The 60,948-nt window shown below is 48.2% G+C and overlaps 1 protein-coding gene across 1 annotated transcript; it reads left to right on the top strand.

Annotated features, from left to right (window-relative positions):
• The first annotated feature begins 17,385 nt into the window (after nt 1-17,385).
• On the top strand, nt 17,386-20,726 carry C9H11orf96 (chromosome 9 C11orf96 homolog). The gene has a single exon (XM_063670971.1). It carries the CDS (start codon nt 18,607-18,609, stop codon nt 20,116-20,118), a length of 1,512 nt encoding a protein of 503 aa, XP_063527041.1. The 5' UTR covers nt 17,386-18,606; the 3' UTR covers nt 20,119-20,726.
• The last annotated feature ends 40,222 nt before the right edge of the window (nt 20,727-60,948 follow it).

Here is a 60,948-nt window from a genome sequence, read left to right as displayed (position 1 = left end):
GCTCTCCTCAGAGGGACCTGGTCTACAACTGCCCTCTTTCCCAACCCCATTTTCTGTTTGGAAGGAACACACATGTGAGACCCTTGTCAGATTGGTGCTGCTGGAATCCATTCTTAGATGTGATTCCTGCGTCTGGGTGTCAATAGGGAAATGACTTCAGTGTTTATTTACTAGAGTGACTAATGGTGCCTTTTCCAGCTGGTCTAAAGCTGATGGGCCTCCATTTATAAAAGCCTTCCCCAGCCTGTGAATAGAGCCCCATGTTGGGCTGAGCTGTCTGTTAGTGTTTAAGCTGGAGGGGGAAGAGGAGGCAGTGTCAGAGCACAGTGGAGGAAAACAGGATAAATTAGGCTGTAGCTTCATAGCCAGCACTACCAAGAAGGCTGTTTTCTCAAATGAGCCTGCTTGGAGCTGGCAGAGGCCTGTGTGTACGACGCTGTTAGGATGATTTCTGTGCCATCACTCCCCCTCATAGGAGCAGTGATGTCACGTTCTCTCAGCACAGGGACAGTCCCTATTCTCATGTGGCCTCCAGGAATGTGGACACGCCTTCACTGCTCTCACTGCTCTAGCTGAGCCCACTGACTTTTAGCTTTGGATGCAAATTCTGGTATCTGAAAGGGAAGGAAAGGGGAAAGTGGGGAGGGAGCTTACAGAGTAACTACTCCCTTGGGACCACAACATCCATAATCTGATTTATTCCCAGAAGAAATCCTATGGCTGTTTTTGTTTTTTCTGAACACCTGAGGAAACTGAACTACCCAGAGGATTTGTCAGATCTGGGATCCGGTGTCCCCGATGGTCTGGGAGAGACAGCCCTGGGGGGCTAGCCCAGCCATGCCTGCTGCTGTGGCCTGTGGGACCTCCTGTCCCCCCAGCCCTGGCCCTGGGGCCGGCAGCCTGGGTGGTAGGAGTGCTGCAGCCAGAGCCTCCTGCGTGTTTTTCTGGCAGCCCCAGCAGGAGCTCGCCACTGGCCAGGTAGCGGGAGGAGGTCGTGGGTCGCACGGGCGCCTGAGGCCTTGTGACCGTGTTGTGAGGGGCTGCTCCCTGCAGGAAGGACAGGGGCAGGCGAGCTGGGACAAGGACCTGGAGGCCGGAGGCTGGGAACCCAGCGCTAGCCCTGCAGCCTCCAGGCTATGTGTGGCCAAATCCGTTCCCGCGGCACGAGTGGTGGAGCCAGAAGGGCCACCTCGCAGGAAGGCGTCCAGGCCCCTCGCACCCTGGGAGGCCAGCTGGGTCATCGCTGCCTGAGTCTGAGCCGCCTGCCTGGGGGCTCGGTCAGGACACCAGCCTCGCCACCAGTCCGCACTTGGAGGATGGCCACGGGGCTCCCTAGGGGTGAACTCACCAAAGGCGGATTCTGTAATGAGGGCTCCTGCAGGCCTGGAGAATGTGGGATAGCTGGAGGAAGGATGCCATGGGGCCGTTCAAATGGGCAGAACTTAGGAAAGTCAGAGAGAGGAGGGGAGCCCCACAAAAGTGTCTCCTTCAGGTTGTTTCCTGGAATGTTTCCCCTGAAAACATGTCAAGGGACTAGCCACCAGTTTCTTCCCAGCTTTCTCTCTCTTTCTCTCAGACTTTCAGCCTCCATTCACCTGGAGTGAGAGGGAAAGGAGGACAGCTGGCCTGGAGGTAAACATCAAGAGGGGAGGCGTGAATGTGTGACTTCTCACTCCCCTAGCCTGCCCAGCCATGCCCTCCTCCAGGCTCCTCTGCCGGGAGGAGGGGTGCAGAGAGGAGAGCTGGTGAACTCCCATGCACATACTGCCCTTTGACTCCCCAAACCCCTGTGGGGTGTCGGTAGGGGACTACTCTCAAGTAGTCCCTATCAAATGCTTAGGTCAGTGTTCTTTCTGCCACTCTGAGAGGCCTGGTGACAAGAGGGAACACGGGGAACAAGCAGCCCCAGAAGGTCACGGTGCCTATTGGGACAGCCCTCCAAGGAGTGGTATTGATCGTCTCCGTGCTGCACCAGCCAGGTGGCTGGATATGTGGCAAGGATCCCTGCTGCAGCTTGAGGTAGCGTCGTCCTCCTGAATCTAGTGCCAGCTGAGCTCTGCACCAACCGACAAGGGGAATTAGCTGGACAATTTCAGACAAGACTGGCCCCGTTCACCTTTGCAAGGGGGTACATGCCTCCTCTTACAGTCACAGTACTGCCTTCAAGGCTAGAATTGGGGAGCAGCTCTGCACCCCACCCCTACCCTAGCCTCCACATCTGTCAGAATGACTGTCCGAGCCCTGTGGGGAGAGGTGGAAGGAGCCTAGGCTTCAGTCAGGTGGACCCAGGGTTGAATCCCAGCTCTGCCCTTTCTAGCTGAGTCACCTCAGACCAGTCAGCCTCCAAGCCTCAGTTTCCTCCGCCGTGAAATGGACTCAGAAGCAGCCCCCTCTTGGGAGTCCTGTGAGGCTTGAGACCATGCATATAGTGCCTGACAGTAACCCACTTAGTAATATGATTTTTTAAGTGCACCGTTTCACATGCCCTGCTAACCCCAACCTTAACCCTTATGCTGGGTGGGCGGTCCTTCTGTGGCTGACAGATGGCCTTGTGACCCTGCCTTTCCCCTTGGCAGGCTCCCCTGGTGCCCTCGTGTCTGTTGCAGTCAGCAAAGGTGCAGGGGTGGGGTTGGGCAGAGGCTTTCTGGAGAATGGCCAAAATGAAAATTGTGTGCGAGTGGAGCTGATCATATTAAGATCCAGCTGCACTTAAGCCCCCCTATGGAAGTTCTTTAGGCCAAACTGAAGAGAGCTCCCAGATGCCAAAGTGGCCTCACATTGATGCTCTTCTCACTCTCAGCTGCCCCACCACATGCTCCCCAGGTAATTGGTTTCCTAATGCACTATCCTTGGACAGATTCCAGGATTCCAGCGCCTTGTCCCCTTGGGGTCAGTTCTTGACGTTTCCTAGCCTGGCAAGGGTCACCGACCAGGCTCAGACGCACCCCCTCAAGGACTGTATTGTTTTCTCATTCTTGCAGGCCACTTCCAAACTCTGTACAGAACGCCTTGGCCTGCAAGAGTAAACAAGATTACCAGGCAGGAATTCTGTTCAAGACCAGGGCTTTTATATCCATAGATTGTGGGTCAGATGCGGTGAGGGGTACATGAAAGGAAGACACAGTGCCTTCCATTACAGATAGGAGTAAACCCACGTGGCTTCTATTTTCCTTGGCAAAATTAGTTTTTTCTCCTTACTACAAAAGAGGTTTGTGTTCTTTGCAAGAAATTAAAAAGGAAGATAAAAAGAGAAAGCGTTTGTAACTTCACAAGCTAGACATGGCAACTCTTTACATTGGGGTGTGTGTGTGTGTGTGTGCATGTTTGTGTAAGACAGGGTCTCACTCTTTTGCCCAGGTTGGAGGGCAGTGGTGCAGTCACGGCTCACTGCAGCCTTGACCTCCCCAGGCTCAGGTGATCCTCCAACCTCAGCCTCCTGAGTAGCTGGGACTACAGGTGCACCCCACCACACCTGGCTAATTTCAGAATTTGTTGTAGACGGTCTTACCATGTGGCTCAGGCGATCCGCCCCCCATCGGCCTCCCAAAGTGCTGGGATTGCAGGCGTGAGCCACTGAGCCCAGCCAACTTTTCACAATTTGCAGTATATATTTTTTTTCTACACATTTATGTGCTTTTTAAAAGAAAAAAGTACCATCTTACTGAACTAATAGTTTTGGGGCCTTTTTCTACTTAGGTACATTGGTGCCTGCCATTAATTCTTGTTCTATGACATCATCTTGAGTGGCTGCATAGTGTTATATACAGTTGTATTGTTATTTAACTAGTTCCTTTGTGTTGGATTTAGACGGTGGTTGGTGTTGATGTTGTTTTTGATATTAGTAACCCTTTTGTTGGTTTTGGAAATCATGAGAGTGGAAGGAGGGAGGTAGGGAGCCCATTCAGGCTTTGACCTCATTCAGACTTCAATTCAAATAATAAAAAGAGCAGGTAACACTTTTGAAGAGCTGCAATATGTACTAGGCACTGCATTCAGTGCTCTACATATATGGGTGCCTGATTTATGAATCCTCACAGCAGCCCATAGACTAGGCACTATTTTTATCTCCATTTTACAGTTAAACGGAGGCACAGCTCTTCCACTGGTGTGGCTGGGTGCAGTCCTGTAGCTAAACCTTTGAGTACATCTCTGATTGTTTCTTAGAATAAATTCCTAAAAGTGGGGTCGCTGGCCCAGATCCAGAAGGCTATGCATATTTTAAGGCTTTCCAGAAAGAGTACGCCAATTTATCCACCTGCCAGTGGTGTTTGAGCAGATCTGAGAAACTCCTGCCCTGCTTGAGCACTGACTGTGTGCTGGGCCCTATGCTTAGTCTTTTATACCATTTCCCTCCTCAGAGAAGAAGCTGTCCTGTGCCTGGCACAGAGTAAGCAAGAACTCAGGACATCTCAGCCAGTATGGGTGGTGGTGTTATACTGTGTGTAATTTGTTGAGAAAACAAGACACACACTTGGAAAACATCAATAATAAGGTGAAAGTGGAACGAGGGGTCCTGATGATGCGTCTTAGAGCTGGCAGAATATGAGGTGGTGGCCAGGGAAGTCTGCCTGTTGGAGGAGGCACTTGGAGAATGGGCAGGAGCACCCTGTTAAGTGACAGCTGAAGGGCTGATGAGCAGGGAGGGACCCCTTGGTAGCTTGTGTTGAGCTGGAGGGGAGACGGTGGGCAAGGAAGATGGGCCCACATTAGGCATAGGAGCTGGCTTGGGCAGAGGTCAGAAGACCTGGGAGAGAAACTGCAGAAGTCCAAGTTCGAGGCTGCACATGTGGCCTGGGGGGCACCTCTAGGAATGGTGAAAAGAAGTCGGATTTTCTAGTGCTGGTAACACCCCTTCTTCCCATGAGTGCCGAAACAACAGAAAAACAGACACAGGACTCAGCTACGAGGTCAGCAGATCATGGTTATTACTGATAAGGCTGGGAGACCTTGGCTTACCTCCATGACCACAGTCAGACTTCTTGATATGCCCTCACCCTATCAAGGCCTCGGGGCACCCCGTCCAAGGAAACAGTCTGTGCTGCAGGCCCAGTCTCTGCCAGCCGCCAGGAGGATTGCTGCCTCCCTCAGTGAGCCTGCGAGTGGGGAGCGGAGGAGGTGGGCCTCCAGGTGTGCTTCTCAAAGGTGGATGCTGGCCCTTCCCAGGCATCCCTTCCCCATGGAGGATGCAGAAGCTGGGCAGCGGGCACTCTCTGTAGGCAAGCAGCTCAGCGTGGGCAGGAAAGGGCCAGATTCCCTATGCCCCCAGCTCAGCTCCTTCTCTCAAGCTGCTTATAAGTCATTCCTCCGCTCTCGGGAAAGAGAATTAGGGAGGCTGGGAAAAGGGTGGAAGCTGCGTTTCCGATATTCTTCCCTCTTGGGAGTGGAGCGTTCCTCTCCTCATTGCAACACAAGGTAGGAGAGGCAGCCCCTGCCCCCATGCTGGCTGTTGCTCTTCCCAGCCCAATCCAAGATGCTTCAGAGGAAAGACTGCCAGCAACCAGCCAGGCAGGGTGGTGCTGTGGTGGCAATTTTGGTCCAGTAGACCTGGTTCTAGTTCCACCTCCTCCACTGACTGCTACATGGCCTTTGGCAAATTCTTAGCCTGAGTTTCCCCATCTTCTGTAAAACAGAGTTGTTAAATTGAGAGAGACAAAATGTATCTGTCTCAGTACCGGCAGCTATTCTTATGGAAATAGTGTGTGGATGCGAAGGAAAGAGCTTGTGTGGCCTTGATTTTTGTTGTTGTTTTTGCTTTTGTTTTGAGACAGGGTCTTCCTTTGTTACCCAGGCTGGAGTCATTGGCACAGTCGTGGCTCACTGCAGCCTTAACCTCCTAAGCTCAAATGATCCTCCTACCTCAGCCTCCTAAGTAGCTGGGACTATATAGGCACATGCCATCATGCTCAGCTAATTTTTTAAATTAATTAATTAATTAATTAATTTATTTATTTATTTATTTATTTATTTATTTATTTTACTTTATTTTGAGATGGAGTTTCACTCTTTCGCCCAGACTGGAGTAAAGTGGCATGATCTTGGCTCACTGTAACCTCTGTCCCTGGGTTCAAGCAATTCTCCTGCCTCAGCCTCCCGAGTAGCTGGGATTACAGGCACCTGCCACCACGCCCGGCTAATTTTTGTATTTTTAGTAGAGATGGGGTTTCGCCATGTTGGCCAGGCTGGTCTGGAACTCCTGACCTCAGGTGATCCACCCACCTTGGCCTCCCAAAGTGCTAGGATTACAGGCATGAGCCACCATGCCCGACTGCTAATTTTTAAATTTTTTGTAGAGATGAGGTCTTGCTACATGGCTCAGGCTGGTTTCGAACTCCTGGCCTCAAGTGATCCTCCCTCCTCAGGCCTCCCAGAGTGCTGGGATTACAGGCGTGAACCACCGTACCTGGCCTCTTGTGTGGGCTTTGGGCAGGTCTTACAGCCATGGAGCAACGTCTGTGTAGACGTGTTGAGAGCAAGGACTTGGGGAAAGGGAGGACCCAGCCTGACCAAGAGAGACTGAGGAGGAGGGTGGAAGGGAGGGCAGAGAGGGACCTCAATCTGAGCCATTCTGACTGTTGGTGGGAAGAGGAAACGCAGAGAAAGCAACAGAGAAGGAGCAGTCCTGAGAGGAAGGCACTCCCGAGAGTGTCTATCTCAGCAGCCAGAGGCAGGGCCGGATTCCCACCTGGCCCCCAGCCCCTGTGAAGCCCTGGATTCTTCCCCTCTAGCCTGGGGTAAGGCCTGGCAAGGTGGTCAGTGTCCAGAAAGACATTAAGAAACCAGGCCTGTGTCCTGGCATAGAACACTCTGGATCTTTGTCCTGCCTCTGGCTCCTGGGAAAAGCCTCTTCCTGCCCTTGGTCTCAGTTTCCCCATCTGTAAAGTGTAGGGGTTGAGCCATGATATGCTTTGAATATTTGTCCTCTCCAGATCTCATGTTGAAATGTGACTCCCAGTGTTGGACTGGGCCTGGTGGGAGGTGTTTGGATCATGGGGGTGGATCCCTTGTGAATGGCTTGGTGCCCTCCCCATGGTAATGAGTGAGTTCTTGCTCTGTTATTTCACGCTAGAACTGGTTAATTAAAACAGCCAGGTATCGCTCTTGCTCCCTCTCTCACTGTGTGATACATGCCTGATCCCGCTTCACTTTCTACCACGAGGAAAAGCTTCCTGAGGCTTCACCAGAGCCAAGCAGATGCTAGTGCTGTGCTTGTACAGCCTGCGGAATTGTATACAGAACCTCTTTTCTGTATACATTACTCAGTCTCAGATAGTCCTTTATAGCAATGCAAAATGGACTAATACAAACCAACTTAAAAACTGTTTTTAGCTCCTTTGACCACAACCCATGGTAAAAAAGAAAAAAAGTTTTCTCTCTCTCTCTCACACACACACACACACACACACACACACAAACTAAAGCTTCATGAAACAATACTGTATGGCATATGTTTACTCTGATGTTTTGTGTTCCATTGTATATCATTTAAAAATGCTGACCATGGCCCCCAAAATGATTGTACAGCCCGTTGATGAGCCACACTCCGTGGTCTGAAAACACTGACCCAGCTCATCTAGAAGGTTCCTTCCTGCTCTGGCAGGCTGTAGTTCTGTTCCATTTCCTGTGGCCTCACGACCCCATCAGCCAAGTCTTTGTGGTTTTCTTCTTTGTACTCTTCTAACAGTGGTTTCCAATCTCAGACTCTGCACTGAAGGCATGGTCACGAGCCCAGCTGCTGGAGGTGCACCCCCCACGCCCCTCTCTGAGCAGCGTGAGGCCTTCAAAGCCGCCTGCTGGGGCATCATGAGTGGGGAGGGGCCTTCATGCCTTCTGCCATCATCACAGAGTAGATTTGGGTGTCATCCACACTCCCCTCCATGCCCCACCGCAAGACTCTACTGCATCAGTCTATTCCCTGGAAAAATGGTTGGGATTTAGAGTCCGGCTGCCAGTTAGAATTCTAGACCCTTCCCAGGCCCAGCTAGCTCCCTCTTCACCCTCTCCTTCTGCCCACCGAACCCCTCCCTGGGCAGGTCCAGGAGTCACCACTGTGGGAGGTGCTGATGTGGGAGGTGAAAAGAGCTTTGGCAGCAGATTGAGCTGGGTTTGCATCCCAGCTCCACTTCTGCCTGGCTGTGTGGCCTTGGGAAAGTTCCCTGACATCTCTGAGCCTCTTTCCTTGAAAAAAGCTTGGAGATAGTCATACTGCTCTGGGAAGATACATTTAAGGGTGAGATGATAGGCACAAAGTGCTTTTTGTTGGTGCCTGGCAAGAGTCAGGTGCTCAGGAAAAATTCATGCCTTTAAATCTCATCCCCTGCGCGTCCCTTTAAGGGAATGGCTGGAGAAATGGCAGCTGTTGCCATCTTGAATAAAGAAGGGGAAGGTGCCTTCCAAAGGGGGGCAACATCAGGAAGAGGCTGTCTCAAACGGGGTGCACCGGGAGTAATCCCACCCAGCCCCAAACTTGTCCTAAAAGTGCAGAGTCAGGTGCAGCAGCACTCTGGTGTTCACAGGGCAGCCTGAGGCTGTGTCTGAGGAGGAGCACAGGCAGGGCTTAGGGAGAACGGGCTCTGGGACCCCAAAAGTGGGCCCATACAGGATGGTGTGTCCTCTCCTGGGGCCAGGCTTAGAACCTTAAATGACAAGGCATCATTGCAACCCTAATTCTTGGAATCCATTAAAAAATTCACCCTCCTGTGTGGCCTCGTTTTATCTCAGTATGTTTTCAAAAATGTCTGGTGAGATCCTCATGACTGCCACCCAGGGAGAAGGATGGGGCACAAATGAGACTTCCACAATCCCAGGGTCATGAGAAGACCATTTTTTTTTTTTTTTTTTTTTTGAGACAGGGTCTCATTCTGTTACCCAGGCTGGAGTGCAGTGGCACAGTCTCAGCTCACTGCAACCTCCGCCTCCCGGATTCAAGCGATCCTCCTACCCTAGCCCCCCGAGCAGCTGGGACCACAGATGCGCACCAACATGCCGGGCTAATTTTTTGTATTTTTAGTAGAGACAGCGTTTTGCCATGTTGCCCAGGCAGGTCTTGAACTCCTGATCTCAAGCAATCTGCCTGCCTTGGCCTTTCAAAGTGCTGGGATTACAGGTGTGAGTCACGGCGCCCAGCTGAGAAGAACTTTCTAGCAAACACCAGAACCAAAGTATTGGAGCAGGCAGTCCTGAGATGCTGTTTGCGTGCCCTCATGCTGTTCCCCCTTACCAAGGCTTCGTGAAAGTCATCTTTGCAGGTGTCCTCAGCGCCCACAGCACTTTTTTTTTGGTGCCCACCCACAGTGGTAAATTGTTGAAAGGTGGATTTGAACCAAGCTGGAGACAGACAAGGGATGTAAGCACCTCCATCACCAGGCCATGCCAGGGAAGCTGCTTCCCAGAACTCGGAAGTGGTTCCTTCCAGGGCTCCTGACTCAATAGCCACCCCCTTTGTCACCTCAGCTCCTGATAGACACAGAGCCTGGGGCTCTGAGAGCCAAAGTGACTTGCCCTGGGCCACACAGCTCTAATAGCAGAGGCTGGAGGCGCTTTGGAGGGCTGCGCTGTGTAGCTGGGACTTGGTACTACCTGGGAAAACCTCTGACCCTCTTGCCTCTGCGTTTCTGGCTCCAGCTGGCCTCTTCTCTGTTTTTCCAGTAGCCAGAAGACTCTGCTTCTTCTGGCTTATAAAGGAGAGACTTATACTTTAACCTTGGAGCATAAGGTAAGTCCCTCAGGCTTGTTTTATAGAATTGTGGTACTGGCTCATGGTTCGGTAGGAGCAGCAAAACTTCTCAGAATGCGAGGCTACAAGCCCAGTCTCTATGCTTACTAGCTGGCAGATGTCCCTGGACCTCAGTGTCCCTGTCCACATATGAGGGAGTAATGCCAGATGGACCTAGTCCAGAGAACCTACCCTCCCAGGAGGCAGCCAGGCTCAAGGTAAAGTCCAGGACGGGGTCCCATCCTGACTCCGCCCTGCCTTGCTGCTGGCTGTGTGACCTTGGTCTTGTTCCCTCCCCTCTCTGGTCTTCTCTGTCTTCATCTCAAAAGACAGCAAAGATATTCCTGTTTTGCTGAAGTCACAGGGGTGAAACTACTTTGCAAAGCTTAAGGGCCAAAGATTGTGAGGGATTTTATTCTCAGCCGTGTCAAGATTCTCAGACCGGTGGTCCCAGAAGAGGAACACTCAGGCCTGCAAGAAAGCATGTGGGAAGGGCTGAGCCACAGACCCTGGGTGGGTGAAGCTGTGCTGGAAAGCAGAACCTTGGCAGGGAAATGAGCTCTCGTTACTCACATCAGCACCCCAGGTCCACAGGCTGGGCTTGATTCTTGGGAGGTCTTCTTGGGAGGTCTCCCTGGGCTCTGGCTTCCTCAGAGTCCCCAAGAATCTCCCTGCCCCTGACTCCAGCCTGGTGTTCCCTGGGACTCATCCTGGGAGTCAGGGGTGCCAGGGTGCCTCCTCCGGTGGGACCAGCCCTGCCATGGCAGCCGCTGCAGCTGGTATCCCATTGCAGTGTTACAGTGAGGCTCAGATTACACAGTGAGCTCATCCCAGCATGAATGGGGCCACCGGGGCGGGGCACTGGAAACTGATGGACCGATGGGAGGGCTGTCACTGGGGGTCTCCCTGGACCCTCTCCCTCCCTCCCTCCCTCCCTCTCTCCCTCTCTATGTGTCTTGGACTCTCTTCTTCCCTGTCTCTCTCTCTCCCTCTCCTCTCTCTCCCTCTCGTGCACACTGACACCCCTTCTTGGAGCTTGCCTGGGATTGTCATGGCAACCCTCCAGCAAAATTATCAAAACACTTTTATGCTCCCAATCGTACCAGACGAAGTGCTAATTCTGAGTAAGGCTGAAGCAGTTGGTTAAATGCTGAAGTCACAGGCTTTGTGTGGAGGCCCCCCTGGGGGTGGAGTGGGCACCAGTGGGAGGTGAGGGCCGGGACAGGGGGCAGGACCACCCAGAAAAGACTCAGTCTCTCGCCTGCTAGAGATGTTGTTATGTGTTGCTTTCCTGTCCCCACCCCTTATGCCACATTCACATTTGCAGTCCACACACACACATGCACACACACACATGCACACACACATGCACACACACATGTACAAGCGGTGGCTGGGCCAAAAACACCCAAAGTGTAGATGGACCCAAAGAGTACCATCTGGAATAATCATCACCTCATTCAGTGCTTGGAACTCTGAGACCCACTCTAGGGAGAGTTCTGGGTGAGGCGGGGGATGGCCAGTTGCCCAGTGCATCTAGCGGGCACTGGGTCTGAGCCAGGGCAACAGAGCAGCCCTGGGAAGGGGCCTGACCTTCCTGCCTACCCCCCAGGGAAAAGCAGAGGAGGACCTGTGAACAGAACTGCCCCAGCCTGGTTCTTCCCACCTTGATGTGCATCCCAGGACACACTGCATCCCTGCTCCCCTGTGACTCAGGCCCAGGTTACCATAGGCTCCCTTGGAAACAAAGCCCTGCTAATGGCTGAAGAACTGGTGGTTGCTTTTTTAAAATCCCAGCTCTGCCCAAAAGCCAAAATGTGGGTAGGGACGATGGGGGAGGTGGTGCACAAGCCCCTCCCCTCTCAGCTTCCATCTCCCCACCCCATCTGCTTCCCCAGGACACCCCTCCATGGAAGCCAGCCTTCCCCTGCAGCCTCGGCACAGGCTGCTCTGGCTGAAGGGGAGGCATCTACTCTTGTGAATGGGTCCCCTCATCCTCCAGAGGATTCTAGGATGTTAGAGCAAGAGGGAACCCCAGCGAATCGGAGTCTGGTCTCCTCGCTTCCCAGATGGGGGAACTGTGGCTCAGAGATCGGAAGCAATGGTTCAAGGCCACAGAGTGTGTACACGCACACACACGCACACACTCACGTACAAGCGGTGGCTGGGCCAAACACACCCAAAGTGTAGATCGACCCAAACAACCAACCTGCAACCAGGCTTCTGGATTCCAGGCCAGTGCTGTTCTCATTGCACCAGAGACCACAGGATGGGGTGGTGCAAGCAGTGAGCACCAATTTCAGAGTCAGGCAGGCCTGGCCTTGAATGCTGGCTTCAGTGCTCAGCACTTAGTGTAGCCCTGATCAGCCCCCCAGCCCCCTGAGTCCTCAGCTGTAAAATGGGGTGATGCCAGGGTCCCTCTGGAAGGACACAGTGAGGATGACTTCAATGAGGTGATATGTGCACGTGCAAAGCATAGTTGGCACAAGGCCAGACACAGAGTGAGTGTTCAACAGATGACTTTTATTTTTATTTTTTATTTTTTTTAGAGATGTGGTCTCACCGTGTTACTATGTTGCTCAGGCTGGCCGGAAACTCCTGGGCTCAAGTGATCCTCTAGCCTCAGACTCCTGAGTAGCTGGGACTACAGACGTGCACCACCATGCCCAGCAACAAATGACATTTCTGCAACCTTCCTCTGTAGCCCCAGAGCTACTGACCTGCTGAGAAGAGGGACTGTGGTACATCCCTTTTAAGGGCCGACCCCTGTCCGGGGTGGCTGGGTGAGGCCATGTAGCCTGTCCTGGAAAAGCCCACACTGACCCCTCCCACAGCTCTGAGCTCCTGCAAACCCAGCAAGTCCCAGGAAGGCCCAGAGGCCCAGCTACTGTAGTCCCAGCTACTCAGGAGTCTGAGGCTAGAGGATCACTTGAGCCCAGGAGTTTCCGGCCAGCCTGAGCAACATAGTAACATAGTGAGACCACATCTCTAAAAAAAATAAAAAATAAAAATAAAAGTCATCTGTTGAACACTCACTCTGTGTCTGGCCTTGTGCCAACTATGCTTTGCACGTGCACATACCACCTCATTGAAGTCATCCTCACTGTGTCCTTCCAGAGGGACCCTGGCATCACCCCATTTTACAGCTGAGGACTCAGGGGGCTGGGGGGCTGATCAGGGCTACACTAAGTGCTGAGCACTGAAGCCAGCATTCAAGCCTGCCCAGAGGAAGCAGGAACCCCCCACCCCATGCTAGGCGTGTCCCCAGTACCTAATCCCCCCAGGCCTGCCCACCCTTTGCATCGTGGCTGTCAGGCCTTTGGAGGAAAGAAAAATGTTGAAAGAGGTGTTGATATCCGCCAAGGCCCCCGAGGGCCACCTTTGGGCATCAGCAGTAACAACACCCCAACCTGGTTCACTTCTGCTGTGTGGAACTCCACCCTTGGAGATATGATTAGAGCGCAGTGTTGCTCGGGCTGGCTTCCTCTTTTAAATTGTGAGTCAGCCAGGAAGGTATAAGCCATCAAAACCCCCAAATGCCCTCTGAAGCCGGAATTTCTTGGAACCTTTCCCTGATATCTTCTCAACCAAGCTGGGGGCTGGGTAGGTTTGAGGATGAGATCATAAAAGCAAAAGGAACTTTTATTTTATGCTTACAACATGCTGGGTACTGTGCTAGGCGCTTTCCTACACACCGGCACCCAGGGGCATTGCTTCTGCTTTCCAGGTGCAGAAGACCCACCAAGGTCACCGAATGAGTCCATGACGGCGCTTAGGTTAGAATCTAGGTCTGTGTTCTCCTTACCTGACGGTGGTCTTTGGCTGGCTCCTTGGGCAGGGAAGGGCAGAGAAGGCATAAAAAGGCAACGGTGGGGAGGGGTGGTCCTGGCCCTAGGGACATCCTGAGGTGGGGGAGTCATGGCTGGGGAGGGTGGGTGGTAGGCCCCGGGGATCTAGGCAGTATGGGAGCTCGGTTCTCCATGGGAGGTTCAATTTCCCCACCCTCCCCTCCTGCCCTCTTCTAAGAGGCCCCCAGTGAGCAGGGCCCAAGACCCAGGAGGGGATGATCTTATTGCTAATTTGGGACCTCTGCTATGAAGCACGCATCCTCTTTCTTATTTTCACTGTCCTGGGCCAGGATGGGGAACCTCCCATCCAGGGGAGTGGAGGGAGTTGACTTAGGGTACCCTAGTCCCCGGCCTCAGAATTTGGGGTCCAGAGGAGCTGTGTGTGTTGGAGACAGTGTAGCACCTTGGCTGGCCTGTCAGGAGCCGTGGGAGCAGGGCACATGTGGTAGCAGTCCATGCCACAGGGACCTCTGCGTGCTAGCTCTGTGCTGGGTGCTGGAAAGGCAGTGGCCAACACGGACCACCTAGTGGGGAAGGCGGACAGTACAGTGTCAACAGACAAGTAAGAAGACCCTTTAGATAATGACAAACATGCCATGAAAGAAAGGGGGACAGAGAGACTGAGGGGCAGCCGTCAGTAGGGTGGCTAGGCGAGGCTTCTTCAAGGAGGTAACATCTGAGCTGAGAACTCTGCAGGGCAGACAGTCAAGTGGCTTGTCCAAGCTCACACAGTAAGTTCTGGGGAAGCCAGACTAGCATAAGTCTCTAGACTCCCTTCGAGTGGTCTCCCTGCTCCTAGAAACATCCTTCTCTTGGATTCTGACATGTCTTCCTGTTTTCCTCCTACTCTGTTGAACACTGCTTCTCTGAGTCCTTGGCTGACTCATCCTCTTTCCAGTGCTGGACTGTTCCAGCCCTCCTCTGGAATGTGGGCCTCCACCCAGGCCCCTCCAAAACTGCCACCTCCACCCCTCACCTCTCCCCTAGCTTCAGTGGCCTGCTTGACATCTCCACCTGGACGTCGAAGGGCCTCTTAGAACAATGCTAAGTCCATATAATAGAGACCCCAAGTTAGAGGAGTTTAAAAAGATTCAGTTGATTGTTCACTCCTGTAATCGTTACAGGGGAAGTGCTTCAGGTTGGCGGATAGCTCAGCTCCACGTGGTCATTTAGGGACTCGGACTAATGATGGTGCTGCTATCTTTAACGTGACAGTTGGAGAATCTCTCTGGTTACTGCTCTTCCAGCCAGTGTGAGGGGAAAAACACAGAAGTCTAGGGCAGGAATTTCTTCTTAATTGAGTGAGGCAGAAGTTGAGCATACTTCTCACATTCCACAGATGAGAGTTTAGACACATGGCCTCCCAGCTGCAAGGAGAGTTGGGTCGTGCCCCAGCTGGGTGGATAGCTAGCCATCTCTGTCACAATCTGTCCTCGAGAACAGCGAGGACTTGCCTGCCCTGGCAGCAGAGGAGTTTCTCTGGGGGTGACCCCTTATTCTGTGTCTCCCTGACCTTGGCTTTGCCCTTCAACATTGCTTGCCTGTCATTCTCCACAACCACCGACAGGGTGTTGAGAGTCTACCCTCCCTGGATGCTGACTCGGGCTTGAGCAATCATGGGCTTTTGCAGTCCAGCCTTGCAATTTTGTTGGTGATAACAATTCCTTCAAAAACTTAATAGGCTTCATCTTTAGTCAGTTCCTTGAGCCGTGACCACATCCAAAGTTCCTTTCTCTTGACAGAGTTATGAAATCTATCTTCCATACCCTTGTTTCCCATTCATTTAAAATGAAAGTGGCTGGGTGCAGCATCTCATGCCTGTAATCCCAGCACTTTGGGAGGCTGAGGCAGGTGGATCACCTGAGGCCAGGAGTTTGAGACCAGCTTGGCCAACAGAGTGAAACCCTGTCTCTACAAAAATACAAAAATTAGCAGGGTGTGGTGATGCACGCCTGTAATCCCAACTACTCGGGAGGCTGAGGCGGAAGAATTGCTTAAACCCGGGAGGCAGAGGTTGCAGTGAACTGAGATTGCACCACTACACACCAGCCTGGAAAACAGAGCAAGACTCCGTCTCAAAATAAATAAATAAATAATAAATAAAATGAAGGTTATCCTAAGGACATCCCAAATAACAGACTTAGATGTAATACCCTTAATATAATACTTTGCCACAGGGGCGATTTCTTTGTTTGGTTTAAAGTTTGGCCTAAGAGACAGGCTTTGAGAGAGGCTCTAAGCCACAATAGTCTGACTTCCTGCTCTTTGGACAAAACCGGTTGGCTTTTTCAACCCTGAGGACACCAGTTTTCTGAATTCTCTGTATTTCTGTCTATCTCGTCTTGCAAACTGGCCAATCTCTTTCTTGTAATATTTTGCTAAAAGCAACATCAAGCAGCCAACACATGCAAATGGCTTTGGCTCTTTCCAACCATTTTTCTAGAATTATAGGCTCAATAGGCATGTGGGCTGTCTTCCAAATGATCACAGGTGACATTTGCAATAAATGTTTTGTCCCAGCATAACAAGGTTCACCAGCTTCTCATCCTCTAATATCTGTTTCCATCTTGCTCACCACCTATTGGCTAAGCCAATGCCACATATTTGAGGGGTTTATACATGGCAGTTTCCCACCCCTGGTATAAATTTCTATAAGGAGCTACAAAGTACAGTGGTTTTAAGGTTATAGAAATTGCTTTTTCTCTCACATAATACAGTTCTGATGTGAGCATTTCAGGCCTCATTCAGGTGGATGGTGGGTTTTAATAAGCAGCCAGCAGACTCCACAATGGCCCCCCCTCCCCACCCTTCTCTTCTCCAACACATTTGCCTGTGTGTCAATGGCACCACCATCACACACTTGCTCAAGCAAATACACAGAAGTCAACTTATTTTTTATTTTTTGAGACAGGGTTTCACTCTGTCACCCAGGCTGGAAGGCAGTGTCGAAATCTTGGTTCACTGCAACCTCTGCCTCCCAGGTTCAAGCAATTCTCATGTTTCAGCCTGGGTAGCTGGGATTACAGGCACCTGCCACCACACCTGGCTAATTTTTTGTATTTTTAGCAGAGACTGGGTTTCACCATGTTGCCCAGGCTAGTCCTGAACTCCTGACCTCAAGTGATCCGTCCACCTTGGCCTCCCAAAGTGCTGGGATTACAGGCATGAGCCACCGTGCCCGGACAGAGTCAACCTTGATCCCTCCCCAACCCGAAGCTCCCATCTAATCTATCAGCAAGTTATCTCAATCCTGTCTTCAGGGAAATCCCAAATGTGACCATTTCCTACACCTCTGTTGCCTCTACCCTAATCCAGGCCTTCAGTATTGTGGGGTCACATAATATTCTTCCAAGCGAGCTTCCTGCTTCTTTCCCGGCTCCTCTCCACACAACAGCCAGAATGAGTATTATTATTATTGTTATTATTATTATTATTATTATTGTATAGAGACTGGGTCTCACTATGTTACCCAGGCTGGTCTCCAACTCCTGAGCTTAAGTGATCCTCTCACCTTGGCTTCCCAAAGTGTTGGGATTATGGGTGTGAGCCACCATGCCTGGCCTCCAGAATGAGTTTTGAAAAACATAAATTGGAGCATGCATTAAGATGCCTTACTGTTGCCCTTAGAATGAAATTCTATCTTTTTTTTTTGAGACGGAGTCTTGCTCCATTGCCCAGGCTGGTGTGCAGTGGCGCGATCTCGGCTCACTGCAAACTCCGCCTCCCGGGTTCGCGCCATTCTCCTGCCTCAGCCTCCAGAGTAGCTGGGACTACAGGCACCCGCCACCACGTCCGGCTAATTTTTTTTTTTTAATTTTTAGTAGAGACGGGGTTTCACCGTGTTAGCCAGGATGGTCTCGATCTCCTGACCTTGTGATCTGTCCGCCTAAGCCTTCCAAAGTGCTGGGATTACAGGCGTGAGCCACCGCACCCGGCTGATATTCTATCTTTGTAACCTGCCACTAAGGCCTCAAGTGACTGTCCCCCTTCCCATCCCCCTCTCTCACTCTGCTTTAGCCAACAAGCCTCCTTGCTGTTTGTTCCTCGAATACACCAAGTGTATTCTTGCCTTAGAGTCTTTCCACTAAGACTCCCTCTGCCCAGACACTCTCTTCCCACCTCGTCACATGGCTGGTTCCATCTTTGTCCATCACAGGGCAAACTGCTGCAGTGTAGTGGGTAAGAGTGAGGGCTCAGGAGCCACGCTGCTGGGGTTTGAATCTCAGCTCTTGCTACTTCCTGCTGTGGGACCTTGGGGCAAGTTTTCTTAGCTTCTCTGTGCCTTGATTTTTCTACCTGTAAACGGCGATAAGAAATGTATGGTATTTGTTACCCAGGGTGGTTGGGAGGATTAAATAAAATAGTGAACACATTGAGTTCATGCATAAAAAGTACCCAGAGCATGGCCATACTAAGCACTTAGCATGTTATTATTGCCCTTCTGGTGGCAGCTTAAATATCCAGGCTCTGAGCAGCCTTTCCTGGTCCCGTGCTCTAAGCATCTCACCATCTGCATCCCTAGCTCATCGCCCTACTTTATTTCACCACAAAACATGTTCTTGTTCGTGTGTGTATCATCTATCTCTCCCCACAACACCCCACTCCCATTAGAATGTAACTTTCATGAGGGCCAGAACAGTACCTTTCTTGTTGGCTTCCATGCCTTTCCTGAGCAGGAAAGTAACTTCTCAGTAAATCTGTGTTGAGTGGATACGGAAAGGACAGAGGCCAAATCCCACTGACCCCCTCCTTTTTGGGTGGCCCTGTGAGCCCTGCTGGGTGCCTGTCAGTGCCCCACATCTCAAGCCCACTTGGCCATGGCCAGGCTCACAGTTTCCTCTTGGGAGTCCCAGGACATAGGGCAGGGACTGCCCTGTGGACCTGCTCTTAGAGACCCTGGGAACACTGGTGAGATTTAGCTCAGGGTACTCACCCTCAGCAGGGGGCTGTCAGAGCATGGACTCTGGAGTCAGCCCATCTGTTTCCATCAGATACTAGTGGACCAGTTACTTATCCCCTCTGTGCCTGGTTTTCCCATATGTAAAAATGAGAGAATACCAATTACCTCATAGGGCTGCTGCTGTGAAGATTAAACAGGATAATATATGTAAAACAGAGTTGGCTTGGAGTAAAGCTCTCCAGATGGTAGCTATTATTGTTGTTGTTGTTGTTGTTAGTGCCATATCCAAGTGTCACTCTTCAGAGCATGAATGGGGGTGCCCGAGGGACTTGGGTGGGGGGAGTGAGGAGACAAACATAAAGAAGACATCTAGGGAAGGGAAGAACCGGAATGGAATAATCGAGATGTGTTTGCATTCGTGTGTGCGTGTGTGTGTGCGCGCGTGTGTGTGTGTGTGTGCACGCGCGCGCGCCTGCGGAGTGGGGTGGCAAGGATCCAGAGGGGGAGCCCGCCCCTTCTTCCGAGCTCAGCTCTGGGGAGCCGGGCGCTCAGGCTCGCCAGGCTGCAAAGAGAGCTGGGAGCTGCCTCGCGCCCCGCGCAGAACCGGCGGTGGAATAACCAGCGCCTCGAGTGTATGCATCTGGGACAAGGGGGCGGGGGAGGGGGACCTGCGCCCCCGCGGCCAACCCGGTTGGTGCAGACTTGGGGATCCCAGAAGGGACAGTGCCCGCCCAGTCGCGGCGATTGAGGGTCCCTGCCCGGGCGCAACTCGGGCCAGCCGCTTGCTCCGGGGCCGCAGCTTCTCCCGGAACCCCCGCGGGCGGGGCCTGCCTTCCGGAGCCGGTTGGCTGGGGGCGGGCGGCGCCGGGGAAGGGGCCGTTACTTTCCCAGAGTGGCGGGGCGACGTCAGGCGGAAGGGCGCGGGGCGCGCACGCTTTAAATGGCATTCGCTGTCATCCGAGCTCAGAGCCGTGTGGGCAGCCGCGGGCTATATAAGCCGCGAGCCGGGCCGCCGCGGGGCAGACGGCGACAGCAGCGGCGGCGAGCGCCTCGGAGCGCGGCGGAACAGCGCCCCCGGAGCCCCGCGCCCCCCGACGGGTCCTCCCGCCCGCCCGCCCTCCCGAGGAGCGCCGGCCCGGGCCCGCGAGGGCCGCCGCCACCCCACAGCAGATTTGGATCCCCCGCCCGGCGAGCCCCCGGCTGCTGCCTCCCGGGGGGCCCCGGCGCAGCGGCCGCCCCCGGAGAGCCCCGGCGCCCCGCCGCCCGGCCCCGCAGACGCCGGAGGCGCCATGGCCGCCAAGCCCAGCGAGCTGATGGGCATCTGCTCCAGTTACCAGGCGGTGATGCCGCACTTCGTGTGCCTGGCCGACGAGTTCCCGCAGCCCGTGCGGCCCGCCAAGCTGTCCAAGGGCCGGGGCCGGCTGCGGCGGCCGCGCCAGTCTCGCTTCAAGACGCAGCCGGTGACCTTCGACGAGATCCAGGAGGTGGAGGAGGAGGGGGTGTCCCCCATGGAGGAGGAGAAGGCCAAGAAGTCGTTCCTGCAGAGCCTGGAGTGCCTGCGCCGCAGCACGCAGAGCCTGTCGCTGCAGCGGGAGCAGCTCAGCAGCTGCAAACTGAGAAACAGCCTGGACTCCAGCGACTCCGACTCGGCCCTGTAAGGGGCGCCGCCCGCGGGGGGGACGCGCGCGTCCGCGGTCCGCGCGGGGACCGGCGTGTGAACCCCGAGAGTGCCCGCGCCCTGCTCCCGGGGGACCCGCAGGGACCCGGGACCGCCGCTCCTCGCGCGCTCGGACTCCCGCCCCGCTGCGAACCGGTCGGTGCGCCCCTCGCCGCGCTCGCCCTGGCCCGGGGGCGCCGGGAGCGGGGCCGCTTTCCTCGTCCTTGTAAATGTTTATTTTTTAACTCTTCCCAGTGCGAACTCTGCTGTGAGTGTGTGCCGGGAGGCGCGCCCGCGCTGAGTCGGCGGCGTGTCGCCACTCCATGCCCTTGTCCGATGGTTTGCAACTCCGATTTTGCACACCGCTCCACCGTGCCCCCCAGCGCACACCCGTTCACACTCACGCCGACACTCTCGCTGAACACTTTTATAATTGTTAGGCGTGGCCGTTGGGGCTTGGGGCGCAGCGCAGCTGCTGCTGCGTCTGGAGGATTGATATTTATTTTTGCATTGCCATGGCTGAAGGCGTTTATTTAACGATCTTTTTACCTGGATATGTCTGTGAGGCTCCTGAAAGGAGACAAATAAAGTCAATATATTTGCACAGTGCATTTTTCCAGGCTCTTGACTTTTTGCACCTTCGGAGTCCAGGCTCCCAAGACTCGGGGAGGTGGGGGAGGAGGCGGCAGGGGGATGCCGGACCAGGGAGCCGGGAGTGGAGCTACTTCCACAAGCTTCGGTCACCGGAACGAGGTTGCGCCACCGGTGCGCGGGTCGGTGGCCTGCTTCCCCAAGTGGATCCACCCCCGGTCCAGTGTGCTCCTGTGTCCCTGGTCTATTCCCCATCGCCGGCATCCGGGCTGAAGTGAAGCCGCAGGCGGGGCGCAGGCGGAGCTGAGGATGGAGAGCTGTCTCCTCCGTGCAGTTGACTTCCCCGAGCTGGGGTCAGGGTCCTCGCCCCGCACCCGCCACAGAAGACGCATCTCCCTCTGCGCTGATTCCTGGCGATGGGTGGGGAGATGCCGGAGCCAGCAATGCGAGATGTTTGGGCGTTGGGACCCGAGAGTGGGCTGGGGGCCAGCCTGGGTTGGTCGAGAGTGTGGGTGCGCGCTCGCTGTCGCGGGCAGGTGACTCCCTGACCGCAGTTGACTCAGCGCAGTGCCCGGCGCTCCTGCGCTGCGGGGGAAACCGCGGCCGCTATGTCTCCAGCCGTTCTCTGCGCCCCGCAGGGTTCCTCCAGGAGGGTGGGGCATGTCTTTGGTTAGAGCCTGAAGGGCACCTGGGTACCATCGAGTCCTTCCCTTCTCCCCGCCCCTGCCTTTGTTTACATATGAGAAAACAAGCCTAGGGTCACAGGGAGAGGAGCGCCCCCAGTTCTCCGGACTCCTGGTCCAGGACTCCTTGCACCGCAGGAGTTTGTCTTTCCAGTGCTCTTCAGCCACTTCCCGAATCCCTGTCTACTTCCTAAATCCTCTGGTTTAGCAGTGTGGCAGGGCCACCTGGCTGCAGATGGCCACCAAGGTAACAAACTACATTTGGTTGAGCCGGGCAGGTCCCCACACTGGGACCCCCTCCCGGACCCTCCCTCCAGGATTACTCCAGGGCTGACCCACCCTGACAGGTTTAGGGCTCCCGCTCCGGTTGCGGCGTCTCTGTGCTCGGGCGCCCTCTGGTGGTGGGGCTGGTGCGTAGGGGTCAGGAATCTCTAGGAGATACCCATTCTCTCAGCCGCGGCGCTGGGCTCTGGAGAAGACAGCAGAGCAAATGAAACAAAGAAACAAAAATGGAACCACAGGGCCCGAGAGGGTGTTCTTCCCTCGGCTCAGAGAGAGCACAGGCCATGGCCTTGCTGGCTGTGGTATTTGGCCCGTGTCCCAGCCCCTGAGAACACACTGGCCCAACGACGGGTTCCATTGTGGTGGGGTATCATGGCAGGAGACTCTTACCTGCAAAGGCCTCAGAGATGTGAGGCCACTGTGGGTCGATGCTTTATTCCAGCCAGGGCAGCTGCCACCACTGGACTAGTTTGAGCTCCATGGAGTGGGAGGAACTTCCTCTGAGCCCAGCCTCATTCTCTTCTCTCTCCAAAGAAACTCCCTGAGGGCAGAGGGGCGGACCCCACATCCTGCCCCTCTCTCGGTCTTACCTCTTCGGCAGCAGCCCCTCTTTCTACTCTTCGGGAGCTAGATGTCCCAAGTGTCTGGAAGACCTTCCAGTGGGCTTCTAGACCCTTCAGGCTGAGATCCTCCCCTCTGCGTAGCCTTCTCTCCCGGAAGAACCTCCTTCTCAGCCGGGCAGTGGTTCACGCCTGTAATCTCAGTACTTTGGGAGGCCTAGGTGGGCAGATCGCTTGAGCCCAGGAGTTCGAGACCAGCCTGGGCACATGGTGAAATCCTATCTCTACAAAAAAAAAAAAAAAAAAATTAGCCGGACGTGGTGGTGCACACCTGTATTCCCAGCTATTCAGGAGGCTGAGGGGAGAGGATCACCTGAGCCCAGGGACCTGGAGGCTGCAGTGAGCAGAAATTGTGGCACTGCACTCCAGTGTGGGCGACAGAGTAAGACCCCATCTCAAAAAACAGAAACAACAAACAAACAAAAAGAACCTCCTGCTGCCTTCAGCCCCTACCCGAAGGGTCTCCTTGGGTTACCCCAGCCAACAACAGAGGTTATTGCTGGGACCATATTCCCTGCTCACCTGTGGGCAGGCCCAGCACTGAGTAGGTGCTTCTGAAATGTTTGGGTTGAAATGAATAAAGAGGTGCTGAGGAAAATCCATTCCTATCTTGCCTACTTCTGTTTTGTTGTTGTTATTGTTGTTGTTGTTTGTTTGTTTGTTTTGAGATGGAGTCTTACTCTGTCACCCAGGCTGGAGTGCAGAGACACAATCTCAGCTCACTGCAACCTCCGCCTCCCAGGTTCAAGCGATTCTCCTGCCTCAGCCTCCCGAGTAGCTGAGATCACAGGCATGCCTGTGAGTAGCCACCACGCCCGGCTAACTTTTGAATTTTTTGTAGAGGCAGGTTTCACCATGTTGGCCAGGCTGATCTCGAACTCCTGACCTCAAGTGACCGGCCCTCCACGGCTTCCCAAAGTGCTGGGATTACAGGCGTGAGCCACCATGCCTGGCCCTGGTTTGTTTTTTAAGTTATTCTTGTAATTTTTTATTGCCCTAGAAATATTTGTTCATTATAATACAAAACAAGTCAGTCATACCCCCGCCACCCAGAGATAAATAAGTTAACATTATGGATGTGATGCCTACATATGCATGTTTATTTTCTTTTACCAAGTGAGTTTATATTCTACATGCTATTTTTCAACCTGCTTTTTAAATTAATTGGATTTGCATTTAGTATCAGTATGCATCGATCCACATCATAGCTTTTCATAAATTCTATTGAATAGATACTCCATATTTAATTAAGTGAATGCCTCAGTATTTAGTATAAAAGTGATGTCTTATTTGTCCCAGTTTCTTAGTCTTCCCAGAAACGGGTAGTTCTAAGGGTTGATGTGGAGAGAAGTCTGATAGAAGCCGTGTCCCAGAGAGGCAGAGGGAGGGAGTTTGGGATGCTGCAGTATTAGAGGGATCAGGCTGGTCCTGGAAAGCCATGGCCCGTGGGCTACGTGGGGGTTGCTCTCTGGTTCTGAACATCTCTGCCCTGCACAGAGGAAGGAGGGCAGACTGGAGGGTAGGGAGCTTGTGTTAGTCCGTTCTGTGTTGCTACAAGGGAATATCTGAGGCTAGGTAATTTGTAAAGGAAAGAGAATTATTTGGCTCACAGTTCTGCAGGCTGTACAAGCATGGCACCAGCATGTTCTTCTGGTGAGGCCTTGAGAAGCTTCCACTCATGGTGGAAGGTGGAGGGGGAGCAGGCATGTCACATGGCCAGAGAGGGAGCAAGAGGGAAGCCAGAGTCTTTTAAGCAAGCAGCTCTCCCATGAACCAACAGAGCGAGAACTCACACATCGCCGTGGGGAGGGCACTAGCCGTTCATGAGGGATCCACCCTTACAACCCAAACGCTTCTGACCAGGCCCTGCCTCCAACACTGGGGGTCACATTTCAACATGAGATTTGGAGGGGACAAACATCCAAATCATATCAGAACTCCTACCAGGCCCCTATGGAACCACGGGGGCTCAGCTCCTCCCTGTGCTCACAGGCATTCCAAGGTGGCACGCAGCTCCAAGGAGAGGCGGGCTGGGGCCAGCTGGGCTGGGCCAGCTATTACAAGAGGAGGGAAGAGTGGGCAAGACATACAATGAAGGAGCAAGAGAGAGCAAGAGTCAGAGAGGTGGAGAGGAAGGAGGTCCCTCAGGGAGACAGGAAAACTCAGTGACAGAGAGAAGGCAATGGAAAGAGAAAGAGATGCAGGGGAATAGGATCAGGAGCCAGAGGATGTTGGATGTTGAGAGACAGAAGGATAAAGGCCCCCCTGGGAGATGGAGAGACACTGAGACAGGGAAAGAGAGAGAGAGAGAGAGGGAGAGAGAGAGACCCGCCGGGGTAGGAAGGAGGGAAGGGGAATAGGAAGAAGTGTTCCTGGATAATGGGGCTCAGAGGAGAGAGAAGACAGGAGCCCGGGCGTCTGAAAGAGCTGTGGAGCAGGCATGAGCTGAGTGGGTGGATGACTGCCCAGCTGGCTGGATTTATAGGCCTGTCCAAGGAGTCGCCTGCATCCTTCCCCTCCCTGCCTGGGCTTCAGCCTGCAGTCCTAGCCTGGGTGATGAGTTTTCAAACAGGCTGGAGCCCAGACCAGGCAGAGGTAATAAGTAGCCATCCCAGCTCTGGCCGACAGCCCGCTAAACATTTCTCTCTGGCCCTGGGGGAGATGTTTAGCAGAGAGTTCCTTTTGCTGATTTAAAAGCCAGCTTGGCTTTTGCAGCCCACTGTGCGTCAGGGCTCGAGAGGGAAGGGCTGCCCATGATCCCAGGGAATTGAGGTCAGCTATGGAGTTCAGCTCTCTGTCCTGAAGCACATTTGGGGTAGGCCTTAGGCCCTTTGGCCTCTGGAAAAATAGCAGAAGGGATAAAGGCCACCATTCAGTGAGCACCTCCGATCGACGCTCTACTTTCATCCTGATAAAGTTTCTCAGGCATTTTACAGGTGAGAAAACTGAGGCTCGGAGGGGTTAATTTTCTTGACTAATGCTACACAGATAGTCAGGGGTGAGCTGGGTTGCAACCCTTTATTTATTTATTTATTTGAGACAGAATCTCCCTCTGTCACCCAGGCTGGAGCACAGTGGAACAGTCTTGGCTCACTGCAACCTCTGCTTCCCAGGCTCAAGTGATCCTCCCACCTCAGCCTCCTGAGTAGCCAGCACTAGAGGCATGCACCACCACATTTGACTATTTTTTAAGTTTTTTGTAGAGACAGGGTCTCCCTATATGGCGTAGGCTGGTCTTGAACTCCTGGGCTCAAGCAACCCTCCCACCTCAGCCTCCCAAAGTGATGAGATTACAGGTGTGAGTTACTTCTCACTGTAACCCTCTGTGGCACAGCCATGAGACTGGGCTTGGCAGCTCTCCTGCTACAGGGAGTGTAACTGACCAGCAAGTGCTCTGGATTTGAATCTATTGCCTTCTTTGACTGAGGCTGAACCCCACTAGGGGCTGCTCCCTACAAACATATGCATAGCTGGAATACTGAGGCAGAACTGTGCTTGGGAGATATGAGACTTCTTTGTTGTGGTCTTTGGTTCAGAGATTCCCTAATGGCTCTGCTGAAGCTGTTTGAGCCTGCAGCAGGGTTGATGGACAACCAGTCTCAGGGCCAGACTTGCATAGTGGCCTGCAGGCCCTCCCAGCCTTCGCAGCTCCTTCTGTTTGACTGCACACAGGCATGACTCCTTTTCAGATCCTCGCACATTTCATCACATTGTGGCGTCTGCTTCCTGGAGAACCCGAGCTGGCACCCCCCTCCAACTCCCAGCAGCTTCCTGGTGCTTCCGTGCCTCCTTGGCACAGGGCAGGGTGGTGGGCACCATTTTGGGAAGAACTGCAGGGAGATACCAAATTTTACCAAACAGATCTGTGTTATAACGGTCTGCTGGGCCTGTGTCTCTGCATGGGGAATAAGCACAGAGTGGCCTCTGTGTACCTATAGGGTGTGAAAGGAAAAGAAATCTTGGGACCCCAAAGTCACTAAGCCAAAGGGAAAGCCAAGCTGGGAACTATGTCAGGCAAACCTGCCTTCTATTTTATTTCTAAATCAGATAGCTACAAAGATTAAAAAGTTACTTACTGGCTGGGCCTGGTGGCTCACGCCTGTAATCCCAGCACTTTGGGAGGCTGAGGTGGGTGGATCACTTGAGGTGAGGAGTTCGAGACCAGCCTGGCCAACATGGTGAAACCCCTACTAATAATACAAAATTTATACTAATAATACAAAATACAAAAATTAGCTGGGCATGGTGGCACACGCCTGTAATCCCAGCTACGCGGGAGGCTGAGGCGGGATCGTCGCTTGAACCCGGAAGGCGGAGGTTGCAGTGAGCCAAGATCATGCCACTGCACTCCAGCCTGGGTGAAAAAGCAAGACTCCATCTCAAAAACAAACAAACAGCAACAACAAAAAACATACTTACCTCCCTCACAATTTGCCCTCAAGGAAGGGCCTCAAGATCTTTACCCTAAAACAATTCTGTTGAATTTCACCCTGGCAATGTGAGCTGATAGTTTACATTGAAAGTCATTCCTCTGCTCACCTGAGACAAACGCAGATCTGATTGTTTCCTCTGCCTTATTGTTTATGTAAAAATGCAGAGTCAGTGAGCCAGACTACATTGTGTATTCAGTGAAAGGCTGATCAAGGACTCAAAAGAATGCAACCTTTGTCTCTTATCTACCTATGACCCGGAAGCCCCCACCTTCAAGTTGTTCCGCCTTTCTGGATGGAACCAATGTACATCTTACACATATTGATTGATGTCTCATGTCTCCCTAAAATGTATAAAACCAACCTGTACCCTGACCACCTTGGCCACATGTTGTCAGAACCTCCTGAGGCTGTGTCACGGGCATGTCCTTAACCTTGGCAAAGGAAACTTTCTAAATTGATTGAGACTTGTCTCAGAGATATTTTGGGTTCACAAGGGCAAGTGGGTGAGGGACTCCCACGTAGACTCTCATCCTTTCAGTCTGTCTATGCCGAAGGCCATATTGACTCATAAAAGCCATCTGGCCATTCAGCTCCCAGCCCCATGGTAGAGTGCTAATTTTTCACCAACATTGATTTTTCCCTTCCTCCAGGGCATGCAGCCAGTGTATACATCCCAGATTCTCTCGTGTGGTCTTAAGATAGTGGGTGTACCAGTCCCTCCCCACCAGTATTCTCTTTCGCCTTCCCACAAGGGGGCACAGGGATGTGCCTACAATCCAGCGGGGTGATCAAGCCCACAAGCCCAATGGTCTAGGAGATGCCAGAGAAACAAGATGGAAGGATCCCAGATCCCTGAATGACCTTGTGGAGCCGAACAGCCTGTGAGTCGGGAGTGATCACCTTGGACTATCACAGCTGAGGGTGCACACTTCTTTATTCTTTGAGCCACTGAATCCTTGTTGGATGTCTTTAGCAGCCTTTCCCTACCACAAATAAGCAGAAATTAGTACAATCCTGGTAGTGTGGTGCTGTCTTGACAAAAATCCTAAAACATAAGGCATTGACTTAGTGATTTTCCTGCATGCAGGAAGGGTACACATATTGTATGTTGGAAAGTTGAAGACCCTTGTTATCCCTGGGAAAAGCATCTGGTAAAAACCATTTTTATGACATTGTGGAAAAGCAATCCTGAGTCAACCAAGCCCATAGCACTAAGAGAAGTGGTTGGAAAGAGCTAGAATATTAATATTCATTGGCTGCTCTTTGTGGCTTTTAGCAAATTATTCCAAGAAAGTCAGGAGAGATAGAAAGTCATAGAAAGAACCTAGAAACCTGGGGCCTTACCGAAGCAAAAGCCACCTGCCTTTATAATCCACAGAGTGGGAGTTCTGTTGTTGCTTAGCCTTTCTCCAAGGCCACCCAAGGAGCCCAGTGAAAGCTCCAGCCTTGGAGCCAGGCTAGATGAAGGGTGTTATCTTCCCACTCCAATCTATGGTTTTAGAATAGCCCCAAGGTAGCTGGGAATTAAAATGGGCCGGCTGGGCCAGAGCAGGAAACAAAGTAATAAAGCAGGCTCCAGACCTCTGGGGAGAAGACATCTTTGGATGTGGTTATTGGCACCTGGAACTGTCCGGAAGCACAAAGACCAGAAGCCTTTTAAGTATTTGAGGGAATTTTATTGCCAAGAAAACCAGGAATAGCAGTGGATGATTATGATTGTTTGACCCCCTAAAGCAACCCCCCAAAGAGGCCAGATCTTTTTTAAAACATGTGTAATATGTAGTATGTAATGTAGAAGCTGTAACAAGGGTTGCTATTAAATTACATTGCAGGGCTGGATGCAGTGGCTCCCACCTGTAATCCCACCCTGGGAGGCCGAATCAGGTGGATCCCTTGAGGTCAAGAGTTCGAGACCAGCCTGGCCAACATGGTGAAGTCCTGTCTCTACTAAAAATACAAAAATTAGCCAGGCATGTTGGCGCATGCCTGTAATCCCAGCTACTCGGGAGACTGAGGCAGGAGAATCACTTGAATCCTGGAGGTGGAGGTTATAGTGAGCTGAGATCATGCCACTGCACTCCAGCCTGGGCAACAGAGTAAGAGTCTGCTTCAAAAAAAAAAAAAAAGTACATTGTAGATTGTACATATTTATCTTATATAGGTATCTTTTTTTTTCTTTCCAACTTTTATATTAGGTTGGGAATATATGTGCAGGTTTCTCACATGGGTAAATTGCGTGTCTCAGGGGTTTGGTGTACAGATTATTTAGTCACTCAGATAATCAGCATAGTACTGATGGATAGTTTTTTTCATCCTTACTCTCCTCCCACCCTCCACCCTCAAGTAGGTTCCTGTGTCTGTCGTTCCTTTCTTTGTGTTCATGTGTACTCAATGTTTGGTTCTCGCTTATAAATGAGAATGTGCACTATTTGGTTTTCTGTTCTTGTGTCAGCTTAAGGGATGAGACCACCCCTCATATTGTTTTATTCCCAATTTCTGCCTCCAAAGAAAGAAGAAGTAAAAACTAAAAGGCAGAAGTGAAATCCACAGGCAGGCAGCCCGGTGCCGCGCCCTGGGTCTGGTTAAATATCGTCCCTTGACCTAACCAGTTATGCTATCTATAGATTCCAGACATTGTATGGAAAAGCACTGTGAAACTCCCTGTCCTGTTCTGTTCCATTCTGATTACTGGTGCATGCAGCCCCTAGTCACATACCCCCTGCTTGCTCAATTGATTATGACCCTCTCACGTGGACCCCCTTAGAGTTGTAAGCCCTTAAAAGGGACAGGAATTATTCACTCAGAGAGCTCGGTTTTTGGAGACGTGAGTCTTGCCGAAGCTCCCGGCCAAATAAAGCCCTTCCATCTTTAACTCGGTGTCTGAGGGGTTTTGTTTGAGGCCTGCCCTGCTACAAGCTCACTTAGGATAAGAGGCCAGAGCTTTTAATAGTCACTTTGCTGCAGATGTGGCCACACAGGATGATGGGAAAAGGAGGATCTCCCAGAACCGGGTTGGCCATATTTGCCAACTGAGGAACCTCCTCTGCCAGAGCGAGGTCCTCATCATTGCTGCCAGGAGGATCTGCCTGTTGCTATGGACAGTGACTGCTGAGTGTTTCCATTGTTTACTTTTCCAGATGGACATTTTTATTGTGGTTTTCCTATCCCTGTTTGTCAGAGTCATTTGAACCAGAGCAACTCCATCTTGAACAGAGGCTGGGTAAAATAAGGCTGAGACCTACTGGGCTGCATTCCCAGGAGATCAGGCATTCTTTGTTATAGGATGAGAGAGGAGGCTGGCACAAGTGCAGGTCACACAGACCTTGCTGATAAAAGGATGAGGTATGCCAGGTGTGGTGGCTCACACCTGTAATCCCAGCACTTTGGGATGCCAAGGTGGATGGATCATGAGGTTAGGAATTTGAGACCAGCCTGGCCAAAGAGACCAGCATGGTGCAACCCCATCTCTACTAAAAATACAAAAATTGGTGAGGAGTGGTGGTGGGTGCCTGTAATCCCAGCTACTTGGGAGGCTGAGGCAGGAGGATTGCTTGAACCCAGGAGGCAGAGGTTGCAGTGAGCCGAGATCACACCATTGCACTCCAGCCTGAGTGACAGAGCGAGACTCTGACTCAAAAAAAAAAAAAAGGATGAGGTAAAGAAGCCGGCCAAAACCTACCAAAACCAAGATGGTGATGAAAGTGACCTCTGGGTGTCCTCACTCTTCATTATATGCTAATTATAATGCATTAGCATGCTAAAAGTCACTCCCCTTAGTGCCATGACAGTTTACAAATGCCATGGCCACGTCAGGAAGTTCACGTATATGGTGTAAAAGGAGAGGAGCCCTGAACTCCGAGAATTGCCCACTCCTTTCCCAGAAAATTGATGACTAATTCAACCCTTGTTTAGCATACAATCGAAAAATAACCGTACAAACCACAGGTCGCTCTGCCTATGGTGTAGCCATTCCTTATTCCTTCACTTTCTTAATAAACTTGCTTTCACTTTACACTATGGACTCACCCCGAATTCTTTCTTGTGAGAGATCCAAGCACCCTCTCTTGGGGTCTGGATTGGGACCCCTTTCTGGTAACATGTCTGTGGCTGTATTGGGGTGTGCAAGGTGACTGGGGAAGGGGTGGTGGGAACAGGTGACTTGTCTTGCAGTTTCTATGTCACGGGACCATGAGGAGCCACATGTGGCTCTGGAGAGGACTTTCACTCTCTGATATCCTGTGCTTTGACCTGGAATTGTAACTAGATGGGATTGGCGGTTGACTTCCTTGGAGATGAGCAAAATGTGTTTTGTTATGGGATGAAGTATCACACCGAAGCAGCCTCATTGTATGGAGTGATACCTGAGGTTTGTTGTCTCATGCTGAGGAAATCAAGGACGCAGACACACAAGGAGTGAGGTTAAGAGCAGATGTTTAATAGGCAAAAGGAAGAGAAGAGCTTTCTCCTGCAGAGAGAGGGGTCCCAAGCGGGTTTTCTGGTCTGCAGCAAAGTGGGGGGGGGGCGGTTTATAGATGAGCTTGAGGCGGCAGTGTCTGATTTATATAAGGCACAAAAGATTGGTCAGACCAGGTGTGCCATTTGCATAGAGCAAGAAAATCTGGCCTCCCTTACCCTAATCTTTTATTACGCAGATGGGTTCTCTACCTGGCTGGTGCCATGTTGCCTGTTTCTTTTCTTTCTTTTCTTTTTTGAGATGGAATTTTGCTCTTGTTGCCCAGGCTGGAGTGCAATGGCGCTATCTCGACTCACTGCAACCTCTGCCTTTCAGGTTCAAGTGATTCTCCTGCCTCAGCCTCTTGAGTAGCTAGGATTACAGGCATGAGCCACCACACCTGGCTAATTTTGTATTTTTTAGTAGAGACAGGGTTTCTCCACGTTGGTCAGGCTAGTCTCGAACTCTCCATCTCAGGTGATCCACCTGCCTCAGCCTCCCAAAGTGCTGGAATTACAGGCATGAGCCACCGTGCCCAGCCCTGTATGTTTACTGTACCTGTGGTGACAAAGAAAAGGAAAGATGGAGCCTCCAGTTGCCAGCATTCACTTGTGCAAGCTTCCAGCTTGCTTATCTGCAGCTTGATTTTTCAGGCTGCTCTTTGTTAGGGAAGAAATGATTTTGGGGGCTGCTTTTGTTAAAAGGGAAATTCTGCTGAGGACTCTGTTGCTCTTACTATCTGCTTAAATGATTTCTTTCTATCTCCTGTATCAACATAAATAGCTGGTAGTGAGTCAGGTGACTGCAGTAAAGACTGCTAATGGTCCACAAAAGTCAATTTTCTGCACCTCCGTTGGCACAAAGCTAGACTAAACCTCTCAGCCTCCTTCCTTTGCAACGAGTGTGGTCATGGGCTGTCTTAGTCCATTTGTGCTCCTATAACTAAATACCCTAGACTGGTAATTTATAAAGAGCAGAAATTTATTTCTTACCATTCTGGAGTCTGGGAAGTCTAAAGTCAAAGTGGCTGCAGGATTGGTGTGACAACTGTTACCACCCATTGGGGTCCTCCTGCCCACGGCACAGATGAGACCAATTCAGAGATCACAGCCTGATCAAGAGTTTAATTGATATGAGGCTGGCCACACCATGTGGCAGATGGAGTTATTACTCAAACCAATCTCCCCGAAAATCTGGAAGCTAGGGTTTTCTAAGGATAGTTGGGTGAGCCACGGAGTCTACTTCTGGTTGGGGCCACAGGACTGGTGAGTGGCGTTCAGTGGGTCTGGGTGAAGGTGAGTCAGGTGGAGCTATTGGTCATCAAAAATGCAAACACTTGAAAAGACATCTGAAAAGGCCAATCTTAGGTTTTACAATAGTGATGTTATCTGCAGGAGTAATTGGGGGAGTTGCAAATCTTGTTACCTCTGGAATAATGGCTGACAATTTTTTATGTCTACACCTTAGCACAATTCAAGGTCCTCTTCCTCCTACCCTCGTGGGCTTTCATTAGCCTTAGTCATTCCTGAGCTGAGGCCAAGCTAACTTTGGGAGTTAGCTTGGCCTCAGCTCAGGAATGACTAAGGGCAGTCTGGAGGTTAAAGGTGTTAAAAGAAAAACTTCAGCTGAATTAAATTTAAAGGAGTTTAATTGAGCAATGAATGATTCATGAATTGATTGGGCAGCCTCCAGAATCACAGAAGATTCAGAGACTCCAGCGCAGCCACATGGTGAAAGAAGATTTATAGATGAAAAAAAAAAAGGAAATGAGGTATAGAAATCGGAAGTGAGGTACAGAAACAACTGGACTGTTTACAGCTCGGCGTTTGCCTTATTTGAACATAGTTCAAACAGTTGGCTACAAACAGTTGGCTACGTTTGGCTCAGTGATTTGCACAGGTGTGGGCTACGGTTGGTTTACACCTCCACTTGTTATAGTTCACAATGTACAGAAAAACCTTTAGGCTGAACTTAAATTTGTAAGGAGGCAGCTTTAGGCTAAACTTGATTAACAAAGGCAAGAGGGGGTTGATTAGATCAGATCTCTTTCTGTCATAATTTTCTGACTGCTACAATTTTTTTTTTTTTTTGAGATAGAGTCTCGCTCTGTCGCCCAGGCTAGGGTGCAATGGCGTGATCTCAGCTCACTGCAACCTCAGCCTCCTGGGTTCACGCAATTTTCCTGCTTCAGCCTCCCTAGTAGCTGGGACTATAGGCGCGTGCCACCACGCCTGGCTAATCTCTATTTTCAGTAGAGACAGAGCTTCACCATGTTAGCCAGGCTGGTCTCAATCTCCTGACCTCGTGATCTGCCCATCTGGGCCTCTCAAAGTGTTGGGATTACAGGCGTGAGCCACCACAACCAGTCTGCAATTTTTGTAAAGGTGGTTTCACAATCAAAATGAGTGACTGAGACACGTGTTTCAATCAATTGAGGTTTATTGAGCCAGCTTGAGGGCACGCCCGGGAAAAATGCGAGTCATAGATGCATCTGTGGCTGTTTTATTTTCCCAAAGAGGTTCCCAGGTGGTTTAGTATTTATAAATTTTTCTTAAAAGAGGGGTGGGGCGCAGCAGTGAGGTGAATGGTTTCCTACATGTGAGACTTGACTTAGTGCCCAGTGAATCTATATTTTACATAAGATAAGGTGAAGGTTTGAAGAAAAATGGGATAGAGGCAGCAGAACATCTCAGGGAGGGCAAAGGAACAATCCGTCTTGTAAACCAAAAAGTATCTGAGATAGGTCTTGATGAATTTAGAGGTTTACTTTTGCCAAGGTTAAGGACCATGGCCATTGATACAGCCTCAGGAGAGCCTGAGAACATGTCTCCAAGGTGGTTGGGTTACAGCTTGGCTTTACACATTTTAGGGAGACAGAAGTTACAAGCAAAAATATAAATCAATGCGTGGAAAGTATTCATTAGTTCAGTCCAGAAAGTTAGGATATTTCAAAGTGGGGTGGGGTGGGAGGAGGGGTGGGCTTCCAGGTCATAGGTAGATTCCCAAAAGGCTAAATTGTTCTTGTAAAACAAATGAAAGGCCACCAGTCACCAAGTCAAGATGAGAGAGGCTGGAATTCTAAATTTTACCAGCGATTATTCAGGAGGTCATAAGATTTGCAACTTCCCCAATTATTCTTGAAGGTAACATCACTATTGTGAACCTAAGATGGGCCTTTTGAGATGTCTTTTCAGGTTTTTCATTTCTCACAATCAGATGGCCCCACCTGGACCTGCCAACCAGTTCTATGGCCCCCACCCAGGAACTGACTCAGCAGAAGAGAAGAGCTTTGACTCCCTATGAGTTCATCCTGGAGCCAACCAATCAGCACTCCTGATTCACTAGCCCCCTACCCACCAAATTATCCTTAAAGACTGTGATCCCCAAGTTTTCAGGGAGACTGATTTGAGTAATGATAAAACTCTGGTCTCCTGCACAGCTGGCTCTGCATGAATTACTCTTTCTCTATTGCAATTCCCCTGTCTTGATAAATTGACTCTGTCTAGGCAGCGGGCAATGTGAACCCCTTGGGTAGTTACACACTCAGTCTATCGGAGGGCTTACAATTTTATTTTTGGTTTACAATCTCATCTTGTCTTTGTTCTGCACCTGGGAGGATAAGCTGGTGATTGGCATCATCAGTGTGGAGTCTTCTGAAAAAGCAGGTTTCTGTTTAGCCCTTAGGGAAGAAAGTCTAAGGCAGTTTTCAACCTCCCATCCTGTCATGGCCATGAACTCAGCTTCCAGGCTTTCTCTGAGGTGTCCTTGGCCAACAGGGGGTCAGTTGGCGGCTTAGAATTTTATTTTGGTTTCTCAAGTATCTGGCGAGGTCTGTTTTCTGCTTCCAAGATGGCGTCCTGTTGCTCCATCCTTTGGAGGGGATGAACACTGTCCTCACTTGGCGGAAGGTAGAAGGGCAGAAAAGGGCCCAAGCTAGTTTCCTCCAGCCCTTTTATAAGGCACTAATCCATCCATGAAGGTGGAGCCCTCATGATTTAATCAATTCCCAAAGGCCTCCCCTTTTCATACCAGCACAGTGGGCATTACATTTCAATGTGAATTTTGGAGAAGACACAATCAAACCACAGCATGGGCCTGGGTTCTCCCCAGTGGAATGGGCGAGCGGGCGATGCACACCACACTGGCCTAGGCCTGCACACTGTGAGCATGTTGCTCCCATGTGCTTGTTCTTGCCAAAAGACAGAACAGGGGCATATCCATGGCCTGACGTTGACCAAGCAGGAGGAAATGCCTAGAGATCCTCATGACATTGAGCTGCCTGTGGATGTGGAATGTGGCCTCAAGATGGACTGCTAGCTGCGAGAGAAATTAACTTCTGCCTTCCTTCCAAACCAATGCATTCCTGCTGGGTCTCTTGATTATAGCAGTTGGAATTAGCCTAACTGATGCAAAGCCATTTCCCTCAGTCTACGTCCAACCAGGAGGATGTTCTCTGTCAGCAGTGGGGGATGGGGAGTGATGCAAGAGACACAGGAAGAGTCCTGGGCTGGGACTGGGCCATGCCAGACCCTAGCCCTGGCTCTACTCTGCCCTTGCTGTCTTGCTTTCAACAAACAATTTCCCCTCTCCTTCCCTGAGTGCCCTCCCAGCTTTAAGTTCTGGTAAACCTATCCTAGAATCCTGGCCCTCAGGGAGATTCAGGCAGGCAGGCAGGGTTTGTAGAGACCAGGCATTCAGCCTCCTTCATGCATGAATGGGGAAACAGAGGCAGAACCTTCAGCACCCCCACCCCATTCCTCTTCCCGGACTTGGGGAGAGTCCCAGAAACCCTGGGCTGGACTGTGGTGTGCTGAATAATTCATGCCAGACTCAAAATAACAGCCTGAGCTGCATCCCACAGGAGGCTTGGGACCCCCTTCAATGTGCCACTGCCCCACAGCCCTGCTCCAGCCCCCACCAGGAGCTTTTTGGGACCAGCTGGCTGGTTTTTAGGTAATCTCTGACCTCCCTTCTGGTCTTCTAGGGGGCATTCGGACAGTGCTACCCACTTCCACCATTGCCCAGGATGTGTGAGACATTCCAGGAAAGGCTGGGACCCAGGAGACTGCTATCCCTAGCCCCATGTCCCATAACACCCATCTTACTGTCTGTCATATGTGTTCTGAGGTTTATCAATTAGCTGTCTTTAGTCTGCCATCGAATGCCAACCCCATAGAAAGTGGCTGAGCCCACTAAACTTGTTTTGGGCCATTCCTTTTTTCTTTAATTTATTTATATAGATATTTAAGGCTATGGCTTTTCCTCCAAGTACTTCTTTCACTATATTTGATTTTTACTGCCTTTTTTTTGTTTGTTTGGAGACAGAGTCTCATGCTGTCACCCAGGCTGGAGTGCAGTGGCATTATCTCAGCTCACTGCAACCTCTGCCTCCCAGTTTCAAATGATTCTCCTCAGCCTCCCGAGTAGCTGGAATTACAGGCGTGCACTACCATGCCTGGCTAATCTTTGTATTTTTAGCAGAGATGAGGTTTCACCATGTTGGCCAGGCTGGTCTCGAACTCCTGACCTCAAGTGATCTGCCCACCTCGGCCTCCCAAAGTGCTGGGCTTACAGGCATGAGCTATCATGCCCGGCCTGTTTTTTACTGCTTTAAAGCAATACTGCAGTTTGTCTTTCCTCTTTGACCCAAAAGTTGTTTAAATGCTAGTTGTAATTTTTCCAAGTGGAGAAATATATTTCTATTCTGACCTAGTTTTTTTGTGTGTTTGTTTTTGTTTTATTCCTTGAGATGGAGGTTTGCTCTTGTCACCCAGGCTGGAGTGCAGAGGCACGATCTCGGCTCACTGCAACCTACGCTTCCTGGGTTCAAGTGATTCTCCTGCCTCAGCCTCCCAAGTAGCTTGGATTACAGGCGCCTGCCACCACACCTGGCGATTTTTTTGTATTTTTAGTAGAGATGGGGTTATGCCATGTTGGGCAGGCCAGTCTCGAACTCCTGACTTCAGGTGATCCTCCCGCCTCGGCCTTCCAAAGTGTTGGGATTACAGGTGTGAGCCACCGCGCCTGGCCTCTGACCTAGTTTTTAATTTATTTTTCTTTAATTTCACTGTGGCCAGATGTTTTCTATAGTACCTTTTATCTTTTGGGGACATTGTTGAGATTATTCTTTGTGACTGAAAATTTCATGGCCATATGAAGATATTGTGTGCTTACTCTTTTCCTCTGTCAAGTCTGCCCAATAAATTATATTATTAAATATTAATGGCCTCTATATCTATGATACAGACTAATAGTCACTGCAATCTCTTCTCCTATTTTTCCTGGGGACAAGATTAGATTATATTTACCAACCCTTCTTATCGATTGATGGGCCCATGAGACTCAGTTCTCTCCAATGGAATATGAGTAAAAATATGTGTGCTATTTCTAGACCTAGGTCTATGACGTAAAGATGCCTCTTCTGCATTTCCTACCTTCTTCCCACCAGCAGCAACCCAGATAGGGTGGTGGTTCAGCTGCTACCATGCTAATGGGGACTCAGCCCACAGAGGTGGACTGAACATTTAGATGGGACCCACCTGCCTGGAATGCTTACCTCTTTCTACCACATGAGAAAGAAGGAAACTTCTTCCTTTGGTCATATTGTTTTGTTCTCTCTTTCTCTTTCTCTTTCTCTCTCTCTCCCTTTCTCTCCTCTCTCCTCTTTCTGATGCAGGAAAATAGGCTCTGGAGGTAGAGAACATAAGGCCGATTCACACTTCAGCTATAACAGGAAATATCCTCTCCACAGGGCATACACTGAGTAAATGACTTTGTAACTTTACTTCATCCTCTTTATTTACATAGGGCGTACCCCAGGTAGAGGGTATTTAAACTCATTAGAACTCTGTAACAGGGCCTTTGAGCCCCTATGCTTGGGGCTGCTCCCACACTGTGGAGTGTACTTTCTTTTTCAATAAATTCTTTCATCCCTTCTTTGTGCATCTTGTCCAATTCTTTGTTCAAGATGCCCAGAACATGGACACCTTCTACCTGTAACATCTCTCCCCCTCCCTCTCTCCCTCCCTCTCTGTCATTCTCTCAGAGTCAACAGTCTTTGCCCTAACAAATATAAAAATTGATACTAAGAGTGAGGTGCTGCCATAATGGAAACCTAGTTGTCAGGCAGCAGGCAGCAGGAGGACAGATATTATAGGCTGGAAATCTACAGACTCTTGGTCAAATAATAGGTGAAATTCTCTCTTGCAATAGCCAGAAAGGGAGATCTTGTACCTTCCAGGCTGTAAGTAAAAGAGAAGTTGGGAAGAGCTAAAAGGTTAGTGAGTATTGGCTGTTCCTTATTCCTTTTAGGAAGGTATGCAAAGAAAAGAGATGACATTCACAAGGACTGGCCAGATTTCAAACAGAGATGAAAGGAAAAGGCAAGTGTCTAGAACAGTAGGGGCTTCTGTAACCCAAACAGCAGAACAGACAGCTGTGGCTCCGAGTCTTTCTCAAACACTATTCAATTAAGCAAAACATCTGTCCAAAGGATCCAGCCCCAAGGCAAAGATTAGACTAAGGGCATTGCTTCTCTCTTATGCCTATTATTCAACATTTCTCAAAATAGCTGTCGTTAATGCAAGGAAAAAAGGCGTGGCTAAACCAGGAAGCAAAGAAATGAAACAGGCTTGAGAAATATGTAAGAAAATAGCATCCTGGCTCATGAAATGACTGGAAGCAAATAGACTTGAAAGCTAATAAATCTTTCTGGGAATTGTTTTTTCCAGAGAAACCATAAAAGCCTGTAACTGTTCAGCCTCCCCAGATAGCCCTCAAGGAAGATGCATTTTCTGACACCCACTTCAGATGAGGATAATAGACAAGGGAGAATTATCCTGGCAGGGGAAGATGTTCTGCCTGCTCCGGTTTTGCCCAGGGACCATTCTGTATTGCCTGTGTTCTCTCTTCTGATCGGGGGTATCTATCATGGCTTTCCTTTCCATGTTCCTCCATTGTCTGTTTGGCAGATGGGTGGGACAAATGAATTGTCTTTTAGCTTGAGCACATCTGAGCCTGTGGAGAGGTCTATGCATCAGATACACAGGGCACAGTAACTGGATGGACGTTGGTTTGTGCCCCATGGAGAAGGGTTGAGTGTGTTCTATTCATAGTGAAATAAGCATGCCTAGCTGTGTAGTGGCTGGAGGGATGGGCTATGGCAGAGATTAATAGTGATCCCCTAAAAGCTGTTCTCTCCCTTTTTCAAGGCATGAAGCTAGACTATTGACAGCCCACCCAACTCCGTGCCTTGGGTTTACCCAGTGACAAGCTTTCTCCAGTTATATGTGAGTGCAAGTAATATTTGTCACTCTGGATCCAGGCCCAAGATCATGGGCATGCCAGCTCACAATCTCTTCTCCCTTCTCTCAGGAGCAACTTGGATATGGTGGTAACTTGGCTTCTACAGAGCAGATGATAACATGGCCCCAGGGGATGTTAAAACTTGGGTCTCTGAACTACTGAATGAAGCAAAGCTGTCTGCTGTTCTGAATTGTTACAGGAGAGAAAGATAAAGTTGTGTTTTCCATCAGGCACTGTGGTGTATGTCTCTTGTGCTACACAGAACCGCCTCACCCTAACTACATATTCTTGCTTTACTGTTCCTGTGATCCCCCGTGCGAGGTGAATTCAAGTATCTTACCATATGTATGCTTTTATTTTCCCTGCATTGCTATAATGAATGCCTGGTGAATGTGACAACTAGGTTATCTGTTGCATAGATATTTATAATAGCTATACCTGCATTTAATTTGAGTGACACTATGAAATATTACATAACTCTTTGCCAATGTGCTTAATGCTTTTTGGCCATAATTGTATCTTGTTGGAAAATCAAATCATGACATTTATTTTTTTATTTGCCTGGTATGCCATTGCTCATCCTTTACTTTCCAACCTCTTGAGTTTGTATTAGGTGTGTCTCCTGCACACAGTATAGAGTTGGATTTTATTTTGAGATTTAATCTGAAAATATTTAAAAAAACGATTAATTATAGATCTATAACAAGTAAAGAGGCTGAATCAGTAATAGAAAACTTCCCATGAAAGAAAAGTCTAGGGCTGTGGTCAGGCATGGTGGCTCATGCCTGTAATCCCAGCACTTTGGGAGCTGAGGTGGGAGGACCATGAGGTCAGGAGATCGAGACCATCCTGGCTAACACGGTGAAACCCCGTCTCTACTAAAAATACAAAAAATTAGCCAGTGGTGGGCTCCTGTAGTCCCAGCTACTCAGGAGGGTGAGGCAGGAGAATCGCTTGAACCCGGGAGGCAGAGGTGGCAGTGAGCCCAGATCACGCCACTGTGCTCCAGCCTGGGTGACAGAGTGAGACACTGTCTCAAAAAAAAAAAAAAAAAAGAAATGTCTAGGGCCAGGTGGCTTCACCGATAGATTTCTGAAATCACTGATGATTTCTACCAAACATTATAAGAAGAATTAACATCAGTACACCTCAAAATCATTCAAAAAATAGAAAAGGAGGGAACACTTTCTGACTCATTCTATGAGGCCAGCATTAACCTGATACCAAAGCCAAAGACACCAAAAGACTAAAGAACAATATTCCTATAGATCTAGATACGAAAATCCTCAACAAAATACTAGCAAACAAGTCCAAAAGGATATTAAAAGGATTATACACCATGACTGATGGGATTTATTCCAGGATGCAAGGGTGATTCAGTTTAAGAAAATCAACCAAGGTAATACACCACATTAAGACAACAAAGGGAAAAAAACACAGGAGCTTCTCAATTGATGCAGAAAAAGTATTTGACAAAACCTAACACATTTTCATCAGAAAAACACTCGGGAAACTAGGAATAAAAAGAAACTTCCTCAACCAGGTAAAGGACATTTATGAAATACCCATAGCTAACATCAAACTCAATGAATGGCTGAAACTTTCCCTCTAAGATCAGGAACAAGACAAGGATGCCTGCTTTTGCCATTGCTATTTAACATTGTACTGGAAGTTCTAGCTAGAGCAATTAGGCAAGAAAAAGAAATAAAAAGCATCCAAATTTGAAAGGAAGAAGTAAAACTATCTCTGTTCACAGAGGACATGATCCTATATGTAGAAAATCCTAAAGAAACAACAACAACAAAAACTCTTAGAGCTATTAATAATAAACAAATTCAGAAATTTTGCAAGGTATAATATCAACATACAAAAAGCAGTTGAATTTCTATATAATAACAATGAATAATCTGAAAGGGAAATTAAGCAAACAATTCCATTTATAATAGCATCAAAAAGAATAAAATACTTTGGAATAAATTTAACCAAGGTGGTGTAAGACTTGTACACCAAAAACTACAAAACATTGCTGAAAGGAAATAAAGAACACCTGAGTAAGTGGAAATGTATCCCATATTCATGGATTGGGAGATTTACTATTGTTAAGATACAATACTCCTCAAATTGATCTATAGATTCAATGTAATCCCTATACAAATACCAATGGCCTTTTTAAAACGTTTTTTGCAGAAGTGGAAAAGCTGATCCTATAATTCATGTAGATTTGCAAGGCATCATGAATAGATAAAACAATCTTGAAAAATAATAATATTAGAAGACACTCTTCCCAATTTCAGAATCTACTACAAAGCTACAGTAATCAAAATAATGTGGTACTAGGATAAACAAGTAGATCATGGACAGAATTGCGAGTTCATAAATAAACCCATGCATCTATAGTCAATTGTTTTTCTGATGAGGGTATCAAGACCATTTAATGGGTAAAAAATGGTTTCTTCAACAAACGATGCTGTGACAGCTGTATATCCACATGCATGTTTGTATATGTATATGGTGTGGGCCTTGCCTCACACCATAAACAAAAATTAATTCAAAATGGTTCAAAGATCTAAATATAAGAGCTAAAGCCATAAAACTTCTGCAAGAAGACATAAGGGTAAGTCTTCATGACCTTGGATTTGTCAATGGTTTCTTAGATATAACAACAAATGCTCAAGCAACTAAAGAAAAAATAGATACATAGATAAATTGCACTTCATCAAAATTAAAAGCTTTTGGTTGGGCACAGTGGCTCATGCCTGTAACCCCAGCACTTTGGGAGGCCAAGGGGGGAAGATCACCTGAGGTCAGGAGTTCGAGACCAGTGTGGCCAACATGGTAAAACCCTGTCTCTACTAAAAATACAAAAATTAGCTGGGTATGGTGGTGCATGCCTGTAATCCCAGCTACTTGGAAGGCTGAAATGGGAGAATCACTTAAACCTGGGAAGCAGAGGTTGCAGTCAGCTGAGATCGTGCCACTGCACTCTATCCTGGGCAACAGAGTGAGACTCTGTCTCAAAAAAGAGGAAAAAAAATTAAAACCTTTCATGTATAGAAGAGCATTATAAAAATAGTGAAAAAAAACAACCCACAAAATGGGAGAAAATATTTGCAAATCATATATCTGGTAAGAGTCTAGTATTTAGAATATAAAAAGAACCCTTACAACTCAACAACAAAAAGACAATCCAATTAAAACATGTGCAAAGGACTTGACTGACATTTATCCAAAGAAGATATATAAATGGCTTAAATATCCTGTGAGTTTTGTGCCGTTCTTTGGTATTGAATATTGCTGGGACTAGTCCTTTTATGAGTGACTGGATTATTTTTTTTCTTTTTTGGCCTGGCTACTCATCTGATAATTTTATTAGGAATCTTGGATTTGACTGTTCTAGGACAACTTTCCCTGGCACGTCTATTACCTTTTAGTTAGATTCACATCTTTGGTTTCAAGAAAGTTACCTTCTATTTCTAAAAATTTATCGAATTTTATTGTTTTGTTTTTCTTCTTTAGAGATTCCAATTATGTATATGTTGTCTCTCTTTTGCCTTTTCTTCCATATTTATCATTTTCTCTCTAGTTAACAAATCCACTTTCTTCATTCTATCTCATTATATTCACTTTTCTATTCCTATCCTCCATTTCCATTACAGTGCTAAGTTCTCCTTCCAAATGCATCTTCATTTCTGAAATTGTTTTGTTTGTTCTTGTACTTCTTCCCTCAGTTCTTCCAGTTCTTCTTCTTTTTTTTTTTTTGAGATGGAGTTTCGCTCTTGTCGTCCAGGCTGGAGTGCAATGGCGCGATCTTGGCTTGCTGCAACCTCTGCCTCCCAGGTTCAAGTGATTCTCCTGCCTCAACCTCCTGAGTAGCTGGGATTACAGGCACGTGTCACCATGCCCGGCTAATTTTTTGTATTTTTAGTAGAGACGGGGTTTCACCGTACTGGCAGGGCTGGTCTCAAACTCCCAACCTCAGGTGATCCACCTGCCTCAGCCTCCCAAAGTGCTGGGATTACAGGCATGAACCACCATGCCCGGCCTCAGTTCTTCCAGTTCTCACTTCATCTCCCCCCATAGTCTTTCTCTCCCATTTCTTTGCTGATCTGTTTTATATCCACTTTGTGGCCTTCCTTCACAGAGGTAATTGTTTTACGAAGATTTATTAATCCACAGAACACTGTTTGGTCAGGTTTTTTATCTATTCCATGATAACATTTTTTTTCTCACCAGCGTTCTCTGTCTACCAGGTTTTACTGACCTTTACCACGCTTTGCCTTTAGTATCTTTGTATTGATTCTGTGCTGACTCAAGTTTTAAAATTATATGCCATTGAACGAGTTGGATTTTCATGCCCAGCTATTGGTAGAAGTTTCTTTCAGGGAATGGAATTTTGCCAGCCCTTTCTGAGATCTGCTGCCACTGGGTATCATGCTATTTTCTCTACACATATGTTGCCTCACCCACTCCAGCCAATCACAAAGAGGCTTCTCCATCTCTACTCCATGCTCCTCAAATCTGTAACTTGTGTTATATACCAGGGATCTCGGTTATTATTATTATTATTTTAGAGCAGTGGTTCTCAACCAGGGGCAATTTTGCCCCTCTGAGGATATTTGGCAATGTCTGGAGACATTTTTGGTTGTCATACTTTGGGGTGGGGGTTGATGCTATTGGCATCTAGTAAGTAGAACCCGGGAATGCTGCCAGACACCCTACAATGCATAGGACAGCCCCCACAACAAAGAATTATATAGCCCCAAATGTGAATAGTGCCAAGGTTAAGGAACTCTGCTTTAGGGTGAGACCCCTTAGGGTGAAAGTATTTTTGATAGAGGTTTTTTGAAATCAGCCACTCCCAAGCTGGCTCACTATTCAGCATCCCCCTAAGCCCCAGTCCCCTACCCACGACCCCATACCCACACAGCCCTGCGCCCCTCGTCCCTCGCAGGCAATCTCTGTGCACTTCACCTTCATGGCTTTTGTGTGAAACCTTTGCTTTTGCCCATCTTTATGTGTTGTTGAGTTTGTGGTTTATATAATGGAGTCTGCATTATTTTTCTGCTTACCTTTTTGCTTTTTGAACATCCAGGAAAAGAAGAAGGAACTTGCTGCCACTTGCTTTTACTTTCATGCGAAAATCTCTGGAGGGATACTATCATCTAAAACTTAAGCTTGAGATGTTTTAATTTAATCAGGGATTGTGAATTCAGGCTTCGAAATCACTGACAGCCCATCTGGGATTATGAATTCTCAGGGAAAATGCTTTTACCCTCAACTTAGTGCTGAGATTTCTTTGTAGATTTTTCTGGGGATGGCAAGTGGTGAGATTCACTCCTAGTTTTTCCCTAACCTGACAATGGAGACCGCTGGAGCTTCAGCTTTGTGCAGGCAGTAGGATGGGGTCACCTATCTGGGGTGGGCTCTGGGAAATGACTCCTGTGTCTCGCATCTCTATAAGCCCATGAGAAACAGAGCTTGGGTTCACATGATTCGGCAAATGCCCTCCAGGTCAAAGGCCCCTTCTTGCCCTACCTACTCTCCTTAGATTCCTACTTTCACTTACTTTTTGGCTTCTGGGTATTCCGTACTTTCTTGCCAGATTATTAAGTAATTTTTAAAAATTTCTTATTTGAGGCTGGGCACAGTGGCTCACGCCTGTAATCTCAGCACTTTGGGATGCTGAGGCAGGTGGATCACCTGAGGTCAGGAGTTCGAGACCAGCCTGGGCAACACGGCAAAACCCCATCTCTACCAAAAAAACAAAAACAAAAACAAAAACAAAAATTAGCCTGGAATGGTGGCAGGTGCCTCTAGTCTCAGCTACTCAGGAAGCTGAGGCAAGAGGATCACTTGAACCCAGGAGGTCAAGGCTGCAGTGAGCCGTGATTACGCCACTGCACTCCAGCCTAGGTGGCAGAGTGAGACCCTGCCCTGTCTCAAATAATAATAAAAAAAATTTTTTAAACAATTTTCTTATTTTAAACAGCTTTTAAAGATGGGAATAATAACAGAGGTTATCTCAAAAATGTTTTACGAAGATTAGTGAGGTAGTATATGCAAATCACCCAGAACAGTGCTTGGCAGAGAGTAAGTTAGTAGAAACTAACTACATTGCTAGCTTCTCCCCTTCTCTTCTTCCCAGTCTCTTCTCCCCTCCTTCCTTTTTCCCTGTGGTGGGAGAGAATCCTGGGTCAGTGACTCCCGGGTTCCCAGGGCTCAGCTCAGCAAGCCCTGCTGACTTCGCAGAGCCTGCCAGGACCCCACCTCCTGCCCACACCCCAGGTTCACACTTCCTTGGTGCTGGTCCCCAGGGCCCTGCTGCTCAGCCCGACAGAGCTTTCTCTGTCTCCTCATGTTATTTCCTCCCTCACTGGAAACGGGCCAGAAATAATGTTTCTCACTGTCAGCACCCGTCCTCAGCCAGCCAGAAGCAACTGTCTGCAGAGAGGCACAGCCCCCTGAGTGGGTTTCCAATTCTCCATCAGATCTCTCTCCCCTACACACACCTTGTCCCTGCTCCTCTCAAACAGGTATAGGGGGAGGGTTGGAGTTGTTCTGGATTTTTTTTTTTTTTGGTAGATTTTAATTTTTAAATGATTTCAGATTTAGGGCCAGGCTTGGTAGCTCAAGCTTGGGATCCCAGCACTTGGGATCCCAACACTTGGGAGACTGATGCGGGAGAATTGCTTGAGCCCAGGAGTTCGGGACCATCCTGGGAAACATAGTGAGATCTCATCTCTACAAAAAAATTAAAAAATGAGGTGGGAGGATCGCTCCAGTGATCCTCATTGTAATAAGTATTTTTTATTTTTTATTTTTGGAAACAGGGTTTTGCTCTGTCTCTCAGGCTGGACTGCAGTAGTGTGATCACAGCTCCCTGCAGCCTTGACCTCATGGGCTCACGTGACCCTCCCACCTCAGCCAACCAAGTAGCTGGGACTAAAGGTGCATGCCACCATGCCTGGCTAATTTTTTATTTTTGTAGAGACAAGGTTTCACCATGGTGCTCAGGTTGGTCTCAAACTTGCGGACTTAAGTGATCTGCCCACCTTGGCCTCCCAAAGTGCTGGGATTATAGACGTGTGCCACCGTGCCTGGCCTGTAATAAATATTCTGAGAACATATGTCTCATTCCTCATCAAACTTCTACCTTATAGTTTTAGCAACCAACAACAATTCTTCCTGAATCAGTTATTACTAAGATATTTGCCAATCTGTGAATTTTTTAAAAAACCCAACCATTTCTCTGAGGGTTTTAGTTGGCATTCCAACATACTGAAGAATTTTCCTCCTCCCCATTTATTTATTTGTGCATTCATGTATTTATGTTGCTATGGACTCATGGGTTCCTGTTTTATGTAACACCTTATAATTGTTACTATCATGATTTATATTGAGGCTTAAGTTGTCCTGGACATGGTCAGTGGGAGCCCAGTAGCATTTTAAGCACCTTTCCTGCATCTAAGAGCAGGGCCTATGTTTGTTTTGCTCACTGCCAATCCTAGTTGCTAGCACAATACCTAACAATATATTCTTAAAGAATGAATGAACCCTTCTATAGAAAGCTGCAATGATAGTGGTAACTTCCATAGATTTTCTGTAGGAAGTAGATGAGCTATTACATATTAAGTTCTTAGAAAACCAGTAATATGGCCAGGCCTAGTGGCTCACGTCTGTAATTTCAGCACTTTGGGAGGCTGAGGTGGGCAGATCACTTGAGGTCAGGAGTTCGAGACCAGCCTGGCCAACATGGTGAAACCCCACCTCTACTAAAAATACAAAAATTAGCCGGGCATGGTGGCACATGCCTATAGTCCCAGCTACTCAGGAGGCTGAGGCAGGAGAATGGCATTCAGCCTGGGTGACAGAGCAAGACTCTGTCTCAAAAAAAAAAAAAAAAAGAAAAGAAAACCAGTAACATTAGTAGCTAATATTTGTTCACCAGTTACTATGTGCCAGGTGCTGTTCTAAAACTTTTACATGTATTAATTCATCACACTGATCCTATGAGGTAAGTAATATTATTTCCTTATTTCACAGAAGAGGAAACTGAGGCTGAGAGGGAGGAAGTATCTTGCCCAAGGTCCCCCAGGCAACAAGCAATGGAACCAGGATTTGAAACCAGGTCTGTCTGCTCCAGAGCCTGCGTTCTGACCACTGTGCCATATTGCTTCCAACTATGTCATGTGAGTGGGACAGATAAACTATTGAGTATAAAATAGGAAGGATTTTGATAGATCAAGGCTGGAAAGACATAGGAGGGGCCACCCTGAGGATGTCACACAGATGATGGATTACTAGGTGTGAAGGTCCTGTCCCCCGAATTGTCCTCCCCACTCAGCTCCATGGGCATCATCTCATTGACCCAAGCTGTCCTCTGCTAGTGAGGCCCTTCCAACTCCTGTGCTGCCTTCCATCAATCCTGCTGCCTCTACTCTCCCTCACTCTGCCAATAGTTCAGGGTCACAGACCTCACCGGTGCTCCCTGACAGTTAGCTCCTGACCACTGGTCCTTGACTTTCACCATTGACCTTCTCTTAGCACTTACAACTGGTACAATTTTATAGTTATTTATTTTATTAGTCATTTTATGTGTGTCTACCCTGATAGACTCTGAGCTCCGAGAAAACAGCATGTCTACTTTTGTCATCCTTACATGTCTTGGGTCTACCTGACATACGGTGGGCACTCAATAAATACTTGTCGACTGCATAAGTGACTACAGACCTTCACTTTCTCCTCCATTCCTACATTGACTTTTCCCAAGATTCCTGTAAGACAATGTCCCCAGCTATAAAGAATGAAGGTGCCATTGATGGTTTAGAGAAGGAAAGGGTCTATTTCCAAAATCCCACACCAGGCAAGCGGCAGAGCTAGAACCTAGACCAGTGTTCACACCACCTTGGTGTACTCATGTCCCCCACTGCCCCTCACTCAGTTTTTATTCCCAGCCCTATAGAAATAGCTCTGGGCTTCTGGAAACCCATGAAAGGGGACTCAAAGCGTAAATAGTTCTCAGAAAATTGAGGTATTTGGATTCCTAATACTGGTCTTAAAATTTATGTGATTGAGGTGTTGTTGGTGATTCATGCTGGTACCAGGAGTGGCCTCAGAACTCATCTAAAAACGACAGCTATGCTTGGCTGCCCAGTTCTGCGGGTGACCAGAGGAGACCTTTCTGTGAAGACACTCATACCTCCCAGGGAAGGCTGGACCTGCCTGTAATAGTATGGTGTCAGGGCTAAACCCAGCAGATTAGGAGATGTGCTTTAAGGGACAGGTGATTTACAGCTGTCAGGAAAGGAGTTTCTGTATTACGTTTACCAATAAGGCCAAGAAGAGAGTGAATGTCAATTAAAACAGAAGATCACTTATAACCCAAGCAATGACCCAGGGTCAGGAATGGGACACCAGGAGCAAGTTTCTGTGTATCAGAGTCACTGAGAGAGGCTGGGTTTGAGGCCTCACACCTGTAATCCTAGCACTTTGGGAGGCTGAGGCAGGAGGATCACTGGAGCCCAGGAGTTTAAGACCAGCTTGGGCAAGATAGTGAGACTCCATCTCTCTCTTTTTTTATAAAAAAAAAAATTTAAGAAGAAAGAATCACTGAGAGAGCTAGTTAAATGCAGATTCTTGGACCCTGCCTCAATAATGCAAAAACACAACTTCTATGATGAATTTTTATCTTTGGTAAGCATTTATCCATCCAAAGTGATGCTGATGTGCACTGGAGTTTGAGAAACAATGTTTTAGAGGAAAGACTACATAACATGACTTGGAATGAAACACATCTAGTGCCAAATAAACAGGTGTGGATACAGGTTTTGTGAAATAATCCAACACTATTTTAGGCAAATAAGTAATTGTTTTGTAATATGTTCTGTGCACAAAATGATTTTGAGTGGTAGTTTTAGTGTGAGTGTTCCATTTATGGATTCCATATGCAAATACATCTTTTTTTTTAAATGCAGATGCTCTGTTCTTTGGTTTTGAGATATCTATCTATCTTTCTATCTATCTATCCATATCTATCTATATATATCTATCTCCTGGAAAAGAAACCTTGGTATATGTAATAATAGTTTGCAAGTCATACTGCTTAATCAAATACCATCCCCATCTTCTTACTGGTCTAACCAGTTACTTTGGTCTGCTCTCAACCCTTGTGGTGGGCTAGGGTAGGGTAATTTGATTGCATTGATATGCAAGGGACCTTCCAGACCAGAAAAGAAAGAGAACCATCTAATGAAATGGAAAAGGTGGAAGAGCATAAGATGGTTTCAGTGGGTATTGGGCGAACCATTCTTAAATCTCTACTTAAAGAATGATGATTTGGGAGTAGAGTGGCTTAAGGATAATTCACTCCTCACGTTTATCCTGAAATAGGCAATGTTACAGAACTGTGTATTTTTCATTTATTAAATGCAACCCCAAACTCTAGGACTTTTCATCTTAATCTTCCTCCAGTGGATATATAAGATCATTATAACATGAGGAATTTGGAAGAGCCAGTGTACTAAGGTATTGAACTGATCCTTACCAGGATGAAAGCTCCTTTCTAGTGAATGTCACTAGCCTGTGATAGACAGAGAGCGAAGGCAGAGATCCTTGTCTCTTTTCTTCACTGTGGTGCTCCTAGCACTGAGAACAATGCTTGGCAAATGGTAGATGTTTAATAAATATTTATGAATGGCTGTCATGAGATTCCACAGGCAGTTAGGAGGAGACCTCAAGATATACACCTTTGAATTTAGAGTGAGAATCACATTGACGGGCTGATTTCTTGTGGTAGCCAGCTATATTCATGGACTATGACTGCTGTAATTCACAGTGTTGGCAGGATTGGTTCCTTCTGGAGGCTTTGAGGGAAAATTCACTCCACACCTCTTTCCTAGTTTCTGGGGGCTGCTAGCAATCCTTGGCATTCCTTGGCCTGTACACATATCACTCTTTATCTCTACCTTTATCTCCACTGGTCTTCTTTGTCTGTGTCTTCTCTTAAGACATTTGTCATCAGATTTAGGGCCCACCTGGATAATCCAGGATAATCTAATCTTGAGACCTTTAACTTAACTATATTTTCAAAGACCCCTTTTCTAAATAAGTTCACAGTCACAGGTTGCAGGTGGACATACCTTTTGCAGGGAGACAGAGGAGCAGTGGCACCATTCAATCCCCAACACCAGCCTCCAAGATGGCCTTAAGGATCCCTGCATGCTGAAATTCAAACCTTTATATAGTCTGTTCTCACAGTGTGCAAGGGTTGATCTGTGTGACCAGTAGAATACAGCCAGCTACTATGTAATGAGCAGCTCTATGGAGAGGTCCACGTGGTAGAAACGAAAACCTATGGCCAACAGCCACATGAGTAACCTTGGAAGCAGATCCTCCCACCCCAGACAAGCCTTTAGTTGACTACAGCCATGGCCAACATCTTGATTGCAATCTCATCTGAGACTCTGAGCCAGAATCTCCCAAAAGAGCAGCCCCCAAATTCCTGTAATACAGAGACCAAGAGATAATACGTGTTTATTGTTTTAAGACACTAATTTTGGTGTAATTTGCTATGCAGCAATAAAGGAAAAATGGAGATTTTGGTAGCAGTAGTGGGGTGTTATCATAAAAACTACCTAAAAATGTAGGAATGGCTTTGGAACTGGGTGGTGGGCAGAAGCTGGAAGGACTTTGAGGATAGGGTTAGTGACAAACTAAATGTTCTGAAGAAACTGTTTATAGAAGCATTGCACCTTTAGTGGAGGCTGCCAGCGAGGGAAAAAAAAATTGGAGGAGAGAAAATCCATATTGTGTAGAGGCAAGAAGTTTATCAACACTATTAAGTATGAAGAAGCAGGGACTTGATACATTTGATAATTCTAAGCCTCTACAGATGCAAACAATGCTAAAAGTAAGAAATACATTTGAGCAAAGATCAAATCAAGGTGCTGACTTAAAAAAAGGCTAAAAATGAGGTATAAGATATGAGTTTCAGATCTTTTGTTAAGATCTCAGAAACATTTAAGGAGGAGCCTCAGAATACTATTCATGCAGACAGAATGTCCTGTAATGTTTTGAGGTTGTGTCTGACAGATTTACTCAATCAAATAATACAACTGCTAAGAAGCTCAAGGGTGTTGTCTCTCACCAGAAGCCCAAGACAGAGAAGGGTTTATCTCAGATTTGTGTGTGTGACTTTGTGTGATAGATAGTGCAAACCCTAATAAGATTCACAAGAGATCCAGACAGCTTTTAAGACGATTATATCAGCAAAAACATCACTACCTTGATCTGAAAAGGACAGAGAATGTACAAAATAAAAGAAGCATTTGGGCTCTCAAATTTATACAAAGCTACTGATCTTCAAACATGTGCTGCCTGCCATAAAAAAGAAAGGATGACTCAGAGAGTGGAACTAGAAGGTGCAGCCAAGAGCCAAGGAGAATCACTTCTTGACAGGAGTAAGACTGAGTCTTAATCAAGGAACCTACAACATTTGCCTAGTCTGGATCTTAATTAATTAATTAATTAATTAATTGCTATGCAGTGACTCCTTTGTGCCTCTCATTTTGCCTTTTTTGAACAGGACTGTCTATAGTTGTTATTCTATGCCTGTCCCATCATTGAATGTAGTGTGTATAAGGGGCAAGATAACTTGTCTCTGTAGTTTATCAGTCTACAGATTGAGAAAAATGTATTCAAGCAGCTATGCTTAAAGAACTACATCCTAGAAGCCTCATCTATACCTGGACTTGATTTAGATGATGAGATTCTGAACTTAAAGCTGATGCTGTAATGGGATGAGACTTTGGGAACCTTGGGAGGAAGTAAGTGTATCTTCTATGAGAGAGGGATACAAATCACAAGGGACAGAGGGCAGACTATGGTATCCAGCTCCACATATTCCCTGATAATGTCCATCTCCTGATATTCACATCCTCGTATCATTCCCTCTCACAATGTGCCAGTGTTGGTCTTCTATGTATATGCGTTCTACTTATATATCCCTTATTCTTATATTTGAATGTATATTTAAATCCTGAAAGAGTTAACAAAACTTCAATGTCTAAGTATTTGTTAAGGTAATGAGAGCTGGTATAACAAACAGAGCTCCCTTGCATACACAATACAACTTTATTTCTGGCTCATAAAGTCAAAAGCAGGTGTCCTGACTGGTGCGCCTTTCTTCATCAAGCAGCGATCCAGAGTTCCAGTTTCATCCTGAAGCTCTGCCGTTTTCCATGCTGGAGTCTCCGTTTTCTGTGGAAGGGGAAGGCACAGGGAGGGTCATCTGTAGATGTTTTCCTGGGCCCAGGCCTGGAAGGGGTGCCCTTCATTCCTGCTCATCTCCATTGGCCAGAACGTGTCACATGGACACACCAGACTACAAGGAAGGCTGGGAACAGAGGGCTAGTGTGTGCCCAACGAGAGCAGAAAACAAGTTCTGATGAACACATTATAGTGCCTCACAGACACACACTTCCGTAATGTTTGAATATCTTGCATGAGTGAGTAAGTATTACTTTTATAAAAGTAAACATAAATAAGACTGGGTAAATAATCGGTGGGCCAGATCCTTCTGATCCCATTAGGACCAGGACAGAGGTGACTTGAATGGAAATGGCCTCTTGAAAGGCCAGTCCTCCCACTGTGTTCAGGCATTCCTAGCCTGTTATTCAGGCTATTGGACATTTTAGCCAGAGTGAGTCAGTTTCTCCATCCTCATGCAAAGGTGGAAACCAGACCCTGGGCTTTGGTGGCCCCATGAGCTTGCTGCCTCTCTGAGTGTGGTAGGCAGAATAATGGCTCCTCACTATGTCCTAATCCCTGGAACCTGTGAATAATATGTTACACTACACAGCAAGGGGGATTAGGCTGCAGACGGAATTAAATTTGCTAATCCAGTGACCTTAAATTAAGGAGATTATCTGGGATTATCTGAGTGTCCAATGTAGTCACAAGGGTCTTTAAATGGGGATGAGAGGGTTGAAGAGTGAGAACCAAAGAGATGACATGGTGAGAAAGAACTTAACCACCCACTGCTGGCTTTAAAGATGGTGAGAGGGGCCACAAGCCAAGGAATACAGGGAGCTTTAGAAGCTGGAAAGGACAAGGAAACAGATTTTCTTCCTAGAGCCTCCAGAATGAAATGCAACTCAGCTGACACCTTGTTTTTAGCCCAGTGAGACCCATTTCAGACTTCTGACCTCCTTCTGAACTCTAAAATAATAAATTTGTGTCATTTTGAGCCATTAAATTTGTGGTAATTTTTTCTAACAGCAATAGGAAACTAATGTACCAGGCATCCTGAATAAAGATCCCACCTGGGTTGCCTAGAGACATCTCTCCCTCTGAATCTAATAGTAGCCTCTGGTGGTGGAGTCACACTGACCTGGATTTGAATCCTGACCTCACCATCTACCAGCTTTGTGACCTTGAGCAAGTTAATCATCTCTCTGAGCCTCAGTTTCCTCATCTGTAAGATGGGACATCATGCTTGTACATCATATAGGATATGCTTCCTACTTAATGGACAACCAACAAGTAGCACAAGTGTTACCGGATGGGAAGAGTCCTTCCTCCTCTTGTCTCTGGGAAGCTCTTTTTTTTTTTTTTTTTTTTTTGAGATGGAGTCTCGCTCTGTTGCCCACTCTGGAGTGCAGTGGTACGATCTTGGCTCACTGCAACCTCCACCTCCCTGGTTCAAGTGATTCTCCTGCCTCAGCCTCCTGAGTAACTGAGATTACAGTCATCCGCCACCATGCCCAGCTAATTTTGTATTTTTAGTAGAGACAGGGATTTCGTCATGTTTGCCAGGCTGGTCTCAAACTCCTGACCTCAAGTGATCCGTCAGCCTTGGCCTCCCAAAGTGTTGGGATTACAGGCATGAGCCACTGTGCCTGGCCTCTAGGAAGCTCTTGCTCAAGCTGATCAAGGCTTTGGGCTGCCATTTTGTAAAATGTTTTTGAAGGCACTCCTGAAAAGTAATTAAAAGGCAAAAACCCTAACATACTGCAATTTCATAGAGATTGCTACATGTAAATTTACAAGGATATATAAAAAGTATCACGTAATCAGGAATAGAATTCAGAAATTCTTCTGTGATCCTGGCAAGGTGCAGACATCAAAGGGCCCAGAAGCTTCCCTCCCTGGCTTACCCACTGTCAATGTCCCATCTGCACACACCTACAGGTAGGCTTTGTTCCCTCTTGGGCAGGGAGGAAGTATTTCTCCCATCTTCCCATCCCTTTGAGGTGGGAAAACTTGTTTTTCTCTCCCTGCTTGAGACAAGGCTCACTGGGATTGATGGAACATCTCATCTGCTTAATGCTTCAAAACCCCGGTGAAATAGAATTTCCTGATTCACCTGAGAAGGTGGGGTGTTTTTTTGTTTTTTGTTTTTGTTTTTGTTTTTTTTTACCAATAAAAGGGAGAGCCATTCCTCTCCCAGTTCTGTGTTCTTCACATTCTCCAGCGTCAGCTGGTCGGGTAAGGGGTTTTCATTTTTTGATTACTTGGCTCAACCTCAGTGCCGATGGGGAGAGGCTATGATTGGGGTTTTGTTGGGAAAGCCTTGTGGCACTAATTATTGTTGTTGTTGTTCCTGGATAAGGAATGTTTCCAGTTGTTTTCCCTTATATCTGGGTAAGGGGCCAGGGAGGTCCCTTCATAAACAGGTTCTGGGAGGATTTTTATGCCTGGCCAAAGTCAAGCTGCTTCTGGTTTCTACTTCATCAAAACCTAATCCACAGCCTGGGTAACATAGCAAGACAAATAATTTTAAAAATTAGCCAGTGGTGGTGGCACATGCCCGTGGTCCCAGCTATTTAGGAGGCTGAGACAGAATGACTGCTTGAGCCCAGGAGGTCAAGGCTACAGTGAGCTGTGATCGCACCACTGCATTCCAGCCTGGGCGATGCAGTGAGACCCTGTCTCAAAAAAGAAAAAAACAAAACCAAAAAACAAAAAACGAATTCAGATCAAAGCTTGATGAGCCATAGTGGCATTTGCATGGAGCCTGGGAGATGAGGCCCCAGTTGTTTGTGGCAGTCCTGGCCTTTTACTACAAGAGAAAGAAGCCACTCATAGAGAGTTTAGACCACCTAAGGTGTCCTTCGTTTGATCTACATAGCAATATAAAGTGGGCATTTCTCAGAACATTCTCATTTTATGCCCTGAATAGTAAGTCTCTGTCGTGGCAAGCTGAGACCACCACAACTTGAGGTCACCTCTTTAAAATTCACATGCTTCATTTCTAATTATAAAAGAGATATTTGTTTGTCTCTACTAAAAATACAAAAATTAGCTGGGTGTGGTGGTGCATGCCTGTAGTCCCAGCTACTTGAGAGGCTGAGGCAGGAGAATCGCTTGAACCCAGGAGGTGGAGGTTGCAGCGGACTGAGATTGCGCTACTGCGCTCCAGCCTGGGTGACAAAGCAAGACTCTGTCTCAAAAAAAAAAAAAAGAAAAAGAAAAAAAAGTGGCAACATTTCAAACATTACAGAAATGTGTAACTTAGATGTAAAAATTTTCTGTAATTCTAAGCCTCAGAAATCACCACCACTCCCTGATATACGTTATTTCCAGATTTGTCTATGCAATTCCAAAAATTTACAAGGATATATAAAAAGTATCACTTAATCAGGAATAGAATCTTGCTGTTTATAGAATTGTGCAACTTCTTTTTCTTCTTTATAATAAATCTCAGTCTTCCTTTCTTGGCATACATGTAAATCTCTCATTCTTTTTGATAGCTGCCTAGAATTCTGTTGTTTGTATATACCGTAGTTTATTTATTTAATCCCCTATTGACCATCATTTGTGTTGTTGTAAATTTTCTTAGCACAATATTGTGATGAATATTTTTGCACCTAAACCCAAAAAATGTGGGATTTCTGTAGGAGATGTTCTTGTAAGTGATCTGTGAATTTGAATGAGCACTACCACATTGTCCTGTAGAAACATTGGAGCAATTTATGTTTTCATCGTCAGCTGTCTATTTTTGCTGCACTCTTATCACAGGATCTTATCAATCTTTAAAAATCATTGCCAGTTGAACAATGTTTACATAGTCAAATTATTGCGGTTTTCTTAGCATTTCTTTATTAGTGAAGTTGGCTTAGACATTCTTTAATATGTTTATTGGGTGCTTTCACTATTCTGTGAATTACGTATTCATATTCTTTGCTGCTGTACTACAAGGTAGTTTTGTCTTTTTCTTAATAATTTCCAAGAGTTCTTCGTATTTAGGAATAATAATGCTTTGCTTGTCATTTGCTCTAAATATCGTCCCTCCAATTTGTGGTTTGTCATTTGGCTCTGTTTTACGGCCATCTATCTACTGAAAAGCTAGTAGCTTTTCAGTGTGTACCGAGTACCAGGTACTGTGAAATTTGCTTTACGTGAATTATCTCATTCAATCCTTACCTCCAACTATGGGGTAAGCGCTATTATCATCATCATCATTTAACAGGCAAAGAAAGTGAGGCTTAGAAGCATAAGTCACCTGGATAGTAGAGGGGGATGCCAGGATTTGAGCACAGGCATCACTGCATGGCCTCCCTCAAAGAACATCATAGATGATTGTTTTAAGTAGCCCCAGAGTAAACTGGAAAGAAGGATTTGAATGCAGTTTATTTGGGATGTGATCTCAGGGAGCAGTAAGGGGATGGGGAAACAAGATGGGGCAGGAAAACAAGCAAACAAACAAACAAAAACTAGTACAGATTGCATTAACGAGCACACCACTGATATGGGCAGGTGGACTCTATCTGCCTGGGGATCTCTGGGAGCTTGGGTAGCTCATGCCTCCACGTAGCCTACATGAGGGGCAGCCCACAGGGGCATTCTTCCAGCAAGTCCTGGTAACATGGTTGAGGTCAGCTTCTAGAGGGCACAACTCCCTGGCACTTCTGACTTCCCTGGACACTGGGGCTTTCCTAGCAGTCAGAGAAGGCCCCAGGCAGAGAGACACGATGCTTGCAGCAAGAGGAGCTAGTCAGGGTATACGGATATGGGAGGGATACAGACAGGATTTACTCCCACAGCCAAGTTTATCTTTTAAAAAAAGGACGGGGGATATTTTTGATCAATGTCAATATGTTAAAGAAAAACACTTTTCTCCTAATGCAGCACTACATATGTCCATCCTAATTATGGCCACTCCTCCTTCCTCCCAGCTGGCAGTCCATGGGTGTTGGATGGGAAGGAATTTGTCTTCCTTTGCTCTTCCTCTGGGAAGTTTGCCTTGGGAGGCCCAGGAGGCCGCCTGGGAAGTGAAGCTCTAAGGACCCTTTGCTCAGAAGCCTCCTCTGGGCTGTCTTGGCGGAATACCCAGCCGGGAAGTGTGCGGCCATGGTGCCCATGCCCCAAGCCAGCTTTGGTCAAGGTTTCCAGGGAGATGAGCTGGTGTTCCCGTGCTCTGCTCCCCTCTCCCCGCCCAGGGCAACTTCACAGACTCCTTTTCTCTTTCCACCTCCCTTCAAAACATTCTCCCCACAAAGGAGCTGAAAGCTCAGAGGGTATCATCTTGAGTCCTGGTCTGTTTGTGACTTTGAAGGAGTTGAGTAACTAGAGTCCGTTTGCTGAGAAAGCTTTGGTAAACTTTGGTGACAAAACTCCCTGGAGCAGAGGGAGAGCTGTTGGTGGGTTCTCGGGTGACAGAGCCCAACTTCACCCAGGCTAACTGCAGCCTGGGAGCTGTGGAAGGTGGCTGTGGATCAGCCGGATCATCCTGCCCTTCAACTCCCTCAGAGGCGGTCCCAGAACCACCTCTCTGTCCTGCCTCTCCCACCCCAAGGCCCTCTTTTTTTTTTTTTTTTTTTTTTTTTTGAGACATAGTCTCGCTCTGTCTCCCAGGCTGGAGTGCAGTGGCGCGATCTCAGCTCACTGCAACCTCCACCTCCCGGGTTCTAGCGATTCTCGTGCCTCAGCCTCTTGAGTAGCTGGGATTACAGGCACATGCCACCATGCCCGGCTAATTTTTGTATTTTTAGTAGAGACAGGGTTTCACCATGTTGGCCGGGGTGGTCTTGAACTCCTGACCTCAAGTGATCAGCCCACCTCAGCCTCCCAAAATGGCAAGGCCCTCTTGACCACTCCCTGTTTCTAACCTTTTCTCACACAACACGTCCCCACTTTACCTGCTTTCTTTATTGATGTGTGTGAACCGCCCGCATGGGGAGGCAGGTGCGATGTGTCTGCTGAGCACATGGCCGAGTCCCTGGCACTCTGACCTGGACCTGGCTCACAGGAGCTGGACCCTCTAACAGGAGCCTGGAAGTCAGGGTTCCAGGGCTCTGGTCCCGACTCAGCCATGGAATTGCTGAAGGATCTGGAAATCATTCCTCCTGTGGAGGTTCAGGTCCCCAGAAGCGAGTCTGAGGAGGAGAATTGTGTGCAGAGCCAGAATTAGGGAGTGCTCTTGGGATTCACACGGTGGGAGAAGAGAGGAGGCAGGAGAGGTCAGAGGAGCGGTGGGCTGCGGTACAGCCGGCCTCTACCCAGGTCACTCTGAGGCTGGGGTGGCCTCGAATCGCTGTTGCAAGGGCAGGCCTCCAGCCCCTTGTCAGTCAGCCTTGGGTGCAGGTGCCTAGGAAGGGGCACAAGACAGACGAGGAGCAGCTCTCTCTGTCTGGGGCACCCCTAAGGGTTGGGGAAGAAGTCCCTCAGCCTTGAGGGATCTGACTGAGCATTGCAGAGCCCACCCACAGCCTTGCGTGCCCTATTTTGGCCCATCCCCCATTGGAGGTGATGGTGTCTCTCCAGCAAGCTCTCAAGGAACTTGAGAGAACAAATAGGATAAGAGCATAGGTAAAAGGGTTTTAGGATAAAGGTGCTCCAGGAAACACTCGATTACTCAGAATTAATTAGAGAAAAACAGGAGACCAAGTTTGAATTAGAGAATATTCTTAAGGAAAAGGAATTATTCTGCATTCATTTATGTATTCATCTGGAAATATTTACTGAGCACCTACTATGTGCCTGGTGCAGGGGATGTGGTCCTGGCCTTCATGAATGCCCTTTCTAAGGAAGGGAACCAGCCACGGGTTATACCTGAAGGGCAAGGGTAGGAACGAAATGGGTGCTCGGTGCTGTAAGGGGAGACAGGAACCAGAGAATGATTGCATTGAGATCATGAGGAGCTTTCTAAGGAACGCACTGAACAGATCGAGGTATTACACCCGAGTTACTTTGTGAGTCACTTGTTAAATATTGTCCCCAATCTACACAATCGTGAGGGACCTGGTGGAGGGCAGAGGAGAATCTAACAGACCTGGTTTGGGTTCCAGCTCCTCAAACCACTACCTGTGGCTTGGGTAGGGGTGGGGTAGGGGGTGGAGGCGTGGTGGCGGGGGTTATGTGACCTCCTTGGAGCCTCAATTCCCTCATCTGTGAAACTGATAAGAAATCTGCCAGGCCGGGCACTGTGGCTGACGCCTGTAATCTCAGGACTTTGGGAGGCTGAGGCAGGCAGATCACTTGAGATCAGGAGTTCGAGACTAGCCTGGCCAACATGGTGAAACCCCCTCTCTACTGAAAATACAAAAATTAGCCAGGCATGGTGGTGCACACCTGTAAGTCCCAGCTACTTGGGCGGCTGAGGCAGGAGAATCACTTGAACCTGGGAGGCAGAGGTTGCAGTGAGCCAAGATCGTTCCACTTCACTCCAGCCTGGGCGACAGAGCGAGACTCCGTATAAAAGAAAAAAAAAAAAACTGCCTTGCAAAGACGCTGTGAGATGAGACATAATGTATATAAAATTCCCAGCCTTACCTCTGGCATGTGGTAGGTGTTCACTACACATGGCCGTTATTGTGCACTCATTCCAAATAATGATGCAATGATTTCATTGTCTTCAGAATCACCTTAGGTTATAAGAAAAAAAAATGCTTTGTGTAGCTACACCATTAAAATCTCTCCCTCATCTTTCTGTCCCATTATCTGCTTTACTTAGACTTGTTTCAAAATAACTTTTACCTACTTCTGAGAATGTGTTATTTGCTGGGCTAGGGAGAGGAGACCCAGATGAATGGACTATGGGCTCAGACCTCCTCTGGGTAGAAACAGAAGATGGGAGTGCAGGTTATCCTCTGCCCTGCAACTTGACATATGCTTGACAATGACCTAGCCAGGCTCTGAATCCAGGAATCCTGGGACCAGACACTGCAACCAGGCTTAGAATAAATTAGCAGTGACCCAGAGTTCATGGCGTCCAAAAGGACATTTCTCTGGATCTTGCCAAGATGTTCATTTCAAAGAAAGCCCTGGCTTCTTCAGGCTGCCTTTCCCGTCGGCCACATGCTTCCCCTCGTAGAACAATGTTGCACAATTGGTTTCCCAAACAGGGGTCAGGTCCTGTCCCTTTCCTGTTACAGCCTTGCCCAGCAGAGGGGAAATTGTTCTAAGGGTCTAGATTCGGAGAGCAGGTGGCGTTTGTCTGCTGGACGGAGCAGAGGCTGCTGGGAA

The sequence above is a fragment of the Pongo pygmaeus genome, chromosome 9 (genome assembly GCF_028885625.2).
Source record: "Pongo pygmaeus isolate AG05252 chromosome 9, NHGRI_mPonPyg2-v2.0_pri, whole genome shotgun sequence".
NCBI classification, from domain to species: Eukaryota; Metazoa; Chordata; class Mammalia; order Primates; family Hominidae; genus Pongo; species Pongo pygmaeus.
This window is presented reverse-complemented; position numbering and strand designations above follow the sequence as displayed.

Coding starts and splice junctions, on each gene's coding strand:
- C9H11orf96 (XM_063670971.1), top strand. CDS start 18,607: ATGAGAGAATACCAATTACCTCATAGGGCTGCTGCTGTGAAGATTAAA.